Below are 72089 nucleotides of genomic sequence, written 5' to 3'. Positions count from 1 at the left end.
TTGGGCTGCAATTCCAGCTGCTGGGGCCATAAAGACAAAAAGGAGTTTACATTCTCTGGGGAGAGGGCAATGTATACAGATCTAAGCATACAGCAAATAATAGAAAATAAAAGCATGGTAGTTAAATGAAAAGTCTTTTGGGACTTGGAGCTGGGAGAAAAGGTTTCCTGCACAAGATGGTGTTTCAGCTAGTTCCTAAAGGAGGAGAGGGATTCTATGAGATGGACATGAAGAGAAAGTGCATTTTGGGCAAAGGAGACAGAACAAAAGAGATGGGATGAGAAATGGCATGTCTTGTGTGAGCGAGAGGGCAGCTTTGACTGGATTGCAGAGTGCAGGAAGAGGAATAATATAAAGGGAGTCTGGGAAGGTAGACTGCGCCAGATTGTGAAGGGCTTCAAAAGCTCAATAGAGGGATTTGTATTTTACTCAAGAATAACTGGGGGGGGGGGGGCAGGTGGAGCAGGGAGTAAGAGCACCTACCCCGGAGTTGGGAGGACCCGGGATCAGTTCCAGCCTCAGATACTTAACACTCCCCCCCCCGCCCCCACACACACACAAACTGTCTATGTAACCTTGGGCAAGTTACTTAACCCCAATTGCTTATTTTAAAAAAAGAGTAACTAGGGAACCATTGGACTTTATTGAGTATGAGAGTGACATGGTCAGATGTTCACTTAAGGAAAATCATTTCAATCACCATGAGAAAGATGGAATGAAGAGGGGAGAGATTTGAGGCAGGGAGGCCAATTAGAAAACTGTTGAAATATTCTAGGAGAAAGGTGAAGAGGGCCTGAATTAAGGTGGTGAATAAGGTATCATGGAGGTAGAAATTGTAAGATTTGGCAACTGATGGGACATATGGAATGAGTGAGAGTGAGGAGTCCAGGATAATGATGAGGTCTAAACGGGGGAAGCTAAAAGGATTATGATGCCTTTAGCAAAATTAGGGATATTTGCGAGGCAGATTTGTTTGGGGCTAAAATAAGACCACATTTTGTACAGCTAGGGTAGGCACAGTGGGTAGGGTGTTGAACTTGGTCAGGAAGACCTGAGGTCAAATGCCTTCTCAAACACTTAATAACTTTGTGACCTTACGCAAGTCACTAAACTTCTTGGCCTCAGTTTTCTCAGTTGTAAAATGAAGCTAATTATTGTTCCCTACTTCCCATGGTCATTGTAAGGATCAAATGAGATAACATAGAAATCATTTCCCAAACTTTAAAACACTATAGAAATGCTACTGGTATTATTATTGTCATTATTATTTTGAGTTTGAAATGTTTCCAGAGATGTCCATTTTGAAATATTGAGTAGGAACTTGGTAATTTGGGACTGAACCTCAGGGAAGAGGTGAATTTTGAATATTTTTGTTTTTTGGTTCTCTGAATAGTGATGAAAATTAAACTCATGAGAACGAATCAGCCAGTCAACCAGTATTTGAGTTTACCGTATACCAGACGTTGTGCTAAGCGTTTACGTAGATTTGTCATTTTTAGTAGATTTGATACTAGGCAACAGACACTCAATATCTCTCTAGTTTTTTAAAGTCTTTATTTAAGTTGTATTTTGCAATTGTATGTCTACAGGTCTTGATATAGATCTGCTTTAGCTGCTTTCGTCATTTTTGGAAAAAATTGTTCTCATGTGCCCATTCCACCAGGTGGAAGTCTTCACATGCTGGGAGTAAACACCTTTGCTCCCAATTCACTGATGGGTTTAAAGCTTATTGTATACCCTCAACCTGTTTTAGCCCATCTGCCAAGATGGTTTTAAAGTGGTGAGGCCACTGTGCACACCATAGCTTCTGGGAGCCACAGGTGAGAGTTAGGTGGTGGTTGGATGCCAAAGGTAGATGAGCAGCCCTGAAAAAGGACTCAACAAGCCCTCACCCCAGAGCTGCTAGTCCTCCTGAACACAATGCTTGTTGATTGGTGGTCAAGTGAGTAAAAGGCTGGACAGTCACAGCATCAGGACTTGGTTCAAATCCTACTTCTGACACACATTGGCTGTTAGACTACAGGTAAGTTGCTAAAACTTCCTATGCCCCCAGGCATTTCTCTAAGATTATAGTTTGTCTCTGAGTTGCTCATTTGCAGTAGCTCCACTCAGAGTTCCCCAAATTCATGAAATCATAGCTCTGGACCATTAATAATATCTGTAAAAGAAGGAAATATTCTATTCATTCAAGAAGCATCTATTGATATCAAATGTCTAATTTGCACAGTGTTGTTTTAAGTACCTTAATATCCTTGCCTATTTGATAAGTATATACGTGACCAAAATTTATAAAAATATTTCTATGTATTTATGTATCTAACCCCAGTTTCAAGTTTTTCCTACATTAACTATAGTTATTACAACTGTAGCTTTAAGAACCAAATGGAATATTTAGGATTTGATAGTGTTTTATAAACTGAGAAGGAAGAATTAAAGGAGGTAGTTGGAGAGAAACTATGGAGAAGACAGAATGAAAGTGAGGAAAACCTTTCTTGGAAGAAGTCTTAACTGTTATAAAAGTTACCGAAAAAGATTTTGTAATAAGTAAATCTGGGAACAGATTGTTTAGAGAATCTGAAGAAAATGTTTTCTTGTCGTGGCTGGAGAGAAGCCAGAGAAGGCAGCGATGGAGGTGGGAGATCACTTCTTTTTTGAGAGAACTATTTTAAGTTTTATATTTCTGAGAGGATAAAGAAAATCCTTGAGAATATACTTTTCTTGGTACCTTGACTGAACCAAATAATGGAGCTGTATTTTAAGAAGTAAAAAGGGGGCGGCCAGGTAGCACAGTGAATAAGAGCACCTGCCCCAGAGTCAGGATGACCTGGGATCGAATCTGATCTCAGATACTTAGCACCACACCCAGAAATAACTGGCAGTGTAGCCTTGAGCAAGTTACTTAACCCCAATTGCTTTAAAAAAAAAGAAGTAAAAAGTTAACTGCAATTATGATCGTTAGCAATAAGTAGCTATGATCTTTCTCACAGCAAAAGTTATTTTCCTTCCTAGTTATTATTTTCTTGTGTTATTATTAATCACTTTGTTAACAAATGGTAACTTTAATATTGAATTAATCCCAGGATATATTTATATCTATCTATCTATAGAATAACTTTAAGAACTTTAATCTTAATAACTTCTGAAAATAATTTTAATAACTTTTATAATGGTAGCTTTAATGTTGAGTAAATCCCAGGATATATACATACATACATACATATATATGTGTGTATATATATGTATATATATAGCTATATATATATTATATAACTAAGTTCTTAATCTCTCTCTCTATGTATATATATTAATATTTACTCTTTATGGACGAAGAAGATTCTCCAGCTTATGAAGTGATAGCCCATAGAGTGGTATGTGGAGGGCTCCAAGCTAACTGAATAATTAATGAGAAAGAAGGTGTAATTTTATTAATTAATGAGAACATTCCAAAATATCCACCTGGATTGCCCCAGAACTCAGACTGATGCCAATTCAAATACCTAATTGCAGGGTGGCTAACAGGTGAGGTTGCTTGCCCCTAGATCTTATGTAGCCTTGGTATATTTGGGGGAGATTGCAGTGTTTTGACTCTTTCTCTTCATATCTGTTTTGTGCCCTTGTAGCACTAAGGTTGTCTGGTCACTATATCCCTTTCTGGCCGTTTCATGAGAATGAGAAATGTGTAGCCTAGCTGCTATTTCTCCATGTTTTTATTATCAATAATAAAATATTGCTTCCTTTTTTACCTACTTTTTAACATCTCTCTTGAATATACCCACAGTTCCCTTTCAGATGTTTTTTTGTCCCATTTTCTTGAGTCTTCAGGGGTTTACATTAGCATGCTTTGGGGGAAGCTAAGGCAGACATAGCCTAGATATGAAAAAGAGATGAAAGACATCACTTCAGTCCTACTTTCCTGTAGGAAAATACAGCATTTTGGGACGCTGAATTTAAGAAAAAAACCTGAATGAAACTTTGCAAAGAAATATAAAAAAGACCTCTTTGAAAAAACGCAAAGTTTAACAGCTAGAAGCAAAGGAACAGAATACACACTGACTATGATTCTGAATGAAAATAGAAGAGTAAACAGATGATCCTGATAGGGACTTAGAGGGAAGGAATAAAAGAATTTTACTAAGAGTAGTTGCTAAGCAAGTTTGCAGCTTTGTACTGGTGTTCAGAGCGAAGTCACCAATAAACATTTAGTTTATTTTAAAAGGAGAGGGTGCTTAGATCTGCCTCTGGTTTGGGGCATTTATCTTCTCCCAAGTGCTCTCTGTTGGGAAATGGGTGAGACTGGCCAGATTTGGAATTCTTCACTCCCTCCCTCCCCCACCCTCCAATTCAGTAAGATGCAAATTCGAATTCCATTTTAAAGGGTTGTTTTTTTTTTTTTTTTGGAGTGGGGGAAGGAGAGGGAGTGATGTGGGGTTCTATTCTTCATGGTGTATTTCCTGAAAACAGCAAGTAGCCTTAATCCGGTTAATTCTGAATGTTTCCTTTTCCTTCTTTCTTTATGCTGTTGCCTATCCCATTTTCAGGGTAGCTCAGTGTCTGCAGCAGGAACAAATGGGATCTGGGGCAGGGTGTCAGGTCCATGAGAAACTCATTTGCATGTTTCTCACTCCCAAAGCAGACCACATCCGGGCTAAGACAGAGTGCTGTGTGATCAGCAGGCCCCATAGCCCAGTGTCTGCCTGGAGCCCAGCCAGAGGGTGGGGAGCCTTTGGAAGAAGGTGCTGTTGATTCTGGGTGGAAGTCGAGGGACAAGACAAACCAGCCAAAGATTAGAACTTGTCTTTTCTCCCATTCACTGGCAGGAATTCATTGGATCTAAAACATTTGTTAAAGTTCGGTTTAGGCTGGGGGAGGCATCAGAATTCTGCAAAAGGATTTTGTGGAGTTAAGGAAAAACAAACCCACAATACAATCCTTCTCAAGCCCCTTTTTATCTTCTTACAATTAATAATTCTTCGGGACATTTGTGAGCTTGGAAAATATAGCGTGAGGCTAATCAAGGCGCTCCCCTCCCCCCTTTCTTTTGTTCAGTTAAAATCAACTCAACAAACAGCTCATTAAGCATTTACCTTCAGGCATTATCCTCTACAGAGACAAGACAAAAACGACACTGTCCTTGTCCTTAGGAGATCATATTCTTCTAGGCAGAAACAACATATATGCAGATGGGCAGACACAAAATAAATGCAAAATTAATCCAGAGTTATTTGGGGGAGTCGCTGACATCTGGAGGCATTAGGAAGGACCACAGTTAGGAAAGTGGAACCGTAGCTGAGCCTTGAAGGGCATTCCTTTCCTTCATGTGACCCAGCATAATCAATGCTTGCCCTCTCTTGTGGGAGCAGGAGGAGCTCAGGATGGGGGAATGCCACTGGGAGGATCAGGAGGGGATCCCTACAGTTGAAGCCTGGATCACAAGTCTGCAAAGCTGCTTCCACTTCCTGTACCTGGCACCTGGACTGGGTTGGGAGTGAGGTTTTTGAGTTGGAACCTACACACTTCAGTGCTGTATTATTTCATGATTTTTTTTAACCTTGTATGGGGTTTCTATCTTTTTAATTGTGGATTTGGTGCAAATTCCTTTTTCTGAGTTTTTTTTAAGAGGTTAGGATTGCAAGCAGCTGCTACTTGGCCATCCCACTGGTTATGTGATTTTGGAGAGATTGTTTGAGATACTTCACTAATTAAATGGGAAAAAAATCTCAGTTATTGTCCAAAGAAAATAAATAAAGATAAATTTGGCTAGTAAAGACTTGGAATGACTGCTGTGATATACTATGAAGGGACACAGAGACTGCAAGGCTGGAGTGGATGGAATGCTGAGTTGGGAGGCAGGAAGGCCTGGGTTTGAATCTTGCCTCTGGGACAGAGGTGTCTAACATGCTGCCCATTGGCCGCATACAACCACAACATTCCTGAGGGTAGACCAAACCAGATTCAAATGTAATGGGGGAAATACTTAACAAGACAAATAAAAGATGTAATGGGACATAGATAATGTCAGTATGTGGTTTACAAGTTACCTTGTCTGAGTTTCAGTTTCCCCCTTTGTAAAATGGGGGCACTAATGTCTGTAACATCTGCCTCGTGGAGCCTTTGGAAGGCTCAAATGAAATCATGGATGATAGGGTCGGGCTTTAAGAAAGGCTGGCTAATTATGGCAGTGGGGAGAGAGAGCATTGGGCTTGGAGTAAGGAAAGCTTGAGTCTGAATTCTCCCTCAGACATTTAGTAACTGGGAGGCCCTGGACAAAGCACACAGCTGCACTCAGACTCAGTTTCCTCACCTTTAAAATAGGGTGATAACAATAATAACAATATCACCTTTCCTTGGGCTTATTATGAGGATCAAGCAATCTAACCTATATAAAGTGTTCTACAAGCCTTGCAATAATACAGAAGGGCGAGCTGTTACAGTCATTTGAAAATATCACTGCCCTGAATAAATGTCAGTTATTACAGGTGGTCCTTAATACATGCAAATGATAAACATAGCTAGTATTTATGCACTGGCATCTGGGAAATAGGAAAAGAACCAGGGGAAGGCCTCAGGTAGAGCATCCTCTGAGGGCAATTTGTGGACAGACCCTGACACCACTTACATCTATTTCTCTTTTCCACCCAGGACAGGCAGTGTGACTAGATATTGCATTGATATTAGCTATTAATATCATGATTGGAAAGAACTGATATCAGAGCCAGGAGGACCTGTGTTCAAGGCTCCCTCTGAGACCTCTTGGCTGTGTGACTGTGGGTAAGTCCCTTCACTTCTCAGTGGCCCAGGGGGCTCTCTAAAACTATAAATTTTAGAGCAGGCACAGCCCAGGTTTGGTAGAAGGAATTCTTCTGTAAGAGTTCCCTAGTGGAGCTGGATCCAGACAAAACAGCAGCAGCAGCAGGAGTAGTAACAAAATGAGGATGGAGGGAAGGGATATTCTTGCTAAATATGACAAAACTCAGAAGGGCGGCTGAGTATCACGAAGTTTCAGCAAAGCTGGACTTTTCTTCTATTCCTGGAACCAGGTGAGAATGTGAGAGGTAGCCTGGGGTACTGGAAGGAGCTGGCCTTGGTGCCAGGCAGGAGCTAAAGATAAATCTCACTTCTGACACGCAACTGTGTGACCATAGATGATCCATTTGGCAGTGCGGTGAAATGGAAAACATACTAAACTCATGAGCATGTGAGCTCCTTGGAGGCAAGGACTGGGAAAAATTTTGGTTTTGTACCCCCCAGCACCTACCCTGGGGACTTTTAGGTAGCCCAGTGGATAGAGCACTGGGAAGGGAATAGGAAGACCTGAGTTCAAAACCATGTGGGATCTGGGCAGTTCACTTAATTCCTATTTGCCTTGGTTCCTCTTCTGTAAAATGGGGACACACTGGAGAAAGAAATGCTAAACAACTCCAGTATTTGTGCCAAGAAAACCCCATGGACTATGCCCACGGGGTCATGAAGAGTCAGAGGAGACTGAATGACCCAACAACAACGAAAGCACTTGGTCTGGCGCCTGGCCCAAAGACACACTTCAATATTTGCCGAGTATTTCTAGTTCACTCTGTCTATGACTTGCTTGTATGTGGTTGTTTGTGTATTGTCTTCCCCAGGAGACCGTGAGCTCCTCAAGTATTTTTCTTTTCTTTATATTTCTAGCATCTGGCACACAGTAGGCACTTAATCTTGATTGATTAATTGGTAATCGGAGGACCAGAGTTCAAATTCCAGCTCCATTACTCACTATGACATCTCAGGCAAATCACGACGGGCACCTAGATTGAACAGTAGACAGTGTTCTGGGTCTGGCATCAAGAAAACTGAGCTCAAATTGGGCCTCAGACACTCGCAATGTGACCTTGGACAGGCCACTTAACCTCTGCCTGCCTCAGTTTCCTCAGTTGTAAAATGGGGATAATAACAGCACCTTCCTCCCAGGATGGTTGTGAGGATCAAACGAGATATTTGTAAAATGCTTATTAGCATAGTACCTGGCACATAGTAGGCATTACATAAATGTTTATTTCTTTCCCTCTCCCTAAGCTCTCTGGGTCTTAGCTTCTTCTTGTTTTTTTTTTTTGGAGGGGGCAAGGCAGGGCAATTGGGGTTAAGTGACTTGCTTAAGGTCACATGGCTAGTAAGTGTATCTAAGGTCCGAGGTCGGGTTTGAACTCATGTCCTCCTGACTCCAGGGCTGGTGCTCTATGTACTGTACCACCTAGCCAGCTTCTTTATGAATAAATAGAACAATTTGGATTAGGTGACATGTAGAGCCATTTCTGGAATTAGGAGTTGATCTCCATTCTCCACTCAGGCTGTTTCTTCAGCATGCTGGGAATCTTTAGTTTTATCAATGTGGGTAACCTCATCACCAATGAAGGCCATTTCATGAGAACCCTAGATTATCAGGACCCTAGAGTTAAGGAAATAGAGTAAGATGCAGGGAAAATGGCTTATTGGAGGATACAGCTCGACTCCCCTATGCTGGTCACCTACCAGACTGTTTGAAGGAGACAAGCCACATCCTCTTTGTCTTTTTAACAAGAGACAACAATTTTTTTAGTGCCTGGCATTCAGTATTTCCTCCCACACTGATGAATTAGCATCTGATGCTAGTGATTCTGTCACCACATTGTATATTTACTCAGACTGTATGCATCATCATTTTGGCCTGGAGCTTTGAAATGAATTCCTTCTTATGAAACAATTCATAATCACTGTCTTTGCTTTATTTAGAATGACAAGATCCACATGTTTGCATTGAAATGCCTTCAAATGAGATGCCAAGAAATCCTATTTCTGTAGACAATAGTGGCTGTGAAGGGCCCATGTAGAGGGTGGGCCCTGAACCAGTGAATTGGTGTCTTGATTCTATGGTCAGCAGTTTCCAGAACTGGTGAGCAGAAGTGGGGAGATGCCAAACTGGAGTCCCACAAGGCCACAGACCAGATGATACTTAAGGGTTTCTCCTTTCAGAGCTATCTGTAGAGGATGGTCAGTCAAGCTGATGCACATGCAGAGGGATACTCAGAGAGAGGCGGATGCTCTCAGAGAGAGCGCCAGACTCCACCTACTTCCTTGAACCTTTCCTTTCTCTGTTTGTAATTGAGGGTTTTCTACTGTCAGTGGTGAGGGGTCAGCCCCTGTAGAGTTCCTCTCTTGACCCTTTTCATGTCTCAGTGTCCTCATCTGTACAATAAGGAAAGTGGATGGAATGATCACTAAAGCTCCTTCCAGCTTTGAGTCCTAGATTTGTGCATCTAAAGCCAGAAGGAAGCTTAGAAGCTGTTTCTGAGTTCAATCATCTCATTTTTACAGACAAGGAAACTGAGGCCTACAGGTGCTAAGTGGCTTGCTGAAGGTCCCAAGTATCTGAGGTAGGATTTGAACCTAGGTCTGCCTGACTCCAGGGCCACATCACTTCCTACATTATGAAATGATGATAGATTATGGGTTTGGGAACATATAAAAACATGGGAATATTTTTACATACTAAATATTTTGTAATAACAGGACAAAAAGATATACATATACATGACTTACAGTGAGAGTCCTGGGAAGTATGTCTCTCTTTCTGGACCTGAAGCTTCTAGTGAATGCTAAGTTTTGCTGATTAAGCTGACTTGATCTCTCTTAGAAAATCAAGGGGAGAATCTGAGTGACAAACAGCTATCCCCAGTAGTCTTCATAAAAGAACTCAGCAGAAAAGGAACATGGGAGCCAGTTTGTTTGAGGCCATATTGATTTCTCGTAACTCATATATATATATATATATTTTTTTTTTGGAGGGCATTTGGGGTTAAGTGACTTGCCCAAGGTCACACGGCTGTTTTTGTGTGTGTGTGTGTGTGTGTGTGTGTGTGTGTGTGTGTGTGTTAAGTGTCTGAGGCTGGATTTGAACTCAGGTCCTCCTGACTCCAGGGCCAGTGCTCTATTCACTGTGCCACCTAGCCACCCCTATAACCCATATCTTAAAGGGGTCAAGTTTCACCATTTGACCTTTGATGGTACAGCATATTCTAGGTTTCACATAGTCTTAGGAATTCAAATAAGAGGTCCAACAATTAATGACATCTCCAGTCTATTAAATGAATGAAAATGAAGCACTTTTAATTTGCCAGGCATTGTGCTAAGCACTGATGCTACAAATGTTCGAGAAAAGAGAGCCTCTAACTTGAAGAAGCTTACCTTCTAAGGGAAAAATAACACACAGGGTGGCAGTGTCTAGACAAGGGTGGTGATATTTTGGGAAGATGGAAGAGGAAGAGAGAAGGAACATGGGTGATAGAAGATGAGGTGCCTTGGGTACAAGGTTGCCTGGAATATGAAACTGAAGCATGGTCTGGTGTCTGCTAGGAGCCAGTGTATAGTGGGTGACTTTGCAGCTATCAGTCGACAATCAGTTGGAGTTGGCCCTAGATGGGGAATTCCAGAGATGAGGGGAGGACAGTAACTTTCTCTAAAATCTAGAGATTAGTGACCTCTGGATTCAGATCTGGGTTCTGACACTTACTATGTGTGTGTTCTTGGGGAAGGGGCTTTTTCATGTCTCCAAGAAGCGGTAGCATATGCACGGGCTGGTAAAACCCTTGGCAGATGGGCTTAACCAGGTTGGGAGTAACCTACAGGTCACAGACTCATAGGTGAGTTAGGTAGGTGTCTACCCCAAGCATGCCGACGTGGATGAGAACAATTTGTTCCAATGGCTGTGAAGATGGCTGAAGTGGGTACTATGGAACACTTAGAGCTTGGTCAGACATGAAAGGTGCCAACGCCATTCACTGCATCCCGGGCTATCTTCAGTCATCCTGACTTTGGTCTTGCCACTGGACTTCAATGACTCTGGAAGAGAAAATGAGGCCGATGACTTTGTGCAACTCTGCCTCACTTAAACCAGTTCAAGTGCAAGTCAATGCCTCACCCACCATGTTGTAATGTCATTGGTCTTCTAAAACGAAGGACAAAGAACAATGACTGCTACAACACCAATGAAAACAACGTGTTAGGCACTAGGAATTTTACAAATATCTCATTTGATTTTTGTGACAACCCTGCAAGGGAGGTGCTGTTACTTCCCCAATTTTAGAGTTGAGGAAACTGAGGCAAACGGAGGTTAAGTGACTTGCTCAGGGACACATATTATGTATCAGTGTTGCAACTCCACCTAGGTGGTCTTTATCACTCTTTTCCAAAGGCCTTCTCCAGTTTGGCTGCCACGATCTATCATATAAACTGATAATAATCCAATCCTAGCTTCCCTTTGGGCTGTGTAGATGCCCATTCAGTGCACTGTTATTGGGTACAGGTGAATGAAGGCTTCTAATACACATATTCTAGTACTTTTAAAGGACCATGAGAGGCAGAGTTGAGAAAAGAGGGCAGATAAATAATATTTGTTTTCTAAAGAATTAAGTACTTTCTGATTCTTTTTGGCTATTTTAAAAAATCACTCTGAGGAAAAAGATGTCTGTATGATAGCCTGGATACTATCTGGCTGCTCCTTCTGTCTCTTACACTCAATTTTCCCTTGGGTCTGGTCTCCTGTGCATGGCATCCCCCAGGGTTCTGTCCCAGGACATCTTCCCTTCCCTCTCCGTACAGTCTCCAGATATTCCTGGGGACACAGATCCTAAGGGCTTTCAGGTCATTTGTCTTCTCTTCTCAAGAGTTCAGAAGCTGCCTCGGTCTTCCTCTCCACTTCAACTGATGCCCTTCCAGAAGGAGACTTCAATAAACATTCATGTTCCCTTGAACGCCCCAGCTTCCCAGTTCATTTGTCTCTGTGACCCCCATGACCTTGTCCTCACACCACTTTAATCCCATACAATTCAGGCCACATCTGTGATGTTAGTGTCGCCCCAAGAGCTCTCCACATGATCAATAACTCTGAGATTCTTCTATTTGGCCATAATCTCTGCCATTCCATCTCTTCCTCTGTTTCTTAGTTTCTAACCCTTTTCTTTGTCTGTCAGTTCCTCCACCCCCTCAGCATCCATGAAGTTTATATGCATCGGATGTTAGACTTGAACACAGTACTTTCTAAATCCTAGGCTGCCTCTCTAGCCATTCCTCCACATTGTCTCTTACTTCCTTTCCCAATCTTGACCCTAGAGTTATCCAGTCCTTTGTTCCTGAATCCTTCACTCCCTTGGATTAATGCTGCTTGTGACTTTCCAAACTCCATCCTTACATGACTCTCATCATCTGCCTTCTCTGCTCCCATTCATGGATTACTGAATGAAGCTGGCAGAAGCCCCTCAGCTATGCTGTCTGATCCACTGCAACTTGGATATGATATCTTAACTGAGCCCTCAGTGCACCAAGCCAATGCTATGCCTCTTCTCCAACAGACTGGCAGACTCCCCATACGTACTGTTCCAAACCTCTTCTCTCTTTCAGCCTCTCTCAGTTTCCTCTCCCTCTGCCCTCTCAGTTGAAGGCTTTGTCTTTTCCTTTATTAAGGTGATTGAAGGGGATGCTCTTCAATTGAGGAATGGCTGAACAGGTTGTGATATATGATTGTGATGAAATACTATTATGCTATAAGAAATGATGAGGTCAATGACCTTAGAAAAACATGGATAAATTTGCACAAAATAATGAAATGAAATGTCAGAGCCAAGAGAACATCATGTATACACGAAGAGCAATATTCTTTTAAGAACAACTTGGAGGAACTAAGTCATTTTGGCTATTACAAATATCCAAATGAAGTACAAAGGACATACGAATAAAGGTGCCATCTACAACCAGAAAAATAACTGAAGAATAGAAGTACGTAGAGAATGATTTTACATGGATGTGTACACATTTGGGTTTAATAGTAGCCATCTCTAGGGCAGAGCAGGGGGAGGAGAAAAAAAGAAAAAAATTACATAAGTTTATTATATATTTAAAAAGAAGAGCCATTTGTGCATAATATACAGTTTGATATCTTTTTTTATTATACAATGTTATGGAAATACTTGTTTTATTTCATAAATTAAGAAAAATTTTAAAAGAAGAAAAAGAAAATTGAGGCCATTCCCTCAAATCCTCCAGTACACATGACAGAAATTCCTCAACATCATTTCCCATTCTCTTCTCCTTTACTCCAGTCTCAGATGAAGAAGTTACCATCTGCTTTCCAAGGCCCAGCCCTCCATTTGTGCCTATGATCCTGGCATACATTTTCACATAGCTCCCACAGTCACCCCCCTCAACATCTCTGTTTGATTTTTGACCTCTCTCTACTGTTTTCTTCTCTATTGTTTTAAGATATGGAAAACTCAGATTCCAAGGCTTCATGACCTGACCCCCTCCCATCTTTCCATTTTCTATGTCCTTACTTTCCTTCCCCACCCCCAACCCCATTATGGACTCTACGATCCAGCGGCACTGGTCCCATTGCTGCTTCCTGAACAAGACGCTCTAGCCCCTGATTTTGTCCGTTTTCACTGGTTGTCCACACATGTGGAATTCTGACCATACTCACCTCTGGCTCCTGACTTTCCTGGCTTCCTTCAAATCTCAACTAATAGTTCACCTTCCACAAAAAGCCTATCCTGATGCTGCTTCGTGTTAATGACCCCCCCTTTACTTATTACCCTGCTCTCCCCTCATTTATACTCTCTGGGGCAGCTATGTAGTGCAGTGGCTAGGTCACTGAACTTAGAATCAGGAAGACTCATCTCCTGAGTTCAAATCCCGGCTCAGACACTTACTAGCTGAGTGACCCTGGGAAATTCATGTAACCTTGTTTGCCTCAGTTTCCTCATCTGTAAAATGAACTGGAGAAGGAAATGGCAAACCAGTCCATTATCTTTGCCAAGAAAACCCCTGAATGGGGTCACAAGGAGTCGGATTTGACTGAAATGAATGAACAACGGCAATTTATCCTGTCTCTAGCTTATTTTCACTGACTTGTTTATGTTGTTTTGCCCTTTAGACTGTGAGACCTTGAGAGCAGACACTGTATTTTGCTTCCTTTGTATCCACAGTACTTAGTACAGTGACCAGCACATAGTAGGCATTTAATAAATGTTTGCTGGTTGATTGACTGAGTCTAACTTAGGTCCTTTGACTATCTTCCCATTACATCTTATGTCCTTTAATTAATATTATCCATAGGTGGTACAACTGAAACTGTATGTGTTTGTGACCCTTGGAGAACAGACACCATTCCTATCCGACTTTGTTACTAGGGCCATCCAGGAAGGCTTCGCTCCTGTCTGTGGTCCTCAGTGCGATGGTTTATCAGACAAGAGCCAAAGCAGTGAAGGCGACCCTGCGCCCCCCTCTCCCCCCCACTCCAGCTTGGCCCAGCTCATCAGGAAGGGAGCAACCTTTGCTGTCTGGGACAGAGAACCTCCTTCTGGGTTTCCGGCTCCCAGCCCAGCCAGCACTCTGGCTGAGAGGCTTTCCTTTGGGGAGGCCCTGCTCTTTCAATCAGTTCTTCTCTGGACAGCTACGTCCTGAGTTCTAACAAGCTGGGACAACAGAAAGATAATTCCTGAAGCCAAGTGCACATTTCTCAAGAGTCTGGGCATGGAAAAGAGGAAGAAATCCCCTACTTTTTCGGGAGAAGATTGCTACAATGCATCTTCAATCAAGCATTCGGCTTTGCTGTTTAATTGTTCAAATGACCAGTTGAAGTGCCTTTCCCTCCCTTTCTTTCTGTCTGTCTTTCAAAGGAACAAGGGGAAAGGAAGCAGGCCCATGAAAGCCTGCTGGGCCGGCTTTGCAAGGTCATGGGCACCTGAGCAGAATCGCTAAGGGGCTGCCCATTCTGCCTTCATGGGCTCACTCGCTGGAAAGCAGCCCTTCCTCCAAGGAGCCAGAAAAGGGCTTTTGGTTGCGTTTCTCCCCCAGTGTCATTTCTGGGGGTTGCTGGGGTAACCAGTGTGTCCTCTGAGCAGGGGTTACTGGGCCCGAGGAAGGAAGTACTCTGCGGCAGGCTGGCTATTTTTAATCGGCCCATTACATAATGCAGCCCATTACGGCTTCCTCTCAGGGCTTTATTGCACAAAGGGAAGTTAAGCTGGATGACTCCTCAGTGTTGGAGGGAGGAAGTCAGGTGACTCCGAGGGCGTTTGGCTCAGGCTGCATAGCAACGAATTTCCCAGGCCTACTGGAGGCTGGGGGTGGGGGAGGTCTGCAGGCATGCCCTTGGCAGGCACGCCCGGGCCGGACTGGGCATCACTGCCCCCAGAATCAAGGAAGCTCAGGGCAGGGCGGGGGGCGGGCAGCCCCTGGCAGAGGGCACCACACCCTTTCAGCTAGCTGGCAGGACACAGTGGGCTTCTGGGTGCAGATAAGGGACAAAGAGATGGGAGACAGCAGCTGAGAACCCAATGGTCTTCTCAAGGCCGCCCTGCACAATGAAGGACCAGCTCTCTGAGGCTCCAGTCCTTAGCTTTGCCTCTTTGTAAAGGAACCACAGAGCTGGCAGGGATCTTAGTCCAATTCCTTCATTTTCCACACTGGGAAACTGAGGCACAGAGGCATTAAGTGAATTTGTGGGAGACCAAACTCATGCTTGCCTGCTACCTCTGAGCCTCAGTTTCCTTATTTGTAAAATGACAATAATGATACCTGTAATGCCTACCTCATGGGGTTTTTATGGAGTTCAAATGAGACAGCATGTAAAACATTCACAAACCTTGAAGTAATAGATAAATCTGATTTTATCATTCCTTCTCCTCCATCTGTATCACAATGGATTAGACTACAGATGCCATGGGACAGGGGAAATAGCTTTGGTTTTAAAGTCAAAGCATCTGGGTTCAAGTTCTACCATTGATATCACTACCCCATGACCTTGGCCAAGTCACTTCCTCTCTAAGGGCCTTAGGGTACTCATCTATAAAACAGGAAGTTGGACCAGAAGGCCTTTAACATCCCTTACAGCTTGAGACCTAGGACCTGAAGGTCCTTTTCAGTTCTAAGTGTTTGTATTTCCATGGTCCTCAGCCTCCTGCTAAGCAATTCCCCTGGGATATCCTCATCAAGTCACACTGAACCAGCCCAAACCCAAGCCCCTCAAGTCCTCATTCCTCTTGACTTTCCCATTTCTATAGAAGGTACTGCAGGCTCCTACTCACTCCTGCTTGAGATCTCCCTCCCTCTAGGTTCTCCCTGTCCTCTCTGTCCTCTCCTGCTCTCAGGTTGACCTTCCTAGAACATCTCTCTCTCTCTCTCTCTCTCTCTCTCTCTCTCTCTCTCTCTCTCTTTCTCTCTTCCTCTCTCTCTCTCTCTCTCTCTCTCTCTCTCTCTCATGTTATTCCTCTTTTTAAAAACTTCTAATGATTCTGTTACTTTGGAAGGGAAAGTCCTTCCTCCTCAACCTGGTTTCATAGGCTTCTTTGGCCTCTCTAGGTTGGCATTCAAGGCTTTCCAGCCTTATCTCCAGTTACTGATCCAAAGAACACTTTGATCTGGTCAAGCTGATCTGCTCACAGCCTTTTGACTAGACTCTGTGTCTTTAGACTTCTGGATGGCAGCTTGTGATAAAAACAACAAATTGATGCTTATGTAGTGTTTTTCAAGACTGCTAGGATAGAGTGGAGTGGATAGAGCCTCAGCCCTGAAGTCAGGAGGACCTGAGTTCAATTCCATCCTCAGACACTTACTACTTGTGTGACCTTGACAGGTCACTTTACCCTGATTGCCTCAGTTTCATCATCTATAAAATAAGCTGGAGAAGAAAATGTCAAATCATTGTAGTATCTTTGCCAAGAAAACCCCAAATGGGATCAGAAAGAGTTGGACATGATTAATTGAAAGCAAATTCAGGTTATTCATCATAAAGTTAAATACTGAAGCTGACACTTAAATACTTTGGCCTCATAATGAGAAGTTGGGACTCATTGGAAAAGACCCTGATGTTGGGAAAGATTGAACACAAAAGGAAGAGGGGACAGCAGAGGAGGACTTAAATAGACCCCTGATGTTGGAAAAGATGGAAGGCAAAAGGAAGAGGGGATGGCAGAGGAAGACTTGGATAGAGAGTGCCATGGAAGCAATGAACATGAACTTGGAGAGATGGGGGAGAATAGAAATGGTCCATGGGGTCACAAAGAGGTGGGCATGACTAAACAACAAGCAACAAATGGTGCTTTTCAATTGGCAAAGTCCTTTATGTTTATTATCTTACTTGAACCTTGAAACAACACGATGAAGTGGATGCTGGAGTCTTCTTGCCATAAGACCCATTTTACAGATGAAGAGGTTGAGTTACTTGCCCATTGTCATGGAGCTAATAAGTATCAGAGACAACATTTGAACCTAGGTCATAAGACAGTAAGGGCAGTGAGATGGCTCATAAGATCACAGGATCATAGATTTAAGTCTGGGAGGGACCTCAGCAGAAAGTGAGACAAATACGTCTCTATTTCAACCTTTTATTTTATAAATGAGGAAAATAAGGTCCAGGCAGGACTCTTGACCAGGATCACACTCCTGAAAGAAAATGGTCACATGATTTGTCAATCATTTAACCAGTTGAGGGGGATGATAGAATGTTGACTGGCCACCAGATGGTGCTGCAGTTACCTGTCAGTAACCTCCTCCCCCTCACAACATGCCTTCCATTCACAGTCCTGCATATGGCAGCATCTAGTTTCAATGAAGCCTAGTAGGTATGGTTCGAAATATATTATCAAATCATTAAAATCTAAAATCTCTCTGCAGTTAGCTTGAGCCCCCATCCCATGATTGCCTTTCCTGCTCATAGATCCCTTCCCCCACCCACCCAAACTCCTCTGGGAGAATTCTAGGTGGCACACCATCAAAGAAAAAAAAAATAACCGTGTGCTTGACAGCGTTCTAGAGCATATAGAGACACTCTGGTTTTTGTAGGAGGTTACAGAGATGTGGTTTCCAAATTTGAACGATGTTACAAAGATTAATAAGTCAATGAATGAGCAAATATTCACCACATGTTTTCTTTATGTAAGGTATTGAATTCAGTACTGTGAGTGACAGATGATTGGTTGAATGGTCTCTTCTCTCAAGGAGAGTTGGGGGGATAGAACATATTCATGGGAAAAGTCAGCTAAGCATACAAACCTTGGACTTCGTCCTCAGCTCCCCTATCTCCTACAGATGAACTTTTCCTTGTTCTTCTTAGAACTCGGGCCACAATACCCACAGACTCCTGGTCATAACCCTTCTTTATGAATTATACCTATGACTCCCCAAGTTCTGAAAGATGAGGTTTTTTCTTATATTGCCAGGGCACAGACCTGTACAATGCTTCACCCAGTCTCCTTACTATAGATACAATCCTTCAGGACACCTTTATATGTAGTCTTATCCCATTAGAATGTAAGCACCTTGAGGACAGGCACTGTCATGCCTACTTATATTATTATCTCCAGGGCTTAGTACAGTGGTACATAGCAAGAGCTTGATAATAAATATTCTTCATCTATCATTCTATGTATTCTCTCTCTGTCTCTGTCTCTGTCTCTCTGTCTTCCTTCCTCTCTCCCTCTCTCCCTCTCTCCCTCCCTCCCTCCTTCCCTCCCTCCCTCCCTCCCCCCCTCCCCCCCTCCCTCCCTCCCTCCCCCCCCTCCTCCCCCCAGCCCCCAAGGCTACAGATGATAAGCACCAAGTATAATTGGTTCAGCCAGAAAGCCATAGCGGAATTCAGAGAAATGTTTGATACACTTTGCAACAACCACAGACCTTTACCTGTTTTAGTGAAGAAGGATTAAAATGTATTTGAAGCCCAGAAGTTTGGTTGACTTCATGATCTGTACAGGTCTCTGGAGAGGCTGCAGTTCATTGGAAGGGAGAGTTCCTTGCAGAGATGTGGAGGTAAATTTCTGTGAAAAAATATGTCTGCGTGACACACTTTAAAGTTGAATCTGCATTTTCTTCATTTTCTTAAGTCTAGAAATCAACAAAGCAATAAATAAAGCCTTGATTTTTATGGCATTTGCCAATTCCCAAAGAGTAAATGCTCCCATTGGTATCAGTTATCTCCAGGATACTTCTGATTGTCTGTTGATGAATTATCTCTATTACAACATACCTGACAAGTGGCTGTGTAGCTATTCCTCAAAACTCTCCAAGAGCGGTTATCCATGATCTCTGGACTCAACCTATCCACTTGTAAATATCTAGGTTTTTTTTCTTCACCATGAAGTATTTATTTGGTAAGTGCTACCAAAACAAGCAAGAAGGATCTCTAAAGATTTTCGCCTCTAAAGATTACATAATCACCTACTTCTGCAAAGAAGGGAGGGAAGAACACTCTCACTTATCTTTTTTTAAGGGGCAGCTCTAATTGTTCAAGTCCATGATTTGGAATCAGAAGACCTAGATTTGAATCTTGATTCTGCTCCTTTCTAATTTTATGACCGTAGGCATTTTTTCCTCTTAGACCATTGGTTTCCTCACCAGTAAATCAGCTATACACTTCATAGTTTGGTAGATTTGTCCATAAATCATCCTGAATGAAATATGAGAAAAATCCCTGTCAATGCAGCCATGCATTGTGAAGGTATCCCAGGTACCCAGGGGCTCAAAAAATATAGCAGATTAGCATTTCACTTAATAACATTTTGATGTTGACATAGGGTCAAGGTCAAGGTTTAAATCAGGGGATATGTACCTAAATTTCAATGGGCTGGTAGGAAAAGAGATTTTGTTTTCTTTACTGGTGGCCTCAGATAGAGGTTCTAGACTCCCATGGACTGGGTTTAAACTGTGGTCTTTCTAGCCAAGTAATTTTCTTTGGCTCACATCTTCATTCAGTGTTTCCACAGGGAAATTCAGAATTTGCCTCATGTCCAGGTTTCCTCCAGAAATGAAATGGACCTTCAGGTTCCATTCAAGCATTCTGGAAAACAGGATATTAAATATTAGACTTGACCTCTCTTGGTTCCAATTTTCTCATCTGTAATGGTCAATAGTTCTGGGACTACCTCCATTTTAATACTAACATTCATGGGCTTATTCTTGTAAGTGGTGGCTAATAATACCTTGGCACACTATGTGTTTATGTCAAAACTATAGTGTACAAGCTCCCATTGGAGGACTTACCTTTGTTAACCAGTAGACAGTACTAGATAACTACTACTTACTAGGTATTTACTGGGATAGCATAGCAAGAACAGTAGCTAAAACAACTTTCCTTATTAACTTGGAAGTACATTGTCCCCAAATTCATACAACCTCAGTAAGGAAGAACACAAGCTTACAGTGCATTGTTAGTAAGGCACATATGCATGGGCCACATGTGTGGTCAGGGAATCTCATACTTCTGGTACTGCAGGACTCTGAAGTCTTTTCCCTTCTCGTGGTGTCCTCATGTTGAAGGGTACAGAATCTTGACTGAGCAGGTTGCTCACATGGCTCTTTCCTGGCCTGCTCCTTTCCTAAGCTTAATGCCCAATTTTCACTGCTAATTATCTCCTGAATCCATGGTCCCTTGAATCATGTTCCATGAAATTTCTTCCTTCCCCAGGGTTTCTCTTTTTCTCTCTGCTAAGTGCTCTATTTCTTACTGACTGAGTAGCTCATATACAAGGCAAATAACTGAAGAAATCCTTTTCCCCCTGTCCCCCAGTGCCCTCTGCTAGAGGTGCAGGGGTCACATTTCAATCGCTTCCTTTCTGGACTTCCTAGACTGTTTCCAGGGCTGCCAGCATGAGTTTTATAAAGGCCTCGGAGGGCATGGCTAATTTTCAGCCAGGCAATAACCAGATGTCTTTTCAGTTTCATCTTTATCCAGTTCCAGCTTCTTCCTAATTTGTAAAGGGATAACAAGGCATAGACTCAACTTGGCACTTTCTTTACTATATGAACACTTTAGGACCTCTACCATATATACGTTATTGTTTGATTATATCAACAGGTTTTTATCAATTTTTTTTCTGTGATTTTTTTCACACTCTCTTCTAGATTAAAAATGTGCTTTTCCCAGAAAATCCACTAGATCTTTTTCAGTGTGTTTGTCAGGAATCCCAAAGAGTACTTTAGTGCCTTGAGGAAACTCAGTCCTTTGAAAGCCTTGTACTAAAGAGTCCTAGCAAAGCCCAACTATGTGGAAATTCACAGTTTTCCATGATATTCCAGGTCTATCATGGCTGGTGGGTCTGGGAATGAAATCACATTTACTTCTAAGTTCATGTTTATAAAAATCTAATGATGTCATTTACAACATTTTTATGAATGCTTGACCTAGATGCTTGTCTTGAGGCTCATGAAGCCATGAACAAACTGAAAAAAATAGAGAGAAGGAAATAAAAGCCTTAAGTTATCTCTCTCCATGTCCTCTTTTTCTGATTCTTACAGGTCCAATGAAGAGAGAAAGTCTGGTCTCAAAAGAGATAGGGGAACTATGTGGGAGAAATTCCTCTGCATTCCTGTAATGCAATAGTGCCCCAAATCACCAAGGATTCCTGAAATGTATAGGACAGCCAGTGGAAGTCTGGATAAAGGTTTCCAAAGACTCCCTGAAACACACAGGATACCCCACATTCCCCTAATTGCCTGCAAATCCCATAGGAAGTCTAAACCCATCTAAATGGAGATGCAAACGAATTCTTTGCTAGGAATATTAGGAATGGTGAAGGTCAAACGAACTCAGCACAAGGACCAAAAGGCCTGATCAGGACTGAATGAACTCCTCACCAGGAACAGTAGGACTCAGGCAGAGTCAAGTTTATGCCTAACAGCTTTTGCAAATATTATAGAGATTCTTTGGCATATTTTGATTCTTTGATAGCTTTAAAATTTTAATTTTTAAAGAAATAAACAAACTCAGAGAAAACCCAAAGAGGTGTGAAGCTCCTCAAAGGATAATAAGCCTTTGAGGTTGTTTGCTCAGGGCTTGGAGGCCAGCAGTCAAAACTCATCCTATGGATCTGCAGATCATATGCACCTCCGACAAGCTGTCTGGGCTCATGTCCCAATAAGGAAAGCAGTCCAGATCCAGATCTGTTGAAAAGCAAAATAAGAAAAAAGACACAATCATAGATGAGCCCACATTGTGTGTCACTTCTTGTTGTTTGGTAATTTTTCAGTCATGTCTGATTCTTCATGACTGCATTTGGGGTTTTCTTGGCAAAGATACTGGAGTGGCTTGCCATTTTATTCTCCAACCATTTTACATATGAGGAAACTGAGGCAAACAGGGTCCCACATCTGGTAAGTTTTTGGGGCCAGACTTGAACTCAGGAAGATGAGTCTTCCTGACTCCAGGTCCAATGCTTTATTCATTGTGGCACCACCTAGCTCCCCTGCATCACTTGGCACCTCTATTCTAAGGATACCACATCCATACTACTCACATAGACCTCATTTCTTTTGTAATCTACCTATTAGTTTCTTTGACTATATTACCTTGACTGGGGGAATTGGTATATCGTTTCCATCCCCCAATACCATTTATTCCCCTACTTCCCCAAAAGTTTTCTTCCCATGTCCAAGACTGATCGAACCTTCAATGACCTTCATTTTGCCCAAATCAGATGTTGGGACAAGAGGTTTTCTTGGAGTGGGTGGGTGAAAGAATATTCCATCTTCTCACATATTCCATGGAGTTAACAGGAAAAAGAGAACAAAACAATCGGAAGGAAAGTGGATGTTTCATATGGGGCATACAATTTAAAATGACTAATTTGGAAAGTCTAACCTGAAAATCCAACTTCATTTTGAAAGAAACTCTGAAAATTAATACAAAGTGAAGAACTGAAATGATTGTCATCATTCCCTTTTTGGGGCTAGGCTGTGAGGGGCTTTAAAAACAAACTATGGTAACTTATCTTGTAATCCAGAGGCAATAGGGAGCCAAAGGAGTTTATTAAGAAAGGGGATCGCACAGTCATGTCCATGATTAAGGAAAATTTCTTTGGCAGTTAGGGGATGTCAGAGTGCTAGAGCCCTAGGTCTGGATTTATGAAGACCTGAGTTCAAATTTGTCTGTAGACACTCACTAAAGTGTGATCATGGGCAAGTCACTTCTTTATCTGCCTCACTTCCTTTGACTGTAAAGTGGGGATAGCACTTCTTTTCCAGGGTTGTTGTGAGGATCAAATGAGATCTTATTTTAAAGGTACTTAGCACAGTGCTGGACACATAGTAAGCACTTACTAAATACCTATTCTCCCTTCTGGAAGATGAACTAGAGTGTAAGAAGGACTTGAAGCAGGGAAACTAATCAGGTTACAGTAATCTGGATGAGAGGTGATGAAGGTCTGGACCAAGGAGGTGACTGTGTGAATAGGAAGAAGGGGGTGGATGGAAAACATGTCATGGAGGTAAAAACAAGAATATTTGGCAACTAATTGGATATATGGGGTGAAGAAGAATGGGGAGTCAGGATATATGCCAGGAGAAACTGGGAGAATGGTGGTACCAAGTGGGGAGTTTGGAAGAAGGGTGGGTTTGGTGGAAAGCTAATAAGTTGTGTTTTGGTTATGTTGAGTCTGGGGTGTCTCTGGAAAATCCAGTTTGAAATGACCAGTAGGCAAGACTTCATCTGCATACAGAAGAAAATTAAATCAAGTGGAACTGATGAGGTCATCAAGTGGTAGATGTAGGGAAAGAAGAGAAGGAAACCCACGATATAGTTTTGGGGAATACTCACCATAGAAAGGTATATTATGGGTGATGAAGCAAAAATGGAGACTGAGAAGAGATCAGACAGGAGGAGAGGCAGGAAACAGTAACATCACAAAAACCCAGAGAAGGGGAGAATATCCAGGAGAAGAGGGGCCACTAATGTCAAATGAAGCAGATATGTTGAAAGCATGAGGATAAAAAAAGGTAACTAGATATGGCAACTGAGAGCACTGGTAACTTTGGAGAGAGTAGTTCCATTTGAATGATGAAGTCAGTAGCCAGACTGCAAAGAGATAAGGAGTGAGAGGAAAGAATGTGGAGGCCAAGAGTGTAGGGCTATTTCTCAAGGAGTTTAGTCCATAAGAGGAGGAGAGCTATAAGACAATAGCTTGAGGAGATGGGGGAAAACTTTAGTGAGAGCTTTTTAAAAGGCTAGGGTACACGTGAAAGTGTGTGTAGGTAGAAGGAAGGAGTCAGTAGATAGGCAGAGACTAAAGATTAGAGAAAAGAGTGAGAAGATGATTGGAATAATCTATTGGGAAAGATAGGATGATCAAAGGTGCATCGATCATCTTTTTGATCAATCAAAATGATCAAAATATGATCAAAGGTGCATTGAAAGGGTTGGCCTTGACATGAAGAGTCATTTCATTGTCATATATTAGGAGACAGGAAGACAGAGTAGTGGATGATGTCAAGGGGTTTTGAAATAAAAAGAAGGGGACAAGGGAATTTACAGCAAAAGACCTTAATTTTCTCAATGAAATAAAGTGTATTAAGGTATAAGGTGTCTTAGTTCTGTTGGATTTTGGATGTCTCTGGGACAAATGTCTAGTAGGGACCTTAGAGGCTATTGGTTCTAACCTATTATTTTATGAATGAGAAATCTCTGTTCCAGATTGGTTAAGTGATTTTTCCAGAATCACATAAGCTATTGTGTCTGAAGTCACATTTGAGTCTAGGTTTTCCTGATTCCAAGCCCAAGATTCTATCCACTATAAGGTACTGATTGTATAGTGATAATGCTAAGGAAAAAGTTTGGAAGTGACAATAAGGGACAAGTAATATACTGACTACCCCATTAGGGCCACTGTGTTGGGGGGAGGGGGTTGTAAGTGGAAAGTATAGCTGGTGCTGGAGAGGATGGCCAGGGATGTAGCATCATCTGGGAGCAGGGGAGAGAGCCATGTCTCATTGAGTGCTAGCAGATAGATGGAGCATGAGAGAGACATCCAAAATGGAGATTTTGTTCACTATAGAACAGGAATTTCAGAGGGCATAGTGGTAGGGCTGGGCAGAGCTAGAGTGCTATATGGGAGGAGTAGGGTTGGAGAAGATGAGAATGAGAGAGTGGGAGATGAAAGTTGGGGAAAAATTGTTCCTAAGTGGTCAATGATGGAATAATACATGGATGGGGAGAGAAACAGGTGTTGGGAGATCATTAGCCATAGTGGAAGTAGTGAGTGACAGATGAGCAATACAGCTCACACCCTCAAAGGGATGTCGCTGTCAGGCCAAGGCCAAGGGTGTAGGACCTTGGTAACACCCTCCTCCATCACCACAACTTCCCTGTTACTGTCCAGGGCACCACCATTCTTCAAGTAAACCAGGTTGACAATGTTGGCATCATCTCTATCCCCTTTCCCACTCCCTTCACACTCCCAGCAACAAAAATCTTATTCCTACCTCTATTTCATCTATCCCACTCATCACCTTCTCTCCTCTCATACAGCCATAACCTTAATTCAGACCCTTATCACCTCTCACCTAGACTATTGCAATAGCTTTATAAAGGGTCTCCATGCTTCACCCTGTACTCCAATCCACCCTTCACACAGCTGCCAAAGAGACTTTCCTAAAGTGCCCGTCTGATCACATCATTCCCCACTCAGTGACTCCAGGGGTTCCTTTAGTTCTAGAAGAAAGCATCAGTTCCACTTATTTTCCATTTAAAGTCCTTCTCCACTCACTCCTACCCTGCCTCTGCAGTCTTATTACACATTATTTTTCTTCATTTGCTCAACATTCCCATCAAATTGGGCTTCTTACTATTCATCATTGCCTTAACTCCACCTTCCAGCTCTGTGCCTCTGCACTGGCTTGTCTCTTTGCCTAGAAAATATCCCTCCTTAGCTACAGCTTTTTGACTGAGGAATCTCCTTCAAGACTCAACTCTGGTGTCACTTTCTATATGAAGCTTCTCAAAATCACCAGCTGCTTAGATCTCCACGTTTGTATATGTTGGGTAGAGATTTTGGCAGTGCCTACCCAGGTATCTGTTGTCTCATCCTATAGAAGAGAAACTCTTCATGGGCAGGGAGTGCTTTACTTTTTGTATTTATAGCCCCAGTTCCTGGTTTGCCATTCCTTCCTTCCTTCCTTCCTTCCTTCCTTCCTTCCTTCCTTCCTTCCTTCCTTCCTTCCTTCCTTCCTTCCTTCCTTCCTTCCTTCCTTCCTTCCTTCCTTCCTTCCTTCCTTCCTTTCTCTTTCCCTCCCTTTCTCCCTCCCTCCCTCCTCTTTCATTATCTCTGTCTGTATTTCCCTCCCTCTCTTCCACTCATTGTTTTCCTTTACTTCCCCCCTCCCCCCTTTTTCTTTGGCAGGTCTTTATTCTGGCTTCCTTTGGGGTGGAAATGGGCAATAAATAATAGGGTATCTCATGGCACCCGTCCAAACCTCCCAGTTCCTGGCATTGACAAGAACATGGGTCTTCTTTTCTTCCTTCTTATTTTTAGAGTCCTGATTTTTCTTTTCCGTGGGCGGGGGTTGAAGCAGGAGCTGTCATTATCAGGGAGTGAGGCAAACCACAGTGACTGGCTTCTGGAGGATCCTTACCCTGCTGCCAAACTGGAGGAAGTCAGAGCTGCCTCATTCACCCTGCCAGTGGTTTTCCTCTGAAAGTGAGACTTCCTTTAAATTAAAACTTAAAACTCATAGACCTCCCTCCCTCCTCCTCAATCCTCCCCTAAAGCTAGGAAGCCTTTCCATAGATCAAGTATCTGGGGGAAAGATGCATTTTTGTCTTCATTCTGCTCTCACTCAGCAAATACACTATTTCCCTGAAGGCTTCCTTGTAAAAGTCAACAACAAAATCACTCCTTTCTTCCCAAGTGTGAGAATTAACACCTTTTCTCCCTGCCCTTTAATTCAATACCTCTCTGTGATTTAGCTGTATTCCAGAATTTCCTTATCTTCTGAAGAGGAAAAAGCTTAGGGTTCCATAGTTGTCCAATAGGCATAATATTTCAAGCAAAAATAATTAAAATACAATACAGGAAGAATTTGGAGAGATGTGAACTATTTCACAGTCTTCCATACTAGGCTGAAAGAGTTATTATGGGTACCTAGGATCGTCTGCCAAATAGATAATAGTGCTGATTTATCTTAGGTGAATATCTTTCTCTCTTTTGGTCTCAGTTTCCTCATCTGTAAATATGGCTGGTGTGTGTGTGTGTGTGTGTGTGTGTGTGTGTGTGTGTGTGTTTGGATGCTGCTCCGATTGCTTTCTCAGATTTCCTGAATGTTAACAGCTGATATATAATCCAAGAGTTGACACTTTGCTTTTTGCCTCTTTCCTTTGGGGATGGGGATATTTTCTTTGGGTAAGTGAATGTTTTTCCCTCCCATCTGTGGAGGTGAAGCAGGATTGCAGCCCCCATTTCCCTTCTTTTGGACTCTGCAGCTGTTTGGACTGGGCCTTCCCTCTGTGCATTCCTGGATGCTGTGGCAAGGTCTCCACCTACAGGACCTTGCTGATGAATGAACTCCAGGCAGATTGTCCAGCACTCACTTCCCACTCAACTAGGGCTCCTGTTTCCAGGACAATGCTGCTATCTGAATGTTTGGCAAAGGCAATATTAGAAAGCAGCTAGGAGATGATGAAATATTTGCTGTTCTGACTTGTTCCCGGTAGGAAAACACTCCTTTGCTCTCAGATCATAAACACACTCAGCTTGCCTTCAAGTGACAGGATATTATATCTCTGCCTTTGGGTTGCTGGGAGAGCAAAATTTAATTGTTAGCTGTTATTAACATGAATACCCCTGTCCTTTGGATCCTGTGCACTTTTAAAATGTCTGTTCTCTCCCAGGAGAGGCTTAAAAAAACAATCCTGGGGCAGCTAGGTGGTGCAGTGAGGGGCAGCTAGGTGGCACAGTGAGTAGAGTGCCAGCCCTGGAATCAGGAAGACCTGAGTTCGGATCCAGCCTCAGACACTTAACACATACACACACACACACACAACCTATCAATACTCACATGAAAAAAATATTGCAAATCAGTACTGAGTAGAGAAATGCCAATTAAAACAGCTCTGAGATTTTACATCACACCTGTTAGATTGGCTAACATGAGAGAAAAGGAAAATGACAACTGCTAGAGTGCATTTGGAAAAGTTGGGACACTAATGCATTGTTGGTGGAATTGTCAACTAATCCACTCATTCTGAAAAACAATTCGGAATTGTGCCAAAAGGGCTATAAAGCTCTTCATACCCTCTGATTCAGCAATACCACTCATTAGGTCTGTGTCCCAAAGAGATAAAAGAAAAGGGGAAAGGATCTCTCCATAAATATATTTATAGCAGCTCTTTTTGGTGGCAAAGAATTGGAAATTGAGGGGATGCCTACTAATTGGGGAATGACTGATCTTTGCAAAGCTTGGATGATACAATATCTTTAATGTATATTGCCATGTTAAAGCCCCATAGAAATATTTATAATGATGATGATGATGATGATGATGATGATGATGATGAGATTATGGTCTGGGGTCATAGTATTTTGTAGAAAGGGAGAGAACAAAGGTGTTCTCCTCAGTCAGAACCGCTCCCTCCACTTCCTGACCTCCCAGATGTTCTGGGATTCAGAGGCTTTTGCTGGTACTGGGAATTGACCATAGAGTCACCTATGGATAAGGGAAGAGTTTATTTCCAAACAAGAGACAGATAACAATACTTGATATAAAATTGATGGTTTTGATTATGTTAAATTAAAAAGTCTTTGCACAAACAAATCAATGCGCTCCAAATTAGAAGGAAAACAGGAAACTGGGAAACTTGCACATCTGAGACTGTCAGTCAATAACTTCTGTCTTTGCACTGGCCTATAGTATTGAAAAAGAAGGGTTGCATTTTGTGATCATGGGGCAAAATTATACTTTGGACATTTTAAAAACTGCAAAAAAAAGCACAAAGAGAATGACACAATTTTCAGATCCTAATTTTTTTTTAAAACCAAGTTTCCTTGCACTTTGGTGATAATTCCATGTTCAAGTGGTCTGTATACCTTAATTTTTTTTGAAAAATATAAGCAATACTTTTTATCTTTAGATTATAATCATCCCTTCTCCTTTCAACAAGTTTTCTCAGTAGTTCTTAAGGGTTTTCTAAGTACACCGTCATGCCATCTGCAAATAGGAATATTTATTTTCTCTCTTTCTATTGAAATAGTCATATGATTTTTATCTTTGTGGCTTTTATTATTAATCATGCTAATAGTTTTTCTATTGTTAAACCATCTTGTATACTTGGTAGGAATCCAGCTTGGTAATAATGAATTATTTGTGTCTATAGTGTTACATTTTCCTTGTAAGGATTTCATTGAAAATGTTTTTTTTTTTTTTTTTGCCAACATTCATTCGCTCAATTGTCTAGAGTTCTCTTTTTTTCTCTTTGTCTTTTAGCATTTTGGGGTATCAAAATATTTTCCTCATAAAGAAAACTTGCTTTTTCTTTATTTTCAAAAATAATTTTGTAGTCTAGGTATTAATTTGCTATTTAATTGTTTGATTCAGTTCACTTTGAACTCAAAGGGGCTTCAAGTTCCAGGCTAAGGCTCTCCCCCAGCTCCTGCTTTGTAGTTGAATTAGACCTTTCTCAAAGATTTTTCAGACAGTGAACTAACATTACTCTTACTTTAGCAGCTGAGATATTTTCTGCTTATAAATATTTATCAATTTTATTTAAATTCTCCGTTGTGCTGATTATGATTATATATATATAAATAATTAGGTAGAATTAATTATGTGTAATTTTTTATTTTTAAAAATAATTTCCTTTCTTGTGAATTTGTCTTGTGTTTCTTTTAATTGGTAATTTGCATTTCTTCTCTTTCTTGATCAGGTTATTTAATGGCTTACCAAGTTTATTAGTCTCTTTTGAAAAAAAAAAACAACAGAGGTTAGTTTTATGTATCAGTAGAAAGTGAAAAAAAAAGATGAAGAGAAGCAGAGGTCTGTGGCACATGGACACAACCTGAGGATCTTTGAATCTTGCACCCTCCTGGCTGCCCCTTAGGAATTCTCTATCTTTCCATCTGCCCCATAGCTCCACTGTCCTATATGTGTTCTCTCTCTCAATTAGAGTATGAGATTCTTCAGAGTAGGACTGCCTTTGTTTTTCTCTTTGTATCTTCAATTCTTGGTACAGTGAAGGGCACACAGCAAGCTTGTGACAGATGTTTTTCTTTGTTTCACTCAATCATTTTTTTTTTAAAGCAATCGGGGTTAAGTAACTTGCTCAAGGTTACACGGCCAGTTATTTCTGGGTGTGGTGCTGAGTATCCAAGCCCGGATTTGATCCAGGTCATCCCAACACTGGAGCCGGTGCTCTTACTGGCTGAGCCACCTGGCCGCCCCTCACTCAATCATTCTTAAAACTTCTCTCTCAGCATGGTACTGGGGACCCAGCCTCCTCTCCTTCACAACTAGTTGCCACAACTAGGGGCCAGCCTAGGAACTATGGTCATAAAGACATCAGAGAATTAGAATATGTGATTAGCAAAAAGGAGATCAGGATCATATAGAGAGAGACTTATGACTTTGCACAGCTCTGACTCACTGGAGACCAATTGATGTGCAATTCAAGAAATCACACTTGTGATGTCTTTGGTCTTTGAGAATGATGAACAGCAACGACAAATGAGTGAAACTTTCAAAAGGCATTAATCAGAAAAAGTATTTTGTGGAGAAAGTTCCTCCTAAGTTGTGCACTCCATTTTGAGGCAGAGATTGGTTCAGCAAAAAAAGCAGCTCTGCATTTCTCCTTTTTGTCTAAATACAAAAAATAAAGATGAACAAAAGAAATAGTGTAGAGGTACGAGCACTGGAGTTGAAGTCACCAGAGACTTGGAGACGTAACACATGGAGTCAGGGACACCTGAGCTCAAATCCAACCTTAGACACTCACTATCTGGGGACAAGGCACTGCCTCAATTTCCCCATCTGTAAAATAAGGATAATTATAGCATCTACCTCGCATTGTTGTTGTAAGCATAAAAAAGAGTATTTTGAAGTACTTTGAAACCTTAAATCATCATATAAATATTAGTTATGATTATTATCAACCACATATCGAACATTTGCTAGCTGTGTCACCAGAGATGTCACTTACATTTTCTGAGCCTAAGTTTCCTCATCTGTCAAATGGGGACAAGTAGTAGCCTACTATCCTCAAATGTGTGTATGTGTGTGTGTGTGAGAGAGAGAGAGAGAGAGATGACTTGTTTCTATCCTTTCTAAACTCTTGTAAAGATATTTAGATACCACTCTGTAGTAGCCAAGTTAAAATAGATTTTTCTAAGCATGAAAATGCAAAGCAAGTTATGAGTTTGATGATGCTGTACATCAATTGTCCACGGGGAGTCTATCCTTGCTCTATTTGTGACCAAATTAGCTTTGCATGTATCTTTAGTATTTTCAATTTTCTGTTTTCTTCTTATGGAAAAACTAATGTAAATTGATTTCATAAGAATTTACCTGAGCTGGTACCATTGGAAAACAGTAGACTCATAGAATGTCCCCAATGAGACATTGCATGGCGTTTAAAGTTTTGCAAAGTACCTTTCGTGGATTATCTCACTAGAGCTTTACAACAACCTTGTAAGTACAAGTATTATTGTCTCCATTTTAAGAATGAGGAAACTGGGGCACAGAGAGGTCAGGTTACTTTTGCAAGGTCACAAATTCATGTCTGAGGCAGTATTTGAACCCAGGTCTCCTTCAGTCCAGATCTGTCCCTCATGCACTATCACATGTCTCTATCAGAATTACAAGATCCTTTGAGATAACTTAGACTAACCCTTGAATTTGAGAAGTGAGGAACTGAGGCCTATGGGAGCTAAGTGACTTGCTAAAGGTTACACAGTCAATAGCAGAGTCAAAGTTAGAATCCAAGTCTATGTATAATTTTTTAAAAAATCTTTTATTTCTAAAAATAATATAGATTTTTGGGCTTTTTAAGGTGGATTAACTACAGTATTTCTCATTTAATCCACAGTTCTGTGATCTAGGAGCTAATATCGGCTCCTTCCCACCCATTGGCATTTACTTGGGTAAATCATTAACTTCTACCCCAGTTTCCCCAAATATAAAATATAGATAATGATGACACTTATCTCTCGGGGTTTTTGTGAAGATAAATTGAAGTCATATTTGTGCAGTGCTTAGCACAATGCTCTAAACTATACCAGGTGCCATATTAATGATAGTGATTCTTATTACTCTCATTTTATAGATGAGTAAACTGAGTTTCAGGTTAAGTAATTTGTTCAAGTCAAATGCCTAGTAAGAGAGAGGCAGGATTTGAATTCAAGTCTTGCTGACTCCAAGTACAACATTCTATCTACTATACCATATTGCTTCTCTGAGGACATAATTAGACTAAATAAAATAAAGTTAAAGAAACATTTATTATATCCCTGACACAGCATTAGAGTAGCTGTTGGAAATATAAAAGCAAAAATGAAACAGACCCTGGCTTCATGGAGCTTGTATTTTATTAGGAGAAATCAGCATAGTTTTTGGAATAAAGAGGTTTCTCTTTTATTTGATTTCTTTTGCTCCTTGTTTTATATTTGCAGTCTTTTTATAAACTTTCCTTTACTTTTTTTTAAGACCTAGTGAGCACAAAACAACAATGGAAAACCACCCATGAATCAATAAAACCTTGAAAGCTAAAAACAAAAATAATCAACCACAAAACCCCTCCCTCCAAAATCGCGCATCCTTGCCTGGGCAATGGCATTTGGATGCATAAGGAACACGAATGAAAGCATGTTGTTCTCATTAAAGCTAGTGTTTGAGGGGAATAGGGGGGAGGGTGAGAAGAGTCAGGGCTGTGTTTATTTGTCTCTTAGGACTAATTGAGGTTCATAGACATAGATCTTTGGAATTACCAAGCTGGCCTGAAGCAGAGGGAAACTGCATTGGTGTTGGGCTTTATAAAGGCTTTAAGAAGTCCCTTCAACATACAGACCACCATACAATCATGTATTTATTTGGAAACTCAGCTCAGACTGAAGTAGCTAAGCCACACAAAGACAAAGGACCATTCCAAGCTACATATAATAAAGTGGCTCTTTCAAGCTCTGAATTGTTAATGTTTTTGACGATTGCTGTTCATCCTTCATTTTTGAAAAGGACCAATGGAAGATGGTGATAGAAGGGAATGTTGGCCAAAACATAGTCATATAGTCATTAGATATACATTGGTGACCCAGCCTTTGGAATTGTGTTATTTTTTCAAGTTGTCTAAGATTCTTCTGTGGGGAAGTCACTCTTAAAGAAAAGCCAGAATGTCTTGGAGCATCATATCAGGGCCATTAAGGAGTATTTGAAAATGCACATCTTTTAATGCACTCCTTGCTTCATGTCTTTTTTCTTCTTCTGGTGAATAATTCAGGGATAATCTTAGGCAAGGTCAATAGGCTCCAGTCACAATAAGCACATGAAAATTTCTGGAGAAAACCAATTGCAGGCTGAGTTAGCTACCAGTAAATGTAGAAACACAAGACTCAGAGCCTCGACGGCAAGTCTGGTGTCCTGTGATCAAACCCATGAAGCTACTGCTACACCAGGAAGAGAATAAAAGAGGAAAGATGACTGTACAGTTCAGTTGGTGTATGACTGTATTGGAAGAAGCTGCAGGTCATCTGATAGCTCCCTTAGTTATCTAATTATCCTTACTAATTGACTAAATGCTAGGCTCAGTTCTTCCTTCTCCTTCCCACCCATTGACATCCCTGGTTTCCTTCAAATATCAGCCAAAATTCTACCTTCTGCAAGAAGCCATTCCTGGTTACCCTCAGTGCTAGTGTAATGCCTTCCCTCTGAGATTACCTCCAATTTACTCTGGACAACAGTGTACAGATAACTATTTACATATTGTTTGCATATTGTTCCCCCCCCCCCGCCATTAAAATGTCAGATTCTTGAGAGCCGGGATAATGTTTTTGCTATTTTTTGTCATGCCAGAGTTATTACAATGGCTGGCGCATAGTGAGTGCCTAATAAATGCATGTTGACCCCTGTTGACTCTTCTACTTGCAGGAGGTGCATAAGTAATGGTCAGCATCTTGTGCTTTTTGGTGCCCTGGACTTGGTGACAATAATGGGCAAGAAACCAAATAATGGAAAAGGCAAATTAGATGCCTCAAGTTAAACTTGGAAACAATAAGGCGCTAGGAGAGACACCCAAGGAGTGCTAATGAACACTATCATCAAATTCATAACTTGACTTGCATTTTCAAGATAGAAAATTCTCTTGGTTTGGTTCCCCCACACCAGGTTCTAGGGTCAAGGCAGCTCGGTAAGAGTTTTGAAAAGGTAGCAACAAGTAAAAAGCACATGAAATAAAATGGACAACAATGAAAATGATAGATGGCATTTATATATTTCTTTAAGGTTTACAAAACATTTTAAATACACTTTTGTTTAAACTGTAAACTATCATCCTCATTTTGCAGGTGGGGAAATTGAGGCACAGAAGGATTAAATAACTTGAATATGGCCCCATAGTTCATAAATGTTGGAGAGGAAGTCAAATCTAAGGCCCTACTTACTGCAAGTAAAATGCTCTTTTCTACTGCATCATATTTTTGCTTGGTTTTTTTTTGGCAAAATAAAATGATAGAATCTTGACTACTTTTTTTTTCTGAACAAATCTCTGGGTCACAGTAGATTGCATAATTCAGGAAGAACTTTCTCCACTGTATTATTTTCCTGTTTAATGTCTTTTGCAAGTTTCATTGATTTATTACTTACTCCCACAATATTGACCCCTTTTCCACCAATCACATATTCCAGTTCTCTGATGTGCCAATGAGTCTGTGATGTTAGAACTTAGGCTGGTTCCTTGAAGTCTAGTTGTGAAAGAGCAGAGGCTGAATCTCCAGCACAATGCTCAGAGAAGGGTTCTGAGAAGGAGTGACTGCAAAAGCATTTGTCACAAGCTTAAGTGCTGGTAATACAGATAGAAAATGCAAGATAATCCCTGCTCTCAAGGTCACACTCTGATTGGGAGAGACAAAACCTACAAGACAAGTCAGCTACAGGCTAGATGGAAAGACTCAGGATTCCTGAGTGTGCAGCAGCAGGGCTGCTTAGTATAATTGTATATAGAAGTTTTTGAGATATTTCTTAATTCCTCTATGTTGTGAATTTGTCTCTTTTTTTGTAATTTGAGTTTCTTCTCTTTCTTGATCAGGTTATCTAATGGTTTACCAATTTTGTTAGTTTTCTTTAAAAAAATCATTAGAAAACCTGATCAAGAGAAAGAGAGGAGAAACTCAAATTACTCCAGACTCACGAACAACACAAATTCAAAGCAGAGGAATTTTTTTAAATGATAAAAAAAATCCTACTACATACAATTACAATCATGAAAATAAAAAATTTGAAGGAAATGAAAGAGTATTTATGAAATATAAAATACTCAGCATAACACAATAAGAAATGGAGATCTCAATGCACTCTTTGAAAAATCATTGAGGAACCTATAATTTTAACTGATGAACTCTGTGTGTGTGGGTGTGTGTGTGTATCCTCAGCTAGACAGAATTAAAAATGAACCCAATCAAACATTTAAAGTAGCAAATTAATAGCTCTGCTACAAAAATTATTGTCAAAAATAGAGATGAAAATAATCTTCCATGCTTCCTTTTTGGAGATAAATATAGTCTAAACCTGGAGAGATAAAGAAGAAGAAGAAAAGCATCAGCAGCTGCCTATCAGGATAGGTGCGAATGAAAACATTTTAAATAAAATCGTTACAAAGAGAATCCAGTATTATATCCAGAAATAATTTGCTATGACCAAGTTGGATTCCTACCAGGGATCCAAGATGATTTAACAATAGGAAACTAATTCACATAATAATAAAACCAACAAAGATGAAAATCACGTGATTATTTCAATAGACAGAGGAAATGAACTTATTCCTATTTGCAGATGACATGAAAGTGTACTTCGAAAATCCTAGCCAATTGCCAAAGAAATTAATTGCAGGGAAGGGCAGTGATTATGATGTAAAGATAAAAAAACATTGCTTATTATTTTTAAAATTAAATTATGCAGCTATACAGACTTATTGAAAGTGTTACACCTCAATTAAAAAAATCTGTAATTTGGGGATGACAATTTCCCTGTTTCTTCTGGCCATATATGACTTATTCCCTGGAAACTTTGGAACTGAGAAAATGATCCTCTCAGTCTCTAGGTAGAATGAGCTGGTCACTCAGTGGACCTTCATAAATGGAGTGACTGTCCCTTTCTATCTCTTCCTTTAACCTTTCAGTAAGTGTTTATATGGCACCCACTTTACACCTTCCTATATCATAGAGGAATATCATTTTGTCTTTTTCTGCTCCCAAGCTGCCACATTAGGAAGAGCACATGATGACTGAAGCATTTGTTCCACCTGGGTGAATCTGAAACAGTATCTCAGACTTCCACCTAGCCCTTCTTTTTTGTATTTCTTCCCTGAGTGTAGGTTACTGATTATCCACCATAAGAGGGATATATTTAGGATTACAGATGGTCTTGTGAGTTCAAGTTGTAGGGAGGTCCTGGGCCCCTTAGTTAGATTAGATAACTGACAAGAGGAAGGGTTTGAACCCTAACCTAAACCCAGCCTGGCTGACTAGAAGACCCTGTGCTAAGTGTTTTACAAATATGATGTCATCTGATCTCATAAAAGCCCTGGGAAGTGGTGCTGGAGAATACTTTGGAGAGCCCTTTGGGCATCAAAGATATCCAATCAGTCAATACTTAAACTCAGTCTGTTCATTGGGAGGGCAAATACCAGAACTGAATTTGAAATATTTTGGCCACATAATGAGAACACAGGGTTGGAAAGGACTGTGATGTGGGAAAGATTGAAGGCAAAATGAAAAGGGGATGGCAGAGGATGAGATGGAGAGATAGTATTATGGAAATAATAAATGTGAAATTGGACAGAATTTGAGAGATACTAGAGAATAGAAGGGCCTGGGAGGCTATGGCCCATGGGGGTCAGGAAGGACTGGACATGACTGAGCTACTGAGCAGTGAGAGAGAGAGAGAGAGAGACAGAGAGAGAGACAGAGAGACAGAGAGACACAGAGAGAGACAGAGAGAGAGAGAGAGACAGAGAGAGAGACAGAGAGAGAGAGAGACAGAGAGAGAGACAGAGAGAGACAGAGACAGAGGAAGAGAAAGACAGAGACACACACACACAGATTTATATATATATATATATATATATATATTATGTAGCCAACCCCAAAGCACAACAAGAGGTGCTATATTAGCCCCATTTTATACATGAGAAGCTGAGGCAGAACATGGTTAACTGATTAGCTTAGTATCAAATAACTATTAAGTGTCTGAGGCTGGATTTGAACTTAGCTCTTTGTTGAATTCCAACCCCCACCCTCTACCCACTGTGCCACCTAGAGATTTGGAAGAAGAGAAAGTACATGCTGAATTTGACATGCCAGGGGATGTATATGTAGAGATGTCTATCTGGCAGTAGGTGATATATGATTAGAATTCAGGGGAATCTTTGGGGTTGGCTATATAAAAATCTCTCTCTCTCTCTGTCTCTTTGTCTCTGTCTTTCTCTTCTTTCTCTTCCTCTCTTTGTCTCTGTCTCTTTTCTTTCTTCATCTCTCTCTCTTCTCTCTCTTTCTTGCTCTCTCTTTCTCTGTCCCTTTTTCTCTCTATCTCTGTTTCTCTGTCTCTCTCTCCCTCTTTCTCTCTCTCCTATGTTCATTGTGTGGTGATGATAACTGAACCTATGGGAGCAAGGGAAAAGGAGCTAATTCTTAGGGAAAAGATGATTAAGAATGTCAAGAACTATAGAAAATTCAAAGAGAATAAAGACTGAGAAAAGACCATTGGATATAGCCATTGAGAGATTTCTTTGAGAAGGTGGTTACTTTGGAGGATGAGAAACCAGGATGAAGAGGGTTGAGAGGTGTGGGAATGGGGAAATGGAAGCTGCAAATATCGGGGATTCTTTGTAGCAGGAAAAAGGAAGAAAGATACAGGATCACTTGAATAAGAGAGTCATTTCAAGGGAAGGTTTTTTTTTAAAGGATGGAGCAGCAAAAGAAAAGTATTTCACTTTGGCAAGTAACTCTGAATCGCAAGGATTAGAACTAGTGGGTTAGTCCTTATCCTTACTACTGAACTAATGATTCTAAATACTGTAAAAACTAAACAAATTTAGAAAGAATTGGGCATTTCTAAAAAAATAGAAATTTACAAAGGATTACATAATGATAAAGTAATAGTTGATCCTAAAGTCAATAGGGAGTTTATTGAGTAGGGAAGAGGTGACATGATTGGGCCTCAGTTTATGAAAATGCCTTTGACAGTTATGGGAAGGATGGATTGAAATGGGGAAAGATTTGAGGAAGGAAGAGGAGTTAGGAGGTTTTTTTTTTTTTTTTTTTTTCTATAGTCCAGGTTAGGGGTGGTGAAAAACGGGGGGGGGGGGGGGGAGGGGGATAAGTGAATAGAGAGAAGGGGAAAGCTCAAGAGGTTGTAAAGACAGAATTGACAAGATGTGGGAACTAATTGGATATGCAGAGTGAGGTTAATGCCAAAGCTACAAACCTATAATGTAACTTCCTTAAAGGAAAAACTGTTTTCATTTTTGTCTCCTTACATCCCTGCCTCTAGCAGAGTGCCTTGCACATAGAAGGCAATTAATAAATTGTTGTTGGAAAAGGTGGAAAGATGTAAAATAAGTTCCAGATAATAAGAGTGATCTGATTTCATCAGCAAGCACAATCCCATTGAATTTGGGTGGCCAGGGAATAAGAATTATAGTCGTAGGTAATATTAATATAGCACCTACTATGAGCCATACTCGGTGCTAAGTAGTTTGCAAGGATTATCTCAACTGATAATTCATTGAATCCAATTTCTGAAGTTTGGATTTTTGGATGAAGATTAGGATTTGGATTTCAATGTTTTGGATTCAGTCAAAGGGACACACTTGAGAGCCTAGAGGGCCACAGGTGACCTTGAGACCACAGGTTCCCCACTCCTGGGTTAGGTACTAAGACACTGAGGGCTACAAAGGCAGGAATTAAATAGTCTCAACCTTATGGAGGAATAAGTAAATGGAAAATGCATAAATATGTAAAGCATTTTGACATAAAGGCACTAGCAATGAGTAGGGGGGGTGAGGAAAATTTGTAGGGAAGATCATGGACTGTCATGAAAGAGCCTAAAGAATCTAATAGGGAGAGGTTATGAGGGAAGACATTCTAGGAGTAGGGAGCGGCCATGGGGATAAGAGATGGAATGTCATGTATGTCACTTAAAATTGCACATGGGAAAAATAGAAGAAAATGTTAAGTATCTCATAACAAAGACAACTGGCCTGGGAAACAGATTGAGGAGAGATACCTTAAGAATCATTCCACTGCTGGGAAGTCATAATAAAAAAAAGAGCAGAGACATGATATTTTAGGGAATCATAAAAAACTGCCCAGATCTTTTAGAAGTAGAAGACAAAGTAGAAACTGAAAGAATTCATCAGTAATCTCCTGAAAGAAACTCCAGAGCTTTCAGGTCAAAGGAAAAATAATTCAACTGTTAGCGTACTGAGGAAATATCATCAGTATCACACATGATTTAGCAGCCATTATAATAAAGAAGGGGAGAGACTGGAATACGATATTCTAGGAGACAAAAGATTGAGGCTTACAGACAAGGATATCTTACACAGCACAATTGAATCTCATTGTACATGTGGGAAAAGTGCCTTCAATGAAACAGAGCCCTTCCAAACTTTCCTGATGAAAGAGATCAGAGTTGTGTAGAAATCTGGAATCAAACAGAGGTATCAAGAGAAGACTGAAATGTTAAATAAGATCAAACAGTGACAATAAATTAAACAAGGAGGAACCGTTTACATTCTTATATGAGGAAATATATTCCTTTGGAATTCTATCATTATCAGGAGTCAGAAGGAGTCTAATTAAACAGAGAGGCTCATAGGGACTCTGTTATGCTTTGATGATTTTTAAGGTTAATGGAAAGGAAGGAGAAGAGGATTTCATTGGAAAAGAAAAGGAAGAATGGGAAAATTATTTCACACAATTAAATGGAGCAAGTAGAAGTGTATACACACGGTGGAAGAGGTGAGAGGGTGAAGTGGTCAACACTTGAACTTTGCTCCCATCTGAACTCGTCAAAGGAGAGAACATACACACATAGATTTGGGTAGAGAAATACATTTCACAGATCAGGAAAGTAGGAGGGAAAGGGGTAAAGGGAAAGACACAGTAAGGGAAGGATTAATCAGAAGAAAAACAAATTCTTAAAGAGGGCATGGGAAAATAGGATGGGAGGAAACACAATTAACAATCATAACCATAAATATGAATGTGAACTAACTCAGAAAATGGAAGAAGGTAGAAGAATGGATTGGAAGTTACAATCCAATAAAATGTTTTATATAAGAAACAGTTAAAATAAGGACTGGAGTATGATCAATTATGCTTCAGCTGAAGTAAGAAAAATATGCAAGAATAGCAATCATGGTACCAGACAAAACATTAGAAAAATAGACTTCAGTCCTTTTTCAATAAAATCAAGGATGAAGCACATATGTCTATTATCACCATTACTTCTCAATATAATGCTAGAAATGGCATAATTTAAGAAATACAACAATAAGATAAGAAGCTAAGAGAATAAGCATTGACAAAGAGAAATAAATTTATCACTTTTTATAGATGATATGATAATTTACTTAAGGAACTCTAGAGAGTCAACTAAAAAAACTAATTGAAACAAATAGTTTCAGCAAAGTAAAAAATAATTCTATAGAAATCATACACATTCCTTTATATTATCTACAAAATCTAGCAGGGAGAGATAGAAGGAAACATTCCATTTAAAATAACTATAGATAGCATAAAATCCTTTGTAGTCTAACCGTCAAGACACATGGTAAACATACAAAGAAAAGTACCAAATACTTTTGACACAAAGACAAATCTAAATAACTGGAAAAATATTAATCACTCATAGATAGGTTGATCCAATATAATACAAATGACAATACTACCTAAATTGATTTACTCTTTAGCGCCATACCAAACAAACTTTGTAGAACTGAAAAAACTGAAAAAAAACCCCACAAAAAACCCACCAAAATCGATCTGGAGGGCCAAAAGGCTAAGAGTGTCAAGGGAACCAATAGGAAAAAATGAGAAGGAAGGGGGCTTAGCAATGACATATTTCAAACTACATTACAAAGCCATGATCATCAAAACAATCGGGGACTTTGTAAGAAGTAGAGAGGTTGATTGATGGAACAGATTAGGTACTCAACATACAGAAATAAATGAGCATTGTAGCCCAGTGTAAGGTTTCTGCTATTAGGATAAGAACTGTCAGAATCTTTTGGGAAAATTGGAAAACAGTCTGGCAGAAACTTGGTAGAGATCAATACTTCACATGGTATATATGAAGGCAAGCTCCCAATGAGTACATGATTTTGACAGGAAGGATGATATCATAAACAAATTAGAAAAAAGATAGAAAAAATTAACTGTAAGATATCTAGATAGAAGAAGAGTTCATGACTAAAAAAGGAGATAGAGGGAATCATGAAATAAAAGGGACAAATGTGTAAGAATAAGAGTTATTCCCCAAGCGATAAATGACCAAAGGTTACGAATAGGCAGGTTTTCAGTGAAAGACATCTATTCTATCAATAGCCATATTAAAAAATGCTCCAAATCACTAATAATTAGAGTGATAAAAATGACAACAACTCTGAGTACCACCTCATACCCATCAGAATGACAAATTTGACCAAAAAAAAGGAAATTACAAATGCTGGAGGTGTTGCAGGAAAATAGGTACATTAATGCACTGTTGGTGGTCCAGCCATTCTGGGAAGCAATTGGCAACTGTTCCCAAATAAGCTATCAAAATATGCCTACCACTGCTAGGTCTATACCCCAAAGAAATCAAAGAAAGAGGAAAAAGTATCAATATGTACAAAAGCTTTTATAGCAGCTTTTTTCATGGTGGCAAAGAATTGGAAACCCATCAATTAACAAATGACTGAAAAGTTATGGTATATGCATGTGATGGAGACACTATTGTACTCTAAGGAATGATGAAGGAGATGGTTCCAGAAAAACCTGAGATTTGTAAGAACTGATGCAAAATGAAGTGAGCAGGACTAGGAGAATGATTTATATAATAACATAAATATTATAAGGACAACCAACTTTGAAAGACTTGGGAATTCTATTCAACACAATGGTCAACCACAGTTCCAGAGGATTCATGAAAATACTACTCATCTTCTGATAGCAAAAGAACTCACAGAGAGGACTGAGGCTTTTTTCTTATGGCCATTCCTCAGAGATTTGCCTGTGGGGACAAGAAGAACAGGCTAATTCCTTTGACACATGACAGACCTCTAAATAGGTAAAGAGAATGATCATGTTCTTCCTGTCTTTTCCCAGCCTAACAATGACTAATTCTTTCAAATACTCCTTCTATGACATGGGTTTCAGGTCCTTTACCATGCTGATTGACTTCCTCTGAACACTGTTCATTTTAACAATGTCCTTCTTATACTGTGCTACCAAGAACTGAACACAATACTGGCAATAAACACATTATAATAATTTAAATGACCAAGTCTCTAGCTTGTACCTAAAAAAAAGAATTGTTTGCTGGGAATTTTTATCATGTATAAGCAGAAACTTCCATTAAATCTTTTTTTCTGTTAAAATACTCGACACAAGTCATGTAATTTGAACATTCTTTCCATGGCTAAATGCAACATGTTAACCATCAAGCTGCAGAAACACCAATATTCAGGAAGGAAAGAAGGAAGGAAAGGAGGAGGGAAGAAGGAGGAAAGGAAGGAAAGAAGGAAAAATGAATGAAGAAAGAGAGGGAGAGATGAAGGAAGGAAGAAAAAGAGGAAGAAAAGGAACAAAGGGGTGAAAGGGAAAAAGAGGAAGGAAGAAAGCAAGAGAAGGAGGAGGAAGGGAAAAAGAAAGGAAGGAAGAGAACAGAGGAAAAGAAAGAAGTCTTCCAAGTTCCCATTCCATTTTGCTGGGTCTTAGTCACTGTCCTGGTCTAAAGCTCAAAGGCTCCAATGGAATGACTGATTATCTAAGATGCTGCTTCCAGACTGTTCATGACCTCCTCCAATTGTAATTAAGGTATCCTGAGGGTATCACCGCAGCACCTTATCATTCACCTTCTGCCAGGCTTGGGTTTCCATCTTCAGGATTTCAAGCAACTGGGCCTGAGCTCTACACAGGCCAAGGAAGACAACCTTAGGCCCTTGTGGATCACCTTCTGAAGAGGTATTTTCAGGAGTCAGCAGGTATATTTTCCACAGAATTTGCTCTCCAAACAAGATCTGGACCTTACTGTGCCATTCTCTCATCTAACAGCTTTAGCCTTGGAATTGGCACTGATCTATCTGGAGAGCCAATGAGGAAGACCTGGAAGGTCTTCAGAATAGTCTCCATTTAGTGAAAAAAAACCCCAATTATATAAAATGGGAGTGGTTCTAAAGCTATAGTTCTCTCCCCCGCCTTGTGTAGTATGGTGCAAGGGAAGTTTACTAAGTTTCTTCCTGGTCCTGAGTTCAAATTCTGACTCTACCACTACTGTGTGGTTCTGGGCCAGATATCTCATAATTCTGGGCCTGAGTTTCCTCATCTATAAAATGTAGCGGGTGGGTAGATTATTCCTAAGGTCCCTTTCAGCTCTAAATCTATGGCCCTAGAATACTTTTGCCTACCCCTGACCCTAGATGCCAAAGGGCCATATAAATTAAAAAATCCTTGGGATTAGAAGACAGGAGCAGGAATTTGGCTCTACCTGCTTATCGAGGGTCTTCTTTCTCTTTGGGTATAATTGTGGCCAGAATGTCTCCTGATCCTTTCCCTCCTGTGGGAGTTTCACTGACCTCCTGGATTTCTCAGCTTGCTCCCCTCCAGAGCTGCCCTTTCAGCCAGAGAGATGGGCTCACATGCTCCTCAGGTCTCAGGCTCTGCAAATGAACAAAGGCTGCAGCTCAGCCTGTCAGAACTTGATAGGTTGGTAAACACTGAACTCCTTGTTGCTATAACACCAGGAAAAATAATATGGCATTGCACATATAAATATAGCAGGAGGCCTTGGGGACGAGGAGCACTTCTCCATCGCTCCGAGGGATGGCAGGGCCTAATCCCTTCTAAACAAATAGGAACAGAGCTCTTGCCTGCACGCTGGATTCAGCCTGCCAGTGGTGCTCAGCCTGGTAGACAACGTCATGCCAAGGGTTTAGCTTTTAACATACTGGAGCTATCTTCTTTGTTTGTTTTCCTATTTCATTATTCACATAAGCCAAAGGAAATGAAAAGCATCTCAATTCAGGGAAAGGGCCTGTTTCTGATTGACTCCGGGCCCAGGCACTGAGGCTGGATCCAGAACAACCTCTAAGCACGACCTCAAGGAAGCTGGGAGGAGAAAGGAGTCTCAGGGATTAGATGGGGAGGCTCAAAGAAAGCAAGAAAAGAAAATCAAAGGGGTTCAGCCGAGGCACAGGGCTTTGCGCTTATGGGAAGGCTGGGTGGGAGAGCATTTGCATTGGAATCTTGGCTCTACCACCTATGACCTGCCCTATTTCAGGCAAGCTGCCTCAGTTTCCTCATCTGTAAACCAAGATGCTTGGGCTCTGTCACTTCTAACTCAGCTCTAACTCTGTGATCCTGAGAGAGGTGACTTGCTAACCTTTAGTTTCCCATGTATGGTCAAGTTCTTATATTTTTGAAAATATTATTGTAAGATCATAGGATTTAGAGCTGGGAAAGGTCAGAGGACCATAGATTTAGGGCTAGAAGGGGCCCCTAACCCTTTATTTTTCAGATGAGAAACAGACCTAAAGATGCTAAGGGACTTTCTCAAGGTCATAATACAAGGTCAGGATTTGCACCTGCATTCACTGATTCCAAATAGAGTTCTCTTTCTATTACATCACCCCGACTGCTTCTTGTACATCATTTCATCTAAATTTCCCATTCTATATGGGAGCAGACTGAGGCGTAGAGAGGAATGGTGACTTGCTTAAAGTAACATAGATAAGGTTAGCTTTAGAGTAGGAAGGCACATTAGAGGTTAGTCTGACCTCTTCATTTTGCAGATGAGGAAACTGAGGCACATGGTGGTAAAGTGATGTGTTCTAGGTCATACCAAGTAGAGACTTTACTCTAACCCAAGTCTTCATATAATCATTCCAACACTCTTTCTACTGTGCCATAAGTAGCAGGAACGTAATGGGAACTCAGGGTATATGATTTCAAGGCTGACTGAAACTGTCAAAAGCCACTAAGTTTTGTTTGGCATCTTTGGGGAATGACAATACTCTTTGTGCTGTCACTCTCACTAAAAGTGACTGGATTTTGTAGCAAAATTTTGTTTAAAATTATATATATATGTATATGAGTATGTGTGTGTGCATATGTATGTGTATGTGTTTGTGTGTGTGTATGTATCTAGTAGTGCTAATTTTTCATTAAGGTAAGCCAAGTAAGCTGTGGTTAGTTCTGGATTTTATTAACCAGCTATTGAATAGTTCTATTAAAAAAAGAACTTGAGTTTGTAGAGGGCCCATATTGTACAAGACAAAAAATGAGGGAAGAAGTCAAGATTCATATGACATCTTGTCTATGGAAGGTTATTTGTTCAGTTATGCCCACAACAAATGAACCACCTATACATGTAAACTTGTGTGTACATGTGTGTATACATACATATACATATATATATATATATATATATATATATATATATATATATATATATAAATGTAGCTCCTTATTGGAAAAGGGAGAATAAGAAGTATGGTCTTTTTCCAACTGGAAATATTCCAATCGTGAAGAACATGATGAATGCCATCAGGGAATGAAGGGTATTACTACCCTCATCTGAACATAATCATTAGTAACTGGAGCCTTGTCTGTCCCATTGACCCTCTAAAGGAGTAATCTGTTTGGACAGAATTTTGCTGTTTCCTTGACTCTGCCTGTCCCACTGCTACTGGGACCTGGTGGATTGATCTACTGTCCAATGTCCTTTCTGGCCTCCTGCCTCAGTGCTAGTGAGCTAGTTACTTAGCTCTTGGGAGTATGCCGCTCCCTTTAAACTTTGTTAATTTGCTGCCTGTCCTTTTATAATGACTTTTGTTTTCAGATAAAGATTAGTTGATTTTTATTGCATTGTGAGCCAATGTTTTCCATAAGGTAGTGGGTCACTGAGGGTTGGGAGTAGAGTGGAATTTGTAGCGCCAATGGCCCTAGACTTAAACTTTTGGTTATGGTAACCATAGAGGCTTTCCCTCTCTGGAGATACAAAGAAGGGTTGTACATACATACATTCTTGTATACATATTTATGCATGTATATGGATATATGTGTGTATACATATAATAGAAAACAAAAAATGTCCCCATACCACCACACATTCAAAGGATCAAAGGAGGATAAGTACAAGAACTGGGGAAGCATCTAATTGCTCAGAATTGAGTGGATTTAGAACCAAAGCCAAGTTAACTGGCATATCAAAATTTCAACTTTAAGTCAACCCAGATGTTTATTTACTAAGGTTAATAATACATTTTTAATTCTTGGCCTAGAATATTACTTCCCAGGTGTTCCAGTTCTGAGTCTGAAGACAAATAAATGTCCTTTATTTATGCACAAAACAGTATTTTTTGGGGAGTGGTTTCTATAGATATGAATTAATCAATATTTGCATGCTTTTTGTAAAAAATTATTGCAACATATTGAAAGACTCCTGACACCCAGCAGAAAATCTGGGCAAAGACACTAGCCTGGCCAAGCTTTCTCTTTCCCGCATTTCTCCTCTTGCTTCCATGGCAATAATGAAAGAAACTTGGCATAAGAATCCAATCTGTTCCTGCCTGTTTCTCATCTGAAGTCATAAACTTCTTCCATCCCACCCAGGACTAGAATTTCAGCTGGCGAGAAACAGCTGTCTGCTTACAGGTTTATTCCGGTAGGAATCAAAGACAGAGCTATGCTAATTGAAAGCCCTAGGCTGTTCTCAAAAAGCCTCGCTGACTTTTGGTCATCCTCAAGATCAAACCACTGAAGAAAAGATAGAAGACAAAAAATCATGGGTGTAGTGGAAATAACAGTCAATTTGGTGCCAAGAAATCTGGACTTGAGATCTGACTCTATCACATCTAGTCACCTTCTTTAACGTTTCTGGGCCTCAGTTTCCTCATTAGTGAAATGAGGGTGTTGGTGTAGATGATATCTATAAAGTCTCTTCCATCTCTAACAAGCCGCCCTGTTTCTCACAGGCCGTGAAATTGCTTTAGAAGGAATGCTGGGACACCTCACAAGGACAAAAGTTCTTGGAGTTTGCAGGGTCCATGGAGAAATTTCAGACTTGTGAATGTGGATGGGAAAAATTGCATCTTCATTTCCCAATAATCTCTAACAGAAATTCTGAATCTCCTTTAATTATTTTAAAATATAATTCATTCTGAGAAGTGTTCCATAGACTTTCCCAGCCTTCCAGAAGGATCCATGACACACAAAACCTTAAAAGAGCCTAGTCTAGAGACTGTAGTAGCAAAGTCTTCTAATGGCGAGTGACAGAGAATGCCAGTTAAATCCCTTCTCTGACAATAGCTACCGGACACTTGGCAGATCACTTCACCTTTGAGAATCTGCCTTGCTGTCAGTGCAAAATGGGCTTAAGTATAACTAGAGAACTTTCCTTAGAGGATTATTGTGAAACTCAAGTGATGGAGTGCATGGAAAGTGCTTTGGTAAACTTAGCTATATTTAGGGGAGACAACATGGAAAAGTGGGGTTGATCTCAAAGTTAGGAGAGAACTGGATTCAGCTGTCACTTCTGACACACACTGGCTGTGAGACTTTGGTTAAATCACTTACCCTTGGAGTGTCAGAAGGGCAGTTAGGTGGCACTATAATGGATAAAGCTCTGGGCCTGGAGGTAGGAAGACCAGAGTTCAAATCTGCCCTCAGACATTTCCTAGATCTGTGACCCTGGGCAAGTCACTTAAGCTCAGTCTGTCTTTTCCTTCCTCCCTCCCTCCCTTCCTTCCCTCCTCCCTCCCTTCCTTCCTTCCTCCCTCCCTTCCTCCCTCCCTCCCTTCCTTCCTCCCTTCCTCCCTCCCTTCCTTCCTCCCTCCCTCCCTTCCTTCCTTCCTCCCTCCCTCCCTCCCTCCCTCCCTTCCTTCCTTCCTTCCTTCCTTCCTTCCTTCCTTCCTTCCTTCCTTCCTTCCTTCCTTCCTTCCTTCCTTCATTTCTTCCTTCTTTCCTCTTTAAAACTATATATAATACAGCTGAGCTATATTAGTAGAGGGAATTCCCTATATCAATGGAATCCTGAAGTCATCCCCAATCCCTATCCCTTAGAGTGGAGATCAAGGTATAGAGATCCCCTTTTATCTGCAGGTTGATTTAATATTTCTGAGCTTTCTTCCTTCTCTGTTCAGTATCTAAAAGGAATTCCATATCTCGTCATTTATTTATATATTTCCTATTCTTCTACTTTGGAGAGTACCAACAAGCTTCTGTGGAAAAAGGATCTATGGGCATCCCTTAAGGTGGCCCATTCTCAGAACTGAGAAGGGATCTACCTCTTTGCCTTAGAATAAATGACAGAAAGAGCAAATTCTATAGGGGTCTCTGAGGCTTAGTATTATTGTATTATAGAATTTTTGCTGTTGGAAGGTGCTTTACTGACCATCTGGTTCAAACTTCTCACTTCATAGATAAGGAGATCAAGTTTTGGAGAAGTTAAATGACTTATCTGAGGTCATAAAGCTAGGAAATAGAAAGGATGCCCATTATTTTAAACTTAACCCATGGAAAATGCACCAAATAATCTCAATTTTTCATTAGAATGTTGAGTTAAAAATTAAGAAAATAATGTACAATGTCAGAGTAATACCAGGAAGTTTATCTGGGCCTAAGCAATGGTAGAAGACTGTAGTCTAATTTTTTTTCTTACCAAGTTTTGAAAGAAGGAAAAGGAAATAAACATTTAAGTATTTACTATTTGCCAGAGACCTTGCTAAGCTCTTTACAAATTATATCTCATTTGATTCTCACAAAAACTCTGGGAGGTAGGAGCTATTATATCCCCATTTTTCAATGAGGGAAACTGAAGCATATAGCATGAAGTGACTTTCACAGGGTGACACAGCTGATGAGTATTTGAGACTGAATTTGAATTCAGGTCTTTCATCTAGTCCAACAAGTGGTTAAACTACAGCTTCTATCTGAAATTGTCCAAGGAGGGCAAAGCAACCACCTCTCAAGGCAGCTTATTCCCCTTTGAGAAAGTTATAATTGCTATGAAGTTTTCTCTGACAACTATACTAAATTTGTCTCTTTGCAAATTCCATTCATTGCTCCTGGTTCTGTTCTACTTATTTCATTAATTAATGTCATCTAAAACAATTCTCTCCTTCCAATCTTTATACTGATTATCATTTCCAGATGTTTATTTCTTTCCTAGTGTTCTCTCCCATTTTAAATTATATTGTATTTACTTCTCTGTGTAGATGTCATATTCCACATCGTAGGATATAAGCCCTTGAGGGCAGTACTATGGCCATGTGCTGCTCTATTGATGAATGTACAAAATGGAGGGTTTGGAAAATTAATGACTAATACCATTTTTTCTTCCTTTAGGTTCAAAATAAGCACAAATGGAAACTTCAGAATTTGAAGAAGGAATCATCTGCTCCCTTGCCTGTGGTTTGGAACAGATGTAAGTAATAAGAGATATTGTAATAACAGTCTGTCCTGACACACAGTTCAATAGACCTGTTATCTCCTCAATGGAGACACAGTCTACAATGATGTGAACTGCAGAGTAGTCATGACTGACCATCCTATAAGATTTTTTTCATGTCTTCCCATAAGTTTGCTTAAAGCTCCCACCATAAAGTGGGGCTCTTGCTTGTGCCCTTTGGACTTAGTAAGGTACTGAGTATGGTACCATAATCAGTTGGGTTCATTGAAATAGTGAATACCAAGTGAATAATATCTCCCAATTTACTTCATTGATAAGATCATTAAAGATGACTACTTGGTCACTCCATAGTGTTTCTCTATTTGCTCTAGGACAAAGATTAAAAAAAGTCTTCCACCTTTATAGTTAAGGTCTCTTATGTGCTGCTTTCCATCTATCTTTCTGGTCTTTTATATTTCTTCCCTAAATAGAATCTCCATTCCAGTCTAACTGGTCCACTAAAGCTATTGTGCATATATAACATCCCAGCTCCTACTTCTGTGTCTTTGCACAGATGATTCACTATTCTTGGAATGCCCTACCCACTCCCCACTCAATGAGATTAGAGAAATGAAAAGTAAAACAAATCTGAGGTGCTATTTCATACCTATCAGATTGGCTAATATGACCAAAAAGGGAAAAAATGATAAATATTGGAGATGATGAGGGGAAAATGGGACACAAATACATTGTTGGTAAAGTTGTGAACTGATTCAACCATTCTGGAGAGCAATCTGGAGCTATGCCTGAAGGGCAATCAAGCCGTACATACCCTTTGATCCAGTAATATCACTACCAAGACCGTATCTCAAAGAGATCATAAAAAAGTCAAAAGAACCTGCATGTACAAAAATATTTACTGCAGCTCTTCTTGTGGTTGCAAAGAATTGGAAACTGAGGAAATTCCCATCAATTAAGGAATGGCTAAATAAATTGTGGTATTTCAATGTAATGGATATACTATTTTACTCTAAGAAATGAATGATAAGCTGATGGATTTCAGAAAAACTTGGAAAGACTTATAAGAACTGATGCTGAGTGAAGTGAATAGAGCCAGAAGAATTGCGCACAGTAACAGCAACATTGTGTGTTGATCAACTATGATAGACTTACTCTTCTCATCAGTACAATGATCCAAGACAATTCCAAAAGACTCATGATGGAAAATGCTATCCACATCCAGAAAAAGAACTATGGAGTCTAAATAAAGATTGAAGCATATTATTTTTACTTTTTTGGTGGTTTTACCCTTTTGTTCTGATTATTTTTTTCAAGACATGACTAATGTGGAAATATGTTCAATGTGATTGCATATGTATAACCAACATCAGATTGCTTGCCATCTTGGAGAAGAAGGAGAGGAGGAAGGGAGGGATAAAATTTTGGTACTCAAAATCTTACAAAAATGAATGTTAAAACTATCTTTACATGTAATTTGAAAAAATAAATACTATTTACAAAAAAATCATAAAGGAGAAAAAAGTATAAGACCAACGTACGAGGACCTGAATTAATTGAAGAGAAAAGGGGCAGAAGAATAAGAACAGACCATAATTTAAGTTATTAGTGTGGCCAAGATTTCTTTACTTTACCAATATCTTCTTTGCAAAGACAAGTGTGAAGGAAAAGAGGGAAAAATATAAGATGGAGCCAAATAGAAAACTAATTATTACAATCATGAATATGAACCTGATAAGCTCAGCCAAAAAATGGAGGAGGGTAGTAGAATCTACTAGAATACAAAATCCATGTTTTGTTGTTGTTTTTGAAGAAAGCATACTTGAAACATAAGGATTCACACAGAATTAAAATGAAGGCCTGGAGAAGAATTTATTATGCTTCAGCTGAATTAGAAAAAGCAGGAGTACCAATCATTATCTCAAGCAATAGTAAAATTGGACATGGTTAAAAAATTTAAACAAGAAACCCACATTATAATTAAAAGTACCACAGGTAATGAAATAGTTTAAACACTTGCAATGAATGACATGGTATCTAACTACTTAAAGGAAAAGATAATTGAATTCAATCAGATGTCCATGAACTTGTGTCTTTAAGAATATTTTGAAAACTACATTTCAATATAATAAGCTTCCTTTGTAATCTAAAATATTTTATTTTATGCATTTTAAAATGTTATCCCAAGAAAAGGTCCATAGGCTTTACCAGATTGCCAAAATTCAAAAGTTAAAAATAGAATGTAAAATGTTAATAGTTAGGATCCTCAATGTGCCCCTCTCAGATCTAGGCAAACCTAATTATAGGAAACATAAGAAATAAGTTATAGCCCTGAATAGAATTTTAGAAAAATGAGTATAATGGAGGTCTGGCACATGTCCAGAACCCATCAATTTGATATGATAACATCATTCACATGAAGCATAATATGGAGCTTTTCCCAGAAGAGTGAAAAGTGGAGAATACATAGACATTCTGTACATGGTTGAGGGAAAACCAGTTTCAATAGATTTCATAGCCAGAAATGGAGGTATTAGATCAACCATGGGTTTTACTATATTCACATCATAAGTTGACTTCATTACTAATGATTTAAGTTACAGAACCAGGCTGTAAGGGGAAAGGCCACTGGAACCCTATTTCTCCTCCCTGAGTCCATGTGGCTTCCTGAGAAACAAGCATTGCTCTTCAGTCTTTTCATTCACTTTTTTCAAGGAATGTAATTTCTAATCTGGGTTAGGAGTCCAAACCACATGGATTTAGGAATCCATAAACTGGGGCCAGCTGTTACAACCTCCCAACATTGACAGCCTGAGTAAGAAATGTTTGATCCTCAAGTTCAGTAAGAACCAGCTCAGTTGTGAGGCTAATTGCCCTGCTACTCCTCAGTCTCCTTGAAACCAAGATGGTACAAGACATTCTACTTCCAAGATATTGGGGAATGTGTAGGTATTTTCTTACTATATCTGTGAAGTAAATATCACTTTATAATAGTTAATTGATATGAAGTTAAATGGAACTGGGGTGCCAGTCAATGGCCCCTTCTAAAATAGGGGTACTCAGTGAATGGGGGCTTGAATTGATGGTAGAGAAAGAAGACTTCCAAACTCTTCAGAGTAGGTTGTAACCCTCAAGTGGTGCTGTGACAGTTCTAGTCCTGAGAAAATAGGATCAGGGACAGATGCTACATGAGATATAATAGATCCCTTCAATTATTGAATGACATTAGAATAATATACATATATTTCAGCTATGCATGATCCATTTATAATATATATAATACATATATTATATATAATATAATATATATATTTCAGCTATGCATGATCGATTTATAATATATAATATAATAATATTCCATTTATATATTTAAATATCCATTTATAAGATATATATATATATATATATATATATATAATAACATGATCCATTGCACACACTAGAGTATAAGGTTCATAAGAAAATCCAGCAAAAGAGAAATATTAAATACAACCTTATTCCAACACAAATAATTGTAATCAGCAATGGCCATTTGCAGAAAGGATTCAAACAAATTATGACTATGTTATTTAATCCTAAAGAATGGGTGGGCCAAATAACAAATCAAAGAAACAACAAATAATTTCACCAAAGAAAATGATAAAAAATGAAGCAGCATGCCAAAATATTTCTCAAGTAGCCAAAACAGTTCTTGGGGAAGTGGTTCCCTAACCCTAACCCTAAATCTTAAATGCTCATATAAAAAGAGAGAAAGAAAAGATAAATGAATAATCACACAACAAATAGATCTAAAAAAGGAACAAATCAAAACACTAAATAAAACACAAAAATAGAAATTATGAAAATCAAAGAACAGTTAAAAACACACTGAATTGATTTTTAAAACTGGAACAAATGAAATTGATGAGTCATTAGCTAGTTTGGTAAAAAGAAGAGGAAAACAAAATTTATAATATACAAAATGAAAAAGGGAATTTATAATAAATGAAAATGAAATAAAAATTATTATAAACTTTTTGCCTAACTGTATTCCAAAAATTGATAATTTAAATAAAATGAATATTCATAGAAATAAGAAATACTGGAATGAACAGAATAAAAAATAAAGAATTTTAATACACGTGGTGGAGCCAAGATGGCAGAATAGAAGCAGTGACTTTTTTAAGCTCCTCCATGAATTCTGTCACTAAACTTTAAAAAGTGAATCTGAACGGATTTTGGAGTGTCAGAATCCACTGGGAGACAGAGCGTGGCAGAATCCAGCCCAGGAAAGTGCTCACATGGGTGCGGGCAAGGAGAGAGGAGAGCATGTGGGGGCTGCAGCAGCTTGGATGAGAGCAGAGAGAGAAGGAGCCCCAGCCAGTGGACTCACCCACCCCAAGGGCGATTCACAGCCATCTCACCAGCATCTCACCAAGGGTTGGGAGGATCCATTGGAGCTGGGTAAGAGAGGGCTCAGGGCCCCCAGCAGAGATAGCAGCTTCTCCTGGGGCTATCAGCCCCCAGACTGGAAGTTTAGAAATCACCTGCCTAACTTTCCAGAGCCTAGGATGACAAAGTGAACTCTGGCTGCTCCGATTCCTCCCCCCCCCCCCCCCAACCCAGAGATAAGTGTCCTACCCAGAGTGAAATCCTGAGACAGTGGAAATAATTTCGGGCTTGGGAGTCATTGAGAAGGGGTATAACTGAGGCAGCAAGGAGTCTGAAGAGAAGAGGGAGAGGGGTCCCAACAAGCCCTACCTCATCTGACCGGCAAAAGCCTGCCAGAGCAGTAGACCAGGGGCATAGAGGTAGAAATCTGGAGTGGCCAGACCACCCCTCCTCCACAGAGTACTCTGTGAGTAACAGCATAAATTAACAGAAAGACTGAGAGCCCTTTCCTTGGCCTCATTCTACACACACAGAGGCTACAGCACACAAAGCTAAAAACCAGGCACAGAGCTCCCAGCCTGAGAAATTAGGAAATAGGAAGCTACAATGGGAAGGAAGGAAGCTGAGAAGGAGAAGGGGAAGGCAAGAAAATCGATTAGAGCTTATTATAGCGAGCAAGAACAACCAAATACAGAGGACAACATGGACTCTATACTCACACCTGAGACCAAAGAAGGAAATATGAACTGGTCTCAAGCCCAAAAGCACTCTTGGAGGAGCTCAAAAAAAAGAAGACAAATTTAATTCTACAGTGACCAAATTGGAAAAAAGTTTCACTGAAGAAAATCAATCCTTAAAAAGTAAAATTAGTGAAGTAATTGGAGAAAATACCTCCCTAAAAAAGGACCTTCAAAAACTAAGTGAAGAGAATAATTCACTAAAACACAGAATCACTCAAATTGAAGCTCAGTTCTCTATGATGCTCCAAGAGTCAATCAAACAAAACATGAAGATTGAAAAATTAGAAGAAAGTGTAAAATATCTCACTGGAAAAGCAACTGACATAGAAAACAGATCAAGGAAAGATAACTTAAGAATTATTGGTCTACCGGGAAGCCATGGTAAAAAAAGCAACCTGGACAACATCCTCCAAGAGATTGTCAAAGAAAACCATCCCGAAGCCCTGGAATCAGAAGATAAAATAGTTATTGAAAGAATTCACTGGACTCCCCCTGAAAGACATCTCAAATTGAAAACTCCAAGAAATATGGTTGCCAAATTCCAGAATTACAAGATTAAGGAGAAAATACTGCAAGCAGCCAAAAAGAAACAATTCAAATATTGGGAAACTACAGTAAGGATCACACAGGATCTAGCAGCTTCTACATTAAAAGGTCAGAATCAGAAGTTTAAGGTTCTAACGTGAAAAGACATGAAAACTCATTAAATAGAGGGAAAGGAGGGAGGGAGAGGAGCACTGTATGAAATTTATTCTCATTGGTTTGGGGCCAAAGGGGGAATAACATACTCTGATAAGTATAAATATCTACTGTGTCCTATAGGCAGTAGGAGGGTAAGGGAGGGACAAAAAGGGGGGATTAGAAGGGAGGGAAATATTTGTAAGGGGAGAGGGTAGGTAAAGAAGGGGTGGTTACTGGGAGGGAACACTGAGGGAGGTGGTGGTCAAAAGGAAAACCCTCACGGAAGGGAAGGGAGAAGGAAGAAACAAAAGCATAAGCAGGGGAGGGAATAGGATGGAGGGGAAGGGACAGTTGGTCATCTTTACTGTGAATGTGAATGGGATGAACTCTCCCATAAAACAGAGGCAGATAGCAGAATGGATTAAAAACCATAATCCTACAATATGCTGTCTACAAGAAACACATTTGAAATAAAGGGATAGCTACAAGATAAAGGAAAAAGGCTGGAGTAGAATATATTATACCTCAGCTAAAGTTAAAAAATCAGGGGTAGCAATCTTTATCTCAGATAAAGTAAAAGCAAAAATAGATCTAATTAAAAGAGATAAGGAAAGAAACTATATCCTGCTAAAAGGCACCACTGAGAATGAAGCAATATCGTTACTTAACATATATGCACCAAGTGGTATAGCATCCAAATTCCTAGAGGAGAGGTTAAGGGAATTAGAGGAAGAAATGGATAGCAAAACTATACTAGTGGGGGACCTTAATCTCCCCATCTCTGAACTTGATAAATCTAACCTTAAAATAAACAAGAAAGAAGTTTAGTAGCCAAAAAGAATTTTAGAGAGGCTAGCTATGATAGATATCTGGAGAAAACTGAATGGGGAAAAAAGGAATATAATTTCTTCTTCGCGGTTCATGGCACATACTCAAAAATCGACCATGTTTTAGGGCATAAAAACCTCACAATTCTGTGGAGTAAGACAGATATATTAAATGCATCTTTCTCAGATCATGATGCAATAAAAATTGTATGCAATAAAGGACCATGGAAAGACTGACTAAAAACTAATTGGAAATTAAACAATTTAATCCTAAAGAATGAGTGGGTCAAACAAGAAATTATAGAAACAGCCAGTAATTTCATTCAAGAGAATGAAAATAATGAGACAACACACCAAAATTTGTGGGATGCATGAAAGGCAGTTCTTAGGGGAAGCTTTATATCCCTGAGTGCATACATGATTAAATTAGAGAAAAGGGAGGTAAATGAATTGCGCATGCAGTTGAAAAACCTAGCAAAAGAACAAATTCAAAATCCCCAATTAAACACTAAATTAGAAATAATGAAAACCAAAGGAGAGATTAATAAACTTGAAATTAAGAAAACTGTTGAATTAATAAATAAAACTAAGAGCTGGTTTTATGAAAAAGGAATAAAATTGATAGACCCTTAGTCAATATGATAAAAAAAGAAAGAAGAAAACCAAATTATGAGTATCAAAAATGAAAAGAGTGAATCTACCTCCAATGAAGAGGAAATCAAAACAATAATTAGGATTATTTTTCTCAATTGTATGCACACAAATTTAACAATCTTAGGGAAATGGATGAATATTTACAAAAATACAAGTTACCCAGATTAACTGAAGAGGAAGTAAAATACTTAAATAACCACCTCTCAGAAAAAGAAATTCAACAAACCATCAGTCAACTCCCTAGTAAAAAATCTCCAGGGCCAGAAGGATTTACTAGTTAATTCTATCAAACATTTAAAGGATAATTGATTCCAATACTCTACAAACTATTTGGGAAAATTAGTGAAGGAGTCCTACCAAGTTCTTTTTATGACACAAATATGGTATTGATACCCAAATCAGGAAGAGATCAAACAGAGAAAGAAAATTATAGACCAATCTCCCTCATGAATATAGATGCAAAAATTCTAAATAAAATACTATCAAAAAGACCACAGCAACTTATCTCAGGAATGATACATTTTGATCAGGTAGGATTTATTCCAGGAATGTGAGGATGGTTTAATATTAGGAAAACCATCAGTATAATTGATCATATCAACAATAAAACTAACAGAAACCACATGATTATCTCAATAGATTCAGAAAAGCCTTTTGACAAAATACAACATCCATTCCTATTAAAAACACTAGAAAGTATAGGAATAAATGGAGCCTTCCTTAAAATAATAGGTAGCATCTATTTAAAGCCATCAGCAAGTATTATATGTAATGGGGAGAAGCTAGAAGCATTTCCCATAAGATCAGGGGTGAAACAAGGGTGTCCACTATCACCCCTCTTATTCAATCTGGTACTAGAAATGTTAGCAGTAGCAATTAGAGAAGAAAAAGAAATCAAAGGAATCAAATTAGGCAAAGAAGAGACCAAGCTATCACTTTTTGCAGATGATATGATGATAAACTTAGAGAATCCTAGAGAATCAAGTAAAAACTACTTGAGACAATAAATAAATTTGGCAAAGTTGAGGTATATAAAATAAACACACATAAATTCTCAGTATTCCTATATTTTTCTAATGAAATTCAACAGCAAGAGATGAAAGAGAAATACCATTTAAAGATACTGTAGACATTATGAAATATTTGGGAATCTACTTGCCAAAACAAACCCAGGACCTATATGATCATAACTACAAAACACTTTTCACACAAATAAAGTCAGATCCAACTAATTGGAAACATATCAATTGCTCATGGCTGGGTCAAGCTAATATAATAACAATGACAATTTTACCTAACTTAAATTATATATTTAGTGCCATACCAATCAATTTACCAAAAAACTACTTTACAGAACTAGGAAAAATAGTAAGAAAATTCATTTGGAAGAACAAATGGTCCAGAATATCAAGGGAATTAATGAAAAAAAATGCTAGGGAAGGTGGACTAGCTATACCAGATTTCAATCTGTATTATAAAGCTGTAGTCATCAAAAATACTTGGTTCTGGCTGAGGAATGAAGTAGTGTATCAATGAAATAGATTAGGCACACAAGATTCAGCAGTCAATGACTATAGTAATCTATTGTTTGATAAACCCATAGACCCCAGTTTTTGGGATAAGAACTTACTCTTTGACAAAAACTGCTGGGAAAACTGGAATATAATATGGCAGCAACTGGGCATAGACCATTATCTAACACCATATACCAAAATCAGGTCTAAATGGGTGCATAATCAAGGTATAAAATTTGATATTGTAAGCAATCTTGGAAAACAAGGAATAGTTTACTTGTCAGATTTGTGGAGAGGGAAAGACTTTATGACTAAAGAAGAATTAGAGAACTGTATAAAATGCAAAAAGGATAATTTTGATTACATTAAATTGAAAAGCTTCTGTACAAACAAAACCAATGTAAGCAAGATTAAGAGGGAGGTGGGAAATTGGGAAAGAATTTTTACAACCTATGTCTCTGATAAAGGACTCATTTCTCAAATATACAGAGAATTGAGTCAAATCTATAACAATACAAGTCATTCCCCAGTTGATAAATCGTCAAAGGATATGAACAGGCAGTTTTCAGAGAAAGAAATTGAAGATATCTATAAGCACATGAAGAAATGCTCTAAATCACTATTGATTAGAGAAATGCAAATCAAAACAACTCTGAGGTACCACATCTCACCAGTCAGATTGGCTAAGATGTCAAAACAGGAAAATGACAAATGCTGGAGAGGATGTGGGCAAATTGGAACACTAGTGCATTGCTGATGGAGTTGTGATCTTATCCAACCTTTCTGGAGAGCAATCTGGAATTATGCCCAAAGGGCTATAAATAATTTCATACCCTTTGACTCAGCAATACCACTTTTAGGGTTATATCCCAAAGAGATCATAGAAGTGGGAGAAAGACCCATATGTACAAAAATATTTATAGCAGCTCTTTTTGTGGTAGCAAAGAATTGGAAATTCAGGGGGTGCCCATCACTTGGGGTATGACTGAATGTATATGCATGTTATGGAATACTATTGTGGTATAAGACAGGAGGAGCATACCCTGGGGGGCAGTCAAAATGGCGGAGAAGAAGCAGGACCTCCCTGTGGCTCCGGCCTCCACCTTTCCCAATCAATGTAAAAAGGGGACTCTCAACAAACTTTGAAACTACAGAACCCACAAAATGACACAGAGAAGCTAACTTCACACTGAGGACAGCCTGGCAGGCCAGCAGGAATTGGCCAGCACAGTGGTCTGGGAGCTGAGCCCAGGCCCGTGAGCCCGGAGGTTTTAGCCCCAGGGCGGGCCTGACCAGCCACCGCCTGGAGCGACTCCAGATCAGCAGCAGCTGTGGCCCTTTCCAGATTCATCAACACATTGATGCAAAGGACAAAGTGAGAGGTCAGTGCAGTGTGGACTTTGGGACCAGTACTTGGGAGAACTTCTGCTTTTGCCCCCAGGGCAAGAAGCCACTGAGATACCTGGCACAAACAGCACCATGTGGCAGCTTCAGCTCCTGGCCTGCAGAGTGTAGGGGGACCAAGCAACCAGTATGAGGGGTAATCACTCTTGCTTTAACCTGCTTGGATATGGATTGCAGTCTAGGGTGGAGGTCCTGGGGTGTGTGACCAGGTTGCCAGAGCGTGTGGAGGCTTCAGCGATGGCATCCAACTAATACCTCCAGCAGCTGCGAAAATCCCAGCATTAGGGACAAAAGCTCCCCTGTCTAGTGGCAGAATTCTACTGTGGCAAAAAGTCCAGTAGTCAAGTGATTGAGGGGCGACATGACCAGACAAAGGAAACAAAACAAACAGAAGTCTCCAATATTAGACTCCTATTTTGGGGACAAAAAGGAGCAAAGCATGGAACAGAAGAAAGACAGTGAAGTCAGAACTTCTTCACCAAAAGCTTCAAAGGAAAATACAAGCTGGTTACAGGCCACAGAGGACCTTAAGAAGCAGATAAGAGAAGTAGAGGAAAAATTGGGAAGAGAAATGAGAATGATGCAAGAAAATTACGAACTTAGAATCAAAAGCCTGACTAAGGATAATCACACCTTAAAAAACAGACTGACTCAATTGGCAAAAGAGGCTCAAAAAGGCAATGAGGAGAGGAATGCCTTAAAAAGCCGAATTTGCCAGATGGAAAAAGAATCTCAAAAACTCAATGAGGAGAATAATTCCCTCAGATTTAGATTGGAACAGAGGGAAACTATTGACTTTAAAAAAAATCAAGATGATGTTAAACAGATCCAAACAAATGAAAGTATAGAAGGCAATGTGAAATATCTCATGGGAAAAACCACTGACCTGGAAAACAGATCCAGGAGAGATAATTTAAAAATTATTGGACTACCTGAAAGCCATGATCAGGGAAAGAAGGTAGAAATCATCCTCCAAGAAATTCTCAAGGAAAATTGCCCTGACATTTTAGAACCAGAAGGCAAAATAGAGGTTTAAAGAATCCACCGATCACCTCCTGAAAAAGATCCCCAAAAGAAAAGTCCTAGGAATATTATAGCCAGGTTTTGGAATTCCTAGATCAAGGAGAGAATATTACAAGCAGTCAGGAAGAAACAATTTGAATATTGTGGAAACACAATCAGGATAACACAGGATCTGGCAACTTCTACGCCGAGGGATTGAAGGGCCTGGAATAGGATATTTCAGAGGGCAGAGGAGCTGGGATTAAAACCAAAAATCACCTACCCAGAAAAACTGAGTATCATCTTTCAGGGGAAAATATAGTCATTCAGTGGAATAGAGGACTTTCAAGCATTCTTAATGAAAAAACCAGAGTTGAATAGAAAATTTGACATCCAGATTCAAGAAGCAAGAGAAACTTGAGAAGGTAAACAGGGAAAAGAAATAATAAGCCACCGATCAAAGTTGAACTATTAACATTCCTACATGGAAAAATGATAATTGTAATTGATGAAACTTTTCTCAGTATGATAATAGTTGAAAGGAGTAATATATAGGAGGGTATATGGGCATATGAATACATGTGTGAATGTGTATATACATGCTTACAGGTATACATAGGGGGAACAGGACAAATTTAATAGGAAGGGATGATACTTAAAAGGGGAAATTAAGAGTTGAGAGAGGAATTTACTGAGAGGAGATGGAGAGAGACAGAATAGGGTAAACTATCTCATAAAGAAGAGGCAAGGGTAAAGGGTTCCAATGGAGGGGAAGAACAGGAAGACAAAAGGGAATGGGTCAACCTTATTCTCACTGAATTTGGCCTAGTGAGGGAATGAAATACACACTAAATAGGGTACCTCACCCTACAGGAGAGTAGGGAGGAAGGGTATGAGAGTGGGCATGATGGAAGGGAAGGCAGGCTGGGGGGAGGGAAGTTGGAAGCACTCACTTTTGAAAAAGGGACGGGTTCATAGTAGAGAATAGAACAAGTAGGAGGTGGGATAGGAGGGAGGGAAATATAGTCAGTCTTTTACAATATATCTACTATGTTAATGTTTTGCATGAGCTACACATGTACACTCTATACTGAATTGCTTATCTTCCCAGTGAGGGTGGGTGAGAAGGGAGGAAGGGAATGAATCTGGAATTCAAAGTTTTAAAATCAAATGTTTAAAATTACATATACATATATACTATTATTAATACTATCTTACATGTAATTGGGAAAGAAGATATACAGGCACTGGGGCATAGAGATCCACCATGCCCTACTGGAAAAGTCTAAGGGGGTATGGGGGAAGATATGGGAGAGAGCAGATTGGGGGAGGGGATATCCTGTGGGATTGCTATTCTGGGGTTGTGGGTAGGGGAAAAATGGGGAGAAATTTGTAACTCAAAATCTGGCAGAAATTAATGATGTAAATCAGAAGTTAATAAAGCATTTGAAAAATGAAAAAAAATAACGAGGAGCAGATGGACTTCATATTTTACCTGGAGAAGCTTATATGAGCTGATGCTGAGTGAGAAGAGTAGAACCAGGAGAAATTTTTACACAATTACAGGCACAATGTATGTTTGATGACCAACTTTGATAGACTGGACTCTTCTCAGCAATGCAGTGATATAAGTCAATCCCAAAAGACTCATGATGAAGAGAGATGTCTACATCCAGAGAAAGAACTAGAAAGAACTGAGTTTGAATCCAGATTGAAGAAAACTACCTGATCTTTTTCTTTTTCTTGTTTGGTTTTATTTCCTCTTAACCATTTTTCATTCCATCTGATACAATCTGTCTTTATAACCTGACTAATGTCTAATGTGAAAGTATTTACAGATACTATACTTGACTGTATGCCACCGGGGGGGGGGGAGGGGGACAGAATTTGAAACTCAAGGAATTATGGAATTGAATCTTGTAAACTAAAAGTAAACAAACAAATTAATAAAAAAATAATATACAATCTCAGAAAAAGGAAGTAAATAATTTACAAAGCCCCCAAACAAAAGTTAGCTATGACTAGATGAACTCATAAGTGAATTCAAGTAAGTTCCATTTTTGCATTTTCTTTTGCAAAGGCAGGGAAATGAACTTATTTGATAAAATGAACATTGTCCTGATAGTTAAACCAATGAGAAAGTAGAAGAAGAAAATTATGGTCCAATATCCCTAATGAATATCAATAAAATATTCAGTAAAATATGATAAAATATTATCAAAGTGATTATAATATATATTAAATAGAATGAATAAATGAATAATTATTTATTGTGCTCTCTATATACTGAACACTGTGCTAAGTACTTGAATATAAAAACAAAAGCAAAGAGTTCCTGCTCTCTATGAACTGTTATCCATGCCCATTCCTTTTTTAAATGAGAATCTTTCCTAATGATTATACTTATGCTTGTTCCATGTTAGGTCTATTGACACTGTTCTAGCTAGCTAAGATTAAGAATTTTTTCCTGCTATTTATAAAAATTTGTTAGCACACACTATATATATATATACTCTTCACATTTTTAGGAGTATGTCCTGGATGTAATTTAAACATGTAGTCCCTTAAGCACCCGTGTCAAGAAACATTTTGTATTGCACTATGTTTATTGAGGCAGTTGGGTGGTGGAGTGGAGAATGTTGGACCTGAAGTCAGGAAGACCTAAGTTTAAATCTCAAAGTCATTCCTTCAGAGGACAATGAGAATTTGATTAATTTCTTTTTTCAATTATCTTTTCCAAACTCCCCAAATAATCCTGATTTATTTAGGAAAAGGACCAAGGTATTAAAACATTAACATGGGGACAGAGTGAAGTCATTGGGCATATGAGCAGGCAAATTACAAGATGGGGGGAAAAGACCCATCAATGGAATGCAATGAACACAAAGTTTGCTTGGGATCATATGAAGAATGGTACCACTCCTTGCTTTTATTCTCACTTCTGACATTAGCACTTGAGAATTCAGAAGCTCTTTCTGGTGCAGAATCCCTCTGGCTACAAAGCCTTTACCCAATTAGATCTCATCTATCTTTCTTTAGGATTAAAGATTTAGTGTAACCAATCCTCCAGCTAGTTGTCTTGTGAAGTGTGGAAATGTGGGAGTATGGGAGTGATTCCTTTTGTAGACAGGGAGCCCTTTTAAAAGAAATTTAGGGGCGGCCAGGTAGCACAGCGAGTAAGAGCACCGGCTCCAGTGTGGGGATGACCTGGATCAAATCCGGGCTCAGATACTTAGCACCACACCCAGAAATAACTGGCTGTGTAACCTTGAGCAAGTTACTTAATGCTGATTGCTTTAAAAAATTTATAATTGTTTTTAGTTTACAACATTCATTATCACAAGATTTTGAGTTACAAATTTTCTCCCTGCCTTTCCCCTACCCACCACCTCAAAACAGTGATTCCACTGAATACCCCCTCCCCCAATCTGCTGTCTCCTATATCCTCCCTCATTCCCTCTCCAAATTTCCAGTAGGGAAAGATGGATCTCCATACCCCAGTGCCTGTATAACTTATTTCCCAGTGCATGTAAAAAATAATAATCATAATTTCTAAACATTTGATTTTAAAAGTTTGAATTCCAGATTCTTTCCCTTCTTCCCTTGTCACCCATCCTTATTGGGAAGATAAGCAATTCAATATAGGTTGCACATGTGTAGTTATGCAAAACATTTCCATAGTGGATATATCGTGAAAGATGAACTATATTTCCTTCCATCCTAACCCCTCCCCCCCATTTGTTCTATTTTCTACTTTGACCTTGTCACTTTTCAAAAGTGTATGCTTCCAACTACCCTCCCATCCCCAGTCTTCCCTTCTTTCTATCATGCTCCCTCTTATCCTCTTTCCCCTACTTTCCTTTAGGGTAAGATACTCAATTTAGTGTATATGTTATTCCCTCCTTAAGCCAAATTCATTGAGAGTATGGTTAACCCATTCCCTTTTGCCTTCCTGTTCTTCCCCTCCATTGTAACAGTTTTCCCTTGCCCCTTTTATAGGAGTTAATTTAACCTATTCTGTCTCTCCCCATCTCCTCTTATTATATTCCTCTCTTACCTCTCAATTTCACCTTTTAAGTATCATCCCTTCCTATTCAATTGGTCCTGTGCCCTGTCTATGTATACTTGTACACATATACACAAACACTCACATATGTATTAATATACCCATTTACCCTCCTATATATATGTATATATATACATATGTATATGTATTTATATTCCCTTCAACTATTCTCATACTAAGAAAAGTTTCATAAGTTACAATTATCATTTTTCCATGGAGGAATGTTAATAGTTTAATTTTGCTAAGTTCCTTATGATTTCTTTTCCCTGTTTACCTTCTCATGCTTCTCTTCCTTCTTGTATCTGAATGTCAAATTTTCTATTCAACTCTGTTTTTTTCATCAAGAATGCTTGCAAGTCCTCTATTTCATTGAATGACCATATTTTCCCCTGATACATGATACTCAATTTTGCTGGGTAGGTCATTCTTGGTTTTAATCCCAGCTCCTTTGACCTCCAGAATATCATATTCTAAGCCTTTCAATCCCTCAATGTAGAAGCTGCCAGATCTTGTGTTATCCTGACTGTATTTCCACAATATTCAAATTGCTTCTTCCTGGCTGCTCATAATATTTTCTCCTTGATCTGGGAATTCCGGAACCTGGCTATAATATTCCTAGGAGTTTTCTTTTTGGGATCTTTTTCAGGAGGTGATCTGTGGATCCTTTCAACCTCTATTTTGCCCACTAGTTCTAAAATATCAGGGAAATTTTCCATGAGAATTTCTTGAAGGATGATTTCTAGATTCTTTTTTGATCATGACTTTCAGGTAGTACAATAATTTTTAAATTATTTCTCCTGGATCTATTTTCCAGGTCAGTGGTTTTTCCCATGAGGTATTTCACATTGCCTTCTATTTTTTTTCAATTGTTTGGATCTGTTTAATGGCATCTTGATTTCTCATAAAGTCACTTGCTTCCATTTGCTCCAATCTAATTCTGAAGGAATGATTCTCTTCAGTGAGCTTTTGAGATTCTTTTTCCATCTGGCAAATTCGGCTTTTTAAGGCATTCTTCTCCTCATTGGCTTTTTGAGCCTCTTTTGTCATTTGAGTTAGTCTCTTTTTTAAAGTGTTATTTTCTTCAGTCACATTGTTGACTCTCTTTTCATGATTTTATTGCATCATTCTCATTTATCTTCACAATTTCCCCCCACTTCTCTTATTTGGTTTTCAAAATCCTTCTTAAGCTCCTCTGTGACTTATAACCACTTCCTATTTTTCTTGGAAGCTTTTGGTGCAACAGGTCTGACTTCATTGTCCTCCTCCCACTCCATGCTTTGATCCTTTTTGTCCCCCCAAAAAGGAATCCAAAGTCAGATTGCTGTGCTTTGCTTCCTCTGCTTGCTCATGTTGCTACTCAATTACTTGACTTTTGAGCTTTTTGCCTCAGTGGAACTCTGCTTGCAGAGAGGAGAGCTTTGTCCCAAATCACTGGGGTTTTCACAGCTGATGGAGCTATTAGTTGGGTGACCTCTTTGAAGCCTCCACAGGCTCTGGCACACTGGTCACACATCGCAGGACCTCCACCCAAGATAGTGATCCAGATCCAAGCAGGTTAAAGCAAGAGCAATTACTCCTCAGACTGGTTGCTTGGTCCTCCTACAAACTGCAGTCCGGGAGCTCTGAAGCAGCCACCTGGCAGCAACTGAAAGGCCACAGTGCCCCCTCCACTTCTTGCCTTCTCACCTTGGGGGGCTGAGGTCCAACCACACTCTTGGTCCCCCTCTTCCCACAGAGTCTACACTTACCTCTCACTTTGTCTTTGGTACTTATGGGTTGATAATTCTGGCAACCGGCACAGCTGCTGGTGATCCACTCTCCCAAGATCCTCTCCAGTTGCTGCTGGTCAGGGCCACCCTGAGGCTAAAACTGGGGGCCCACATAGGGCTGGGCTCAGTTCACAGTACCCTGTGATAGACACTTCTTTTCTGTCTGCCAGCCTGCCTTCGGCGGGAGATTTGTTTCTCTCTGTCACTTTATGGGTTCTGTTCCTCTAAAGTTTGTTTAGAGTAATATTTTATAGATATTCGAGGTGGTTATGGGGGGAACTCACAGGGTTTTCCTGCTTCTATGCCATCATCTTGGCTCCACGCCCTGGCAGGGAACTCTTGGTGTGGAAATTCCTTCCATTAATGCAGATCATCAATTTATTTATAATTTATACTCTTTTAGAGGAGTGAGCAGCAAAGTCACTCAGAAATGAAATGACCTGCTTATAATCACATAGATCATGTGTCAGAGACAGGATTTGAAATCTTGTCTTTCAAGATTTCTTCTGGGCTCCAAGATCCAATTTCTATTGACTACACCTTGTTCTCTATTTTGCACTATTTTGCTACAAATGCATAAAATTTATCTGAGGACTGGGCAGCTAAGTGGCACAGTGGATAAAGCCCCGGACCTGGGGTCAGGAAGACTCATTCCTGAGTTCAAATCTAGCCTCATATACTTACTAGCTGTGTGACCCTGGACAAGTCACTTAACTCTGTTTGCCTTAGTTCCTTATCTGCAAAATGAGCTATGGAAGGAAATGGTGAACCACTTTGGGATCTTTGCCAAGAAAAGCCCAAGTAGGTTTGCAAAAAGTCAGACAAGACTGAAAAATTATTGAACAGCAACAATCTGAGGACTAATTTTACATACATAGGAACATGCAACTAGCATTCTGCTTTAGGAGACATGTTGCTTAGAGATCCTTCCATCCTAGTGACCTGTATCCAGGGAGCTCATTCCAAATTATTTCCAAACTCAATCCTTCTCTGCTTGGGGAATGTGGAATTATCTCATCTTTTTCTATACTACCTTACTTTAAAGATTGATGCAAGCTAGAGCTCTCACTAATTAAGGAGAGAGAGGGATAGAGACAGAGACAGAGACAAAGAGAGACAGACAGACAGAGACAGAGAGAGAGACGTACAGAGACAGAGAGATGGATAGACAGAGACAGACAGAGACAGAGAGAGACAGAGAAAGACAGAGACAGAGAAAGAGAGACAGAGTGACACAGAGAAAGAGACAGACCAACAGACAGACACTGACTCTCATTAGATCCTGTCTCCATTCAGGCTGAAGTTCATTGAACTCAGCTCCTCCCATAGTATAATGTCCAACTCTCTCTTCCCTCCCTTGAGCCTCTGACAATGAGGCTATTCTCCTTGCCAAGGCCGTCCTTTATACATGTATTTTTGATATCATCCCTTCCCTTCTTCTGTACCAAATTTCCCTATATCATCTCTTCTTTAATATTGAACTGCTCCCTATCTAATGATTCCTTCCCTATTCCATTTAAATGTGCCTGCTTTCCTTAATCTTAAGAAATGTTCGCTAGACCCTATCATTCTTTATAACTTCTCCCTTTCCTAGACAAATTTGTAGAAAAAAACTCTCTACATCCATTACTTTCACTTCCTCTTCTTTTGTTTACTCCATAATTCATTGATATCTGGTTCATGACCTCAACACTCCACTGAAATTACTTTCTTTGAAGTTGCCAACAATCCCTTAATTCCCTGATCTGATGCTATTTTCTCAGCCCTCCTCCTTTTTGACCTCTTTATTGTATTTTAGATGTTTGACTACTCTTTCCTCTTTTATGACACTGCTTCCTCTCAGTTCTCCTTCTGTCTATTGGGTCATTCCTCAATCTTCTTTGCTTCTTCATCATCCATACAAGGCTCCCTCTCTTCTTTTACTTGAAGGGCTCTGTCTTGTGCAGCATTCTCTTCTTTCTCTCATTGATTTCATGAGATCCTATTAATTTAATTATTTTTTCATAGATGACTCATAGATCCATATATACAACACCATCAATTGCCTATTGAATATTTTCATCCCACATCACTACTGCCTACTGGATATTTCAGTTTTATTGATAATTCCTTTATTTTATTTTTAGGTTTCCATTTTATCTACTCTTAATATTCAATATAGATTCTTTTGTGAATATTTTTGCTTTAACTTGCTGACTTTCTAACTTAAAAATACATTTTAAGTTTTTAATCTCTTTTTCCATTTTCCTAATGTTCAATGTTTAAGGATATAATTTCCCTTCTAAAGACTGCATTAGCTGCATTGAAGAAATTTTAATGTTATCTCATAATTTCATTTTCTTTCACATAATTATCAATTATTTCCATGATTTGTTCTTTGAATCATTTATTATTTAGGATTTTATTGTTAAGTTTTCATTTGGGTCTCTGTCTTTTTTAAAAAATGCTCTTAAACTGACTTTTATTTTCATTTCATTACGGTCTGTAAAGAATGTGTTTATTATTTCTGCCTTTTAATCATTTATTTTCAATATCTCTGTGCCCTCATACATAGTCACTTTTCAGAAAAGTTCCATAGGGTACTGAGAAATGCAAATATTCTTTAGAAATCCCATTTAGAAGACTCCATAACTATTTTAGCTCAAGTTTCTCCAGCAATTTGCTAATTTTAAGTTAACTCTTTTGTTTACCTTTGTACTAGATTTGTACAGTTAACAAAAGGGAGTACACTTACCCATAATATGGACAGGCTGTATAGCCAGGGATCAACTTTGATTCAGTTGGTGGCAGCTTCTCTGCCCCGTCATTAGTCATGCTTGTGGATTGGTCAGTAGTATGTGTCAAGGTTGAGAGAATAACTCCTGGCTCTTCCTCAATTAAATTTTGTACTTAGGCTATCAGGAAACTACATTGTTAGTTCAGGCCTTAGTCATCTGAGGCAATTAAGTCTTGAGGACTGTTTCAAAGCTTTTTAAAGAAAAAGCTAACCTAACTTGGCTGGAATTAGGACCTTAGGCAAAAGCTAGCCCAGCACGTGTGGCAGGACCCTAGTGGCTGTTAACTTCTACCACTCTGATGTGTAATACTCTTCCTGGCAGACCACTTTTCTCAGAGAGCTAAAGAGAAGCCTGGAAATATATGAATCTTAATGTGGGTGTGTAGAGAACCCTTCCCTAACTTTTTGTAACCTGTTACAGGGCAGCTAGACAGTGCAGTGAATCAAGCACCACGTTTAGAGTTAGGAAGACCTGAGTTCTAGTTGTATGGCTTAGGGAAATCATTTAAATCCTGTTTTTCTCATTTTCCTTATCTGTAAAATGAGGCTAATAATAGCACTCATGTCTGAGGGTTCTGGTGAGGATCAAATGAAATCATAATTATAAAGCCCTTAACCTAGTGCGTGGTACTGAGCATTATGTAAATGTTTGCTGCTGCCCTCCTTATTAAAGTGACAGTTGGTCATGCTGGCTATCTCATACCAAGCTTCTATTAGATTTCCATATATCCCAAATCTCATGAACACACAGTGTGGACTTTATCCCATTATGTCTGCCACATCCTGTGTCTTTCTTATCCTTGTCCTTCTATAAATCTTCCCCAGGGCCTCTACTCAACATATCAGAGGCCTTCTGCTGGTACTTTCAGTGTCTCTTATCCCATGGTTTCGCTCTGAGGTCAGCTCACTTCTTAGCTTTGGTTAGACATGCCCTTGAAGCCTTTTCTACCATGTTATTGTTGGTGATGATATGCTTCAGCCTGCATCTCTCCATTCCATTTTTGGTACCTACACATTCAATTATCAGAAGGTCCTGTTTTATGATTTGTAGGAACAAAACATCCCTGGAAGATTATTGGTGTTAAAAATATGGCATTTGGTTGGCATATGGGCACATCATGTAGACCAAAAAAATCAGTTAAACAAAAGATTGACTGAACTCAGATTTTAAAAAAAATGACTATTTTTAAATAATTTGGAAGACTTGACAAATCTGTTTTGGATCTAGGAGCTGATTCAGACATTCAGGAGACAAACAAATGCATTGCTAGCCACATTAAAATGGTTTTGAATGGCCAAACATGGTTTTTGATCCATTTTTTTTCATGCATTGGCCCAAGGGAGAGAAAGAAACAGCAGGAATCTTCTTGAGACACAAAACCTAACCTCAAAATGCTGTTGGCATTTCCTCTTTCAGCTGGGAAGCTGTCTTCTCTTCTTAGATTTATGAGGGGTATTTGGAGGGGGTTTCCAGGGTGAGAAAGTCTAGGTTAGAGATTAGGGATTATTAACCTGAGATCTGTGGCTTCACACATATGTATATAATATTTGAATGACTGTATTCAACATTATCAATTTCCTTTGCAGTCCTATGTATTTTATTTTATGCATTTAAAAGCATTATTCTGAGTAGGGGTCCCACAGGCTTCTCTAAACTACAAAAGGAAGCAAAAAAGTTAAGAACCCCCTGTGAAAGACCTGATGGATTCATCCACATTCTCTTCCAAGCAAAATTGAGGAAGAGGGGAATTCTGGGAGGAGGAATTGAGTAAAGTCTCCTCATCCTGTAACAAAAAAAATGGTGTTGGGAGGCCAGTTGCAACTGAGGAATTAGGAAGAAGTAAATAGTTGAAATGGGAAAGAGAAGCAACAATTACTATAATGGGTATTTCCTTTGGGAGGTGAGTAGAACAGGGTTTGGAGAGGATTCAGGGAAATTTCATTATTTGTTGTAGGGCCAGAAATAATAATCGTGATAATAATGATCCCCTTACATTGATTACTTCATCAGCATATACAAAGAAATCTAGGGATTTCCAGGCTTTACCCATTTTTTCCTCCTCAAAGGAACAAATAAAACCAAAATGTCTAAAGTATTGGAATCACGAACTCTCTTTGTACATATCAATGAAGCAATCAGAATTGTGGATCAGGAAAATAATGAGTAGATTTTCTATCTGTTTTGCAAAAGATGGGAGAAGGAAGAGGGATTTTTCAGTCATCAGCTTTCCACAGCAAAACTTGTGGTTGATGGCACCTATTCATAGGTTGGTGAATGACAGTATGTGTGTGTGTGTGTGTGTGTGTGTGTGTGTGTGTGTGTGTGCACACGCACACGCATCTTTCTGTCTGGGTGTGTGATGGGGAAGTATAGGAATCCTAGCCTATGTTTTGTGGTTAAAATGAGGCAAGATTTATGACATCAATCAAAATCTCATCAATCAAATTTCATTCATTTTCCCCCTTTCTTTGATTCAAATGGTTTTAGCTTCATTCCAAACTCCTTGTTTTTAAAATGTGTATGGTCACTAAATGGAGAAGATGAGAGACATTATCAAATGGTTTTGGAAGTTCCAATCTGGGAGTGGGTAGGTGGTGGCTTTTTTGCTCAGGATTATTTTTAGAGTAACAAATAATGCTACTCTCTAGTGAACAGTGA

General features: G+C 39.5%; 1 long non-coding RNA gene across 5 annotated transcripts; it reads right to left on the bottom strand.

Annotated features, from left to right (window-relative positions):
- Positions 1 to 17102: 17102 nt before the first annotated feature.
- On the bottom strand, positions 17103 to 43897 carry LOC138174556 (uncharacterized). Of its 5 annotated transcripts, none has more exons than XR_011171768.1 (6): positions 43708 to 43891; positions 21881 to 21936; positions 19607 to 19834; positions 18682 to 18815; positions 17539 to 17617; positions 17103 to 17445 (listed from the first exon to the last, which is right to left on the bottom strand). It is a non-coding gene; the product is annotated as an uncharacterized lncRNA (long non-coding RNA). The 5 variants fall into 5 exon arrangements; XR_011171769.1 differs by having other exon boundaries at positions 17539 to 17601; XR_011171766.1 differs by lacking the exon at positions 17539 to 17617 and having other exon boundaries at positions 43796 to 43897.
- Positions 43898 to 72089: the final 28192 nt, after the last annotated feature.

Source organism: Petaurus breviceps, unplaced genomic scaffold, assembly GCF_028583685.1.
Source record: "Petaurus breviceps papuanus isolate PSGF00001 unplaced genomic scaffold, PetGlider_PUasm1.0 689, whole genome shotgun sequence".
NCBI classification, from domain to species: domain Eukaryota; kingdom Metazoa; phylum Chordata; class Mammalia; order Diprotodontia; family Petauridae; genus Petaurus; species Petaurus breviceps.
Note: the sequence above shows the minus strand (reverse complement) of the source record. Positions and strands in the feature narration are given on the sequence as shown.